This window comes from Lactuca virosa, chromosome 5 (assembly GCF_052849685.1).
Source record: "Lactuca virosa cultivar CGN04683 chromosome 5, Lactuca_virosa_CGN04683_v6, whole genome shotgun sequence".
Lineage (NCBI taxonomy): Eukaryota > Viridiplantae > Streptophyta > Magnoliopsida > Asterales > Asteraceae > Lactuca > Lactuca virosa.
Window position 1 is genome coordinate 299701637 of NC_136430.1, and position 72089 is coordinate 299773725.

Consider the following 72089-nt stretch of genomic DNA (forward strand, 5'->3'; position numbering starts at 1 on the left):
GCATAACCATATTTACTAAACTTTAGTAAATCATGACGAATATCTTTATCACTTTGTGGTGGACTTGATCAACGTACAACCTAGTGTACTCGATCTCCTAGTCCTTCACTTGACACTTTGTCAAAGAATTAGTCTAAATTTCCCAAATGTGAAAGTTTTTCATTCATCATACAATACATGTTGCATGATTCCAAGTTTCTTTCCAATTGAAACTTGGGCGATGAGAAACTCTCCCTATTTGGTAAACTCTCGACACTTCCACAAATAACCTAATTAAGAATCAAATCCATCATTGCTAATAATGGAAACATTCAAACATCAATTTTTCATACATGCCATCGCAAGGATAAATAAATAAGACAAAATCAAATTTATTTTATTGCGGAAAAAATTTGTCCTTACAATGAAATTCAACTGAAAAACTATGCTATTACATATTTCTTAGCAATCTACCCTAACTCTAAAGTAGCAACTCAAAAATCCGATCTTTGAATCCATGCGATCGAAATCCATTTCTTCGTGATCAGATTCAGCACGCTTCTTCCTTAAGTTTCCTTTCTTTTCTTCGAACCTGCAAAACATCAAAATGTAATCTTATCACATCATGTATTAAGAATCAAAAATAGGAACTTATAGAGTTAGTTAATGGATTTTACCTGAAGTAGAGCCATACGTCTTGACTCTCCCATCTCTTAAATCTCTCAGGTAGCTAGGGCAGCTTCGTCTCCAATGCCCCTTCTCTTGGCAGTAAAAGCAAATGGACTCCTTTGGTACATAGCAAGGGACAATCTCAGTTTTTTCTGGACTTCCAATGTAGCCAGTGTCCAATGAAGTATGGGAGTTTGATCGACCAATCAAGTTTGCTTGACCAGTGCGCCAAATCATCGCTGATTCATCAACAATAAGCAAATAGGTCAAATCAATGAGGGTCACGTTGTGAACCATCGTATAGTACTCTCTTACGAGCTCACTATACGAATCAGGAAGTGACTGAAGAACCCAGTCAACAGCCAACATCTCTGAGATATCGACACCCAACATCCTTAACCTATCAATGCGTGACTTCATCTCTAAGACGTGTGCACACACAGGTTTCCCATCTTCATGCTTACTTGCCAATAGGGATTGAGTGAGCTTGAACTTTTCAAGACTTTGAACTTGTGGGTCAGGGAGAACAATTGGAGGAGGTGGAGGAAGTGAAGCATGACTCTCATTTCCTTGATCGTATCTTGGAACGCCATCTTCATTTGGAAAGCTTGTTCCAATGGATTTGGGAAGACCATTGTTAGATTCAGACATCTACAAAACGGGAGAAATTCAAGTCAAGTTGATTAGAATCCTTGATGTAACACCCAAACGAAACATCAAGGCTAGGATCCAACACAATACTCTACAACCTAGAAGAGGGATGTCGTAATCTAGTTGCAGAATATTTGAAGCTAGGTAAATGACGATTTACCAATTTCCACCATGAAAAACGAAAAAGAAATTTAAGTTTTAAATGAATTGAAACTCCTGGATCTTTTGAGATTCATTGAACTTTTCAATGGCGTGTTTAATCTCGATTATGCCCTTCAGGTTTGCGACTGGGATGCCGAGGATCACAAACAAGGTGTGAATAACCGTACGAATCACGTAGTGCACCCAATGCTACTATCACCTAATCAATGTGCCGGTTAGCCACACACGCTCCATTGATCTACGATAAACACCGAGCCACCCTTCGCCACCAATGTCAATCCCAAATTAGTGTGCCGATTAACCACACACGCTCCACTAACGTTTGACAAGGGTACGAAGTGTAATTCTATGGATTAGCATACAGTTTCACATTTTGCCTAAAGTAACTAGAATTTGGGAATTTGTAAAAGCATGTAGTTACTTTGTACTTCATTATAATTATAATGGAAGGTTTCGTCCTATCCCACCCGTTCGGCTAACGACCCTCCACTAGTCAAGAGTGCGGTGGCTAAGAGCGGATACCCATTCAATCGCCATTTTATAGGCAATTTCCTTAAACACCCCTTATAGACCAGCTTCGTGAATGAGGCCTACTAATGGTAAGACTGACTGTTTACTTATACATATATAATATTAGACTTTTAATGTCATATATACATAGTATAGGGTGTATTTTACACTTTTAAAATACTAGGTGGTCTAATTTAATAAATTATACTTTTAATTTAATTAAATGTAAACCAAAACTTTATGGATTTATTAACTCTCTTTTAATTATACACTTTAATTAATTAACAAAACCATAAGGGTGTAATTTGAACTTTTCAAAATGCGAGGGTTTTAGAATTTAACATTTCAAAATCAAACTTTTAATCAACTTTTAAATTCCAAAACTTGAGGGCAAGTTTTGAAACTTTTCAAAACATTAAGGTTTAACTATTCAAATTTCAAAAACAAAACTTTTAAGTTCAAATTTAAACTATAAAACCTAAAGGGGAAAATTGAAACTTTTTCACAAGATAATTCAAATCTAAATTACAAATAATCAATCTTTATCTAATAAAACAAAAGATTATCTAAATTTTGACAATTATCTTCTATTTTGGCAAGGATAATCTCCAAATATTGATAAAAATCGAATTTTATTAATAAAAAACGTTTTAGGTAATTATCCACAGCCAAAACAGGTCAAAATCCCGAAATCAGCTCCATCTGACTCTCTGACTCGTCGAGTCAGGTTTGGACTCGTCGAGTTCACTATGGACTCGGCGAGTCAGCCAGTTGACTCGGCGAGTCAAGTCGAAAAACCTCAAAAAATTCGATTTCCAGCCAATTTTCGATCAAATAAGCATCAAATTCACTAACAAACAGCCCTAGGCTCTGATACCACTGATGGGTTTCGAGCAATACATTAATCCTATGGTGTACATGCAAACCCTAATAGCTTTGGATCTAGTTTGTCTAATGAACATGCAATTGATAATCCAAAGCCATAAACCCTAGATCTAATAAACTATAACTGAAATTAGGGTTTAGATCTTACCTTTGATTGTTATATAGCAATAACAATCAATCCTTGGCTTTAGAAAACTTAGTGCCTCAAGTGTTGCACCTCTAATGGAGTCACAAACACCACTAAGCAACTTGGATGAAGAGGGAGGAGAGAGGAGGCACCAAAAACGGCTGGAAACCCTAAAGGAAGTGTTCACCACGTTTTTGGGGCATAGGGGTCCTTTATATACATGTAGGCTATTAGGGTTTTCAACTAGGAAACCCTAATCTGACTGCTTAGGCCTTAAGCAGTCCAATGGACCATTCCAGAAGGCCCTTGGATGATTTCTTTATGGACCTCCATATAGAATTTGTCCATTGCCATCTAATGGATCCTAAGCCCAACTTTGTAACTATCTTATAATTACAATATCAGTCCCCTTAATTTAGTTAATCTCTTTTAGCCACAAAATTAAATCTTAATTAATTCTTGACTAATATTAATTAAACAATATGATTTCTCCTTTAATATATTATTCTCATAATATATTAATAAATCATAATTAAACCTTTCTCTCCTTAATTCATCCTACATATTGCTATGGTGAAGGCAACCCAAAAGGACCATGCTCATAATCGGGTCAAATACATACCAAAATAGTTATGGACTTAGACACTAATCCAACAGGAACATCCCAGTAGCCATCAGAGGGAGGTTCAACATAGGTGAGATATGGTTTGTAGTCGTCATCTAGCAATCTACGGTTGGGATTGATCCAGGAGTTTATCAAGGATTCATCCATAACAGTGTCGAAACCGCATTCTCTCCATATGAGCTCAGCAAGTTTAGCTGCTTTCCAGTCTTTTTTCTTCTGTGTGGTGACAGGGGAGTCATTTGAGCTTGGAAAAGACATGTGATCCACCAGATTCTTGAAGTGAGGGGGAGTCTCTGGTTTCTCAGGAGTGATCTCCTTTTGCGGTGGAGTGTGTTGCGGTGAAGGTTGCGGTGAAGGAATTCTTTCTGTAATGATGGGGGGACTTTGATGGTGTGAGATGCTGTTGGAATGATTTGAGTGATGGTCTTCTTCACTTCCCCCTCTTGAGGAATGCAACGCAGGAGCTTCCACAAGCCATTGTCTGAGACCATCAACCTTGGCATAAACTTCCTAGAACTGGGCTTTAAGAGCATCCGCCAATTGTTGATTGTTGGGGATGGTGGTGTTGAAGAGCAGCCTGTGAATTTCCTTAGTGAGTTGAAGAATTTCAGGACTATGGAAGTTGGATGATAAAGATCGTTGCAGTCTGTTGATTGTAGCTTGAAGGACTGAGATAGTGGACTCATATGCAGTGTGAGTCTCAGCTATCAGCTTTTGGGATTGAGAAGACTGGTCCGCAATGGCTGCTTGTAAGTCCTTTTTGATTGTGGTCACCTCAGAGATGAGGCGTTTCGCAGCAGCCAGGAATTGCTTGTGATCAGCTTGGCGACTGGTGTCTAGGGACTGGATTCCCATTTCAACCTTGAGGGAGATGCGCTCAGCAGCCAATCTCTCACGAGTTTCCAATCTTTCTATCCTTTCAATCAAGGACTGCGGTCCGGGTATGTCTTCTGGTTGCGGTTATGTTGGCTTGACCGCAGCGAGAATTTGATCGACCTTTGCTTGCAGGCTTAAAAATTCTTTTCTGGTCACCGCATTCTTCTTCTTCTTCTTCTTCTCTTTGGGCTTAGAGGTTGAATGGTGAGAGCCACTAGATTCTTCTTCTTCATCAAACATCATTAATTCGTCATCAGAGGTAGAGGGTTTATTTACCTCATTCATATCGAAGTCATCGAAGCCGAAGGTGGGAGCTGAGCTGACTTCGATTGCGGTTCCTTCGTCTTGTGATTCTTGAACAGTTGGAGTTGGAGGGACTTTGGAGGCACCTGCACCGTCATGAGTGGACTGAGCCTTGCGGATCGTCTCAGCCATCTCAGACATCCAATCTTGGACTTTCAAGATGGTGGCTACGGTATTGGCATTGTTAATTGCGTCTGCCCAATACTTAGCCACAGATTGGATTTCCTGTTCCTTTTGCTGCTGTTGTTTGATTTCCTGTTCCTTCCTTGCTTGAATTGCCCTACGGAAAGCGGCATATTTCTTGATGTCGGCCTCAGACACGGGAGTGTAGTGTAACCATGAGTCATTTGATTCTTCTCCGTCAAATCCTTGGTATCGCACCGAAGTGTCCTTCGGGTCCACGGATCCTTGCACATTTGTGCTCACCGTGCCTAAACCACCTGTTACAGATGTAAGCAGAGTAGGATTTCCTGAGCTTCCTCGGTCTCCTTGATCCGTAGTCAAGTCTGGCCTCGGCTCAGTTCCGGCAAGCGCGGAAGAAGTGCCCTGCGGTTGGGAAGGTGTTTAAAGTGTTTGGGTTACATTCAAGAGGATGGAGTTCAACTCCTCAGGAGAAAAGAAATGCAGTCGGGAAGCCCTGGAGACCTTAGGGCGAGAACCAGTGTTATCCTCTTGGGATTGAACTGGGGGGGAGTCTCCACGATGCGGTGAAACAGACTCACTTTCTGAGTCTGAGTGGTATTCGATTGTGGTGTTGAATGGGTCTGCGGCCACCCCAAGGACTATCGGAGCCTTTTGAGAGGCTGAGGTATCAGTCCGGTCACGTATTTGGCCAGTGGGATTGGTTTTTCTTTTCTTAAGGATGGCTATGGGTTGTGCATCCTCATTAGAATCACTATCATTTGTGGGTGCGATTTGGGTGATTTTGCGTTTCTTTGAGGGTGCGGTTGGTTTGGGAGCATCTTTCTTTGGGGTTCTTTGTTTCTTGGAGACGTTGCGGGGGCCTTGATGGACTGAGACTAATTTCTTTCTTCTTTGAGAAAGATTGGAGAGAGTAGTGGAAGAATGGACTGCGGTACTTCCAAGGGCAATGATTGTGGATGGGGTTTGAAGAGGCGGGGTAGGAAGGTATGGGGCAATACCTTCCGTAGCCTCAATATGATTTGAGACATCAGCAGTCTCAAGACCAAGAGTGGAGAGAATGTGGGTTGGTAGTATTCTAATAGGTCCAAAAACAGACTGATCAGATGAAGGATTGTACCTTTTGATATCCTTGGTGACAAAGAAGTTGATGTCGTTGCCCATGTTGATTCCTGCATCCGCATGGAGGATTGATATGCATAGAGACCAGAACCTTGCAAATATGAGTTCGGTAGGGTTCTCTCTTAGGCTTTCCTTTGGAATGTATTGCAAGAAATCGTCCCATAGTATCTGACCGTAGTTGACATCATGGCCAGTGAAGATACTCCATACTAACTCTAGGAGTTTGAGTCCCTTGTTATCCGTGCCTCCGGTTCTGCCGTATAGACTGCAGATTACAAAATGGAAAACGAATTGCCAAACCGCAGGCAGTTGGTTTTTCTTGAATTCCCCAATGCCTTTGATTTTCTATTGATATCCCATTTGGTAAAGCGCAGAAGTGATGTCCGCCATGGATGGAGTAAAAATCTTGATTGAGGGATGAACCAGAAGGTTAATGGTAGTGAGAAACTTTTCTTTGACAGAATGACCAAATAATCGTTAGCAAGGTTAAGATGCACTTCTTGTGGATTCTCGAGTGGTCGATACGCTAAGAAGGCACACTTGAATAGGGTTGAAAGAGGAACAACGTCTGTGAACGAATCGAACGGGCCAAACAGAGGGTGATTGGACAAGAACTTGATCATTAGCTTGATCGGAGCATTGTAGGATGAATGTTCTTCGAACACAACTCTCTGAAATTACTTGAGGCAATCGTAGGCATAGGATGTCTTGAGGCAGAGTCTGAACCAGTAGGGTTCGCTGATCAAGATGCTTTGGAGTGTTTCTTGGAGACACCTGATTTCACCATTGTAAGGATTTGACGAAGCTTTGCAAGAGAAGGAAAAACAAAATGCAAGATGAAGGTTGAAGTTTAGAGAGCGTAAACTTTTCTTTGGGAATAAGAAAGGGGTTTTATGGTGGCTTATGGGAGCGGGAAACGCTTTTACCCTGAGTGAATTTGGGAAAACGTTTGGGTTTTTATTTCGAATTATGAAAGTTAATCTCAACCACAGATTAAGAAAAAAAGTATTAAATCTGTATTTTGAGATTTACCAAAAAGTGGTTTGCATTTAATGAAATGTCAGATTTAAGTCCCACGTCTGGAGAACGTGTGGTGAGGGTGAGATTAATTCGTTGGATAAAGTGAAGTTGAAGCGGATTAGATGTTTTAGGGTAATAGGAAGAGACAGATTAAGAGGATTTATTTATGGAAAAGCGTTCTTTTTGTCATCATTCCTAAAATAGGACTGACACAAGGTTTATTCAAAAAGGAGATGGGACAGTTTCTCAAGGAATGTTTTTATTTAATGTTTTTCCTATTTAATGAAAGAATCATTAAATAGCACACCATGATTCAAAGATTAATGAAACAGTTGAGAAACTATCAATGTGGTTGCGGATTGAGACTTCATTGCGGATGGATCCTTTGTCATTGCGGATGGATCATTTGTCATTGCGGATGGACAGATGTATGACTACAGTAGAAGAATTGAAGAGAGCACTTGTACAAGGAGTTAGTAACAACAAACAATAAGGACCAGTGAAGGATAAATATGATATATGGTTGCGGTATATAGACTGCGGTACACAAGATATACCAAAACCATCTATCATAAGTAACTTTCAGTTAGGACCGCAACAGAGACCAAGGATGGTTTGCGGTACCTATTAATTCAAAAAGAATTGTGGGTCCGGATTCATCATTCCTAACATTTGTAAGAAACTGTTGAGTTTTGTAGAGTCAAGTGCCTTTGTGAACACATCAGCAATCTCTTCATGAGTATGGACAAAGATGAGTTCAATGTTACCTTTCAGGATGTGGTCTTTGATGAAGTGATACCGTAGTTCAATATGCTTGGTCTTGGAGTGCTGAATAGGATTGTGAGAAATCGCTATAGCACTTTCAGAGTCACAGTAAATTGGTATCCGCAGCATTCTGTATCCGTAGTCCATAAGTTGTATCTTCATCCATGGTACTTGTGAACAACAGCTGGCTGCGGCAAGATATTCGGCTTCTGCGGTAGACAGAGATACACAACTTTGTTTCCTTGATGACCAGCTGACGAGTCTTCCACCCAGAAATTGACATCCACCTGAGGTACTTTTGCGATCTAATCTGCATCCGACGTGATCTGCATCTGTGAATGCTTGAAGGCTGAAGTCATTGCCTGCGGGGTACCATAGTCAAAGAGACTTGCTTCCTTTTAGGTACCGTAGTATTTGTTTGGCTGCGGTCATATGTCACACTTTTGGGTCAGCCTGATACCTTGCGCATACACCTGTTGCAAAGACAATGTCTGGTCGGCTTGCGGTGAGGTACATTAATGAACCAATGATACCTCTATAAGTCTTGTGATCCACTGATTCGCCTAAGGGATCAGCAGAGATCTTATATCCGAAGGCCATGGGGACCTTAGCCGAAGAAGAGTTGTCCATAGAATATTTCTTTAACAGTTCAATGGTGTATTTCTCCTGATGAATGAATATCCCTTGCGGAAGTTGTTTCACTTGAAGTCCTAGAAAGAAGTTGATCTCTCTATTCATGCTCATTTGGAACTTGTTGGTCATGAGCTTAGCAAATTCATTCACCATTCCTTGATCAGTTGATCCGAAGATGATATCATCCACATATATTTGTACAAGCATAAGGTGATCACCATTTTCTTTTTTAAATAAAGTGGGATTAATCACTCCTCTTTTGTATCCGGATGAGACAAGAAATTCAGAGATAGTCTCGTACCACGCTCTTGGGGCTTGCTTCAGACCGTAGACTGCTTTTTCCAGTTTGTAGCAGTGGTCTGGAAATTCAATACTTTCAAAGCCTGGAGGTTGCTGAAGATAAACCTCTTCTTTTAATTCCCCATTGAGAAAGGCACTCTTTACGTCCATTTGGTGTACCTTGATGTTCTTGTGGGCTGCGTATGCTAAGAAGATTCGGATGGCTTCCATTCGTGTCACCGGAGCATACGTTTCATCATAGTCAATACCTTCAAGCTGACTATAGCCCTTTGCAACTAACCTTGCCTTGTTTCTGACTACCGCACCAGATTCATCCAACTTGTTTTTGAATACCCATCTAGTACCAACAATAGTGTGATTATGCGGCTTTGGGACGAGCTGCCACACTTTGTTTCTTTTGAATTCTTCTAGTTTTTCTTGCATTGCGGATATCCAATCAGGTTCTAGTAATGCTTCTTTGATCGTTTGGGGCTCGACCGAGGACATAAATGTTGCGTAGTGACAGTGATCAGATAAGTCCTTGGAAGATCGAGTCTGGATACCTGCGGATGGGTTGCCAATGATTTGACCTGGTGGGTGGTCCTTCGTCCATACATGTAGACGGGGTTGCAGATGATCAGCAGCTGCGGTAGAGGGAATGTCTTCGATATCAGAAGACTTTGCGGTTGGAGATGGCAGTTCCCCTGGATTTGAGAACATCCTGCGGAATCATCTTGGATTGTTGGAGCGAGAATGGAATTTTCTTGAGCAGTTGGAAGAGGTTCCCCCTGGATTGCTAATGGGAGTTCCTCTGGAAGCTGAGAAGGTTCCCCCTGGATTGCGGATGGGAGAGTGATAATCCTTGAGTCTGTTCTTGTGTCAATGTTCTCTATGATTTCATCATCCGAATCCGAAGATACGTTTGATGGTAATGATTCTCTGCGGATAGGAACTTGAGTTACATCAAGTACTGGAACCTCGATGGTTGTTGCTTGATCCGGAGTAGAGCTTTCCCCCTCAACCGGCGAGGTGGAAGTATTGAGAGATGCTACTTCGGATAGTAATGGACCAGATACATCAGCATGCTGCTGTTGAGCTTCCTGAGACACAAGAACTTCGGATAATTTGGTTGTTTCTATAGGGTCGAAGAGATCGTCATAGTTGACTTCAACTAAGTTTAATGGACCCGAAGAGGCAGGAATATCACTTTCCAGGATTGTTGTGGTTTCAGTGGATGGAGGGGTGTTGCGGATGTGATAGTCATCAAATTTCACATCGAAGCTTTCAATGATTAGCCTTGTGCGTCTAATGAGAACCCTGTAAGCAACTTTGTTAGTAGAATAGCCAAGGAAGATGCTTTCATCAGACTTCGGTGCAAATTTGTTAAGATGATCTCTGTTGTTGATCACAAAACATCTACACCCAAAGATATGAAAGAAGCGGACATTTGGCTTGCGGTTGTTAAGGCCCACATACGGTGTTTTGTTGAGACGTTTGTGCACAATGCTTTGGTTCTGTACAAAGCATGCGGTGGCCACTGCTTCAGCCCAGAAGTGGAGAGGAAGGTGTGCGAAGTTGAGCATGGATCTGGCTGCTTCTACTAGAGTGCGGTTCCTTCGCTCTACTACCCCATTTTGTTGCGGTGTGTAGGGAGCTGAGAAGTTGTGAGTGATGCCCTTGGAAACCAAGAAACTGTTGAGGAGATGATTAGTAAACTCGGTTCCATTATCACTGCGAATACGTCGTACTGGTAACTTGATCTGAAGTTCTATTTCCTTGATGAAATTGATGAGAATCTGTTGTGTTTCTGATTTGAGTCGAAGAAAGAAGACCCATGTCAAGCGTGTGTAATCATCTACTATAACCAGTATGTATTTCTTGTGATGGAGACTGGCTACGGTGGATGGACCGCAGAGATCAATGTGTAAGAGCTCCAGTGGTTCAATAATTTAAGAGTCAATCACCATGGGGTGACTTGCTTTGGATTGCTTTCCATATTCACATGCAGGACAGAGAGTATCATTGTTGAACTTGAGAATAGGGAGTCCTCTAACTAGTTCTCCGGTGACCAAATTGTTGATGTACCTGAAGTTGAGATGAGCTAGCTTGCGGTGCCATAGCCAGCTGACTTCGGATACGGCTTTGGATAGGAAACATAACTGTGGTTTGCCTATGATCAGAGAGACATCCAGAGGATACATAGTACCTTCGGATCGGGATTTGATCAGACACGTGTTCCTATCACTTGTCATTACATAGCAAAATTGATCATCAAATTCAACTCGATGGCCTGCCTTACATAGTTGGCCAACACTGATGAGATTGTGTTTAAGGCTTTCTACATAAGCAACCTTTTGAATAGAGAAGTTCCCCGTAGTGAGAACACCATTACCTCGGATGACCCCATTTGCATTGTTGCCGAATGTGACATTTCCACCGTTGCAAATTGGCCTGAAATCTCGAAGGTATTCTAACCTTCCGGTCATGTGCAAGGAGCAGGCACTGTCGATTAACCATTCTTCTTCTTGTTCCTCCTTGCACAAAGCCTGAGAATTACACGGTTAGTTTAGGCATCCAACAGATGAGTTTCTGAATGATGCATGGACCGAGGTTGCAGGGACTGGTTTCGTGTCAATTTTTAATCCTAGTCCTGGGTGTTTATGCAGTTTTGGAGTGTTGTGTTTTTTTGAAAAATTACGAGGTTTCTGACTCCAACTAGATTTGATATAGGATGAATATTTTTGGCAACTACACGGACATTTACAGGTTGAAATTTTGTCTTTTGTTCTGACACCACGTTTGGTCAGCGGTCTAAAGGATGAGTTGGGTTTGTAACTGGTCCGAGGTTGGTAATATCTGACATGAGTGTTGTTGGGTTTCTGAAAAGTTTGTTTTTGAAATGGTTTAGCACGTGTAGATATTTGAGTCCTTTTTGTTGGATTTGGTAGAATACCCTTCCACTTGTTAAAATTTTAATGTGACTTTAAAAGTGTTGGAGTGGGTAAGATACCCTACCATTTTGTATCATCTGAGGAATAGAGTTGAAAACCATTGTTTCGAAAAGACTTTACACTCTTTTGGGTTGTGTCAGATGAATTAGGAATGACTGTTGAAACTGTACATTCCTTTTTGTATGTTTTCTTGATGAGAGAGTTTTTCGAAAAGTAGTGTGAGAAAACAAATTTTTCTGGACTCTTGGACTTTGGAAATCTGACATGCTTCTTGTTTTTCGAAAACGTTTGTCTATTTGTGCCTCGGGAGCGAATTTCCTCTTTGAAAGCCTTTTTAGCTAAGGTTTTTGGGGAACCGCAGTCTTTGATGTTCAACTGCGGTTTCCTGGAAGTCTTTGAAATTTTTTGAAATCGAGGGCTTGAGTCATCCGAACTTGAAGATTCAGGGGTTTGAGAGCATTGACCCACTTCAAAGTTATTTATGGGTAATTCATGATGAATTGGCTGAAGAGTCACAGTTCCTTTTAATGAGGACTGCGGTAGAGATGATTTGACTACCGCAGAGTAAGTCTGAGTTGGGACTTCAGTGGGACTTTTGTGGGACTTCTGACTACAGTGTGAGACACTGCGGTCTGAGGGCAGAGATAGGAAGTCTTTCGAGACTTCGGGGCCCTCAATGACAATTTCTTCATCAACTACGGATGAGGTCTGAGAATTTGAATGGATTGTGCCACAGATAGGAGTCAGATCACTTGTGTGATCCGAAGCCTCAGGCACAATTTCCTCAATGACACAATTATTACTTAGATCATGAAGTCTACCGAAGTGTGTTCTGATATCTTCGGGAAAAGTCTTGTCATTGACTAGGAAATGAAATTCTCGGTCTGGAGGGACATACAGTCGATCTTTGTTAACCCGGGGTGAGGAATCCGTTGCGGTAGGATATCTATTTGACCAACCCCAATTGTATGTATTGTCCACGGTTCCATTATTTACCAAATTTTCAATAGCTTCACTTTCATTGAACAATTTTTCGATTAAAAGATTTAAGCGTACAATTTCACTCTGAGCTAAATCTCTCTGGTTCAAAGCTATCTCTAATTGTGTTTCACTCAACATTCTTGCATCTTTTTCTAACTCTAGATCCTTTTCTAACATAGCCATTTTGAGTCTTTTGTTATCCAGTCGTCCTCTCACATGGAACATTTCTTGGGACGCAATGTTCTTCTCATCTAAGGCTTTGTTATAGTCTGTAAGGACGGCAGCACACGTGTCATTAAGATCATCTATGAAGGGTTGACAGTCATGCATGCTATAGTTTAGAGTTTGGATCATGAGTTTTACCTGTTCGACGATGCTTAGAGTTCCATCCTTTGCCATGTAGCAGTAGTTCTTTTCCAGCTTTGTAGATCCATCATCATCCGCAGTTGCCAGCATGCAGATTTTCCTTTTTCCTTTGTTACTGCTGATGGCTTCATCTTCATCTCCGGATGACCAAACTTGATGGTCACTTTTGACATGGGCTACGTATGCCCTTGCCTTTTCCTTATCTTCCAACTCTTGAGCCATTCTAAGGTAGAATGCTCTGTCTTTTACTACATTGGTCTTACAATCTCTTGCAAAGTGATTCTCTTTGTTGCATTTGTGACAAATCACAACATCAGTCTTGTCTTCTGAGGGAGTACCGGAGTCAGTGGTTTGAGTAGACTGCGGTGCCTCCTTAGGTTGAGTATTTTGAGATTGCGGTGGTGGATGAGAACTTTTGGGATAACGAGAATGATTATTATGTCGGTTGAAGTTACGGTTGAATGGAGGTTTGTTGAACTGCTGATTCTTGCGAAAGGAAGAAGGTGGTAGTCGATTGAACTGTTGGCTAACTAGAGCAATAGCCTTCTGAAATTCTTCTTCATCATCATACTCTGAATCAGCTTTGTATGACTGCGATGGAGTGTCATACGATGGAGAGTAGGATTGATTGGGTGGAGCTTGTGCTATGAGAGCAAGTCGTCCTCCGAAGTCAGCACAGTCTTTGAGTACGGTGGATTCTTGTGCTTGCAATTCTCCGTAGAGCTTGTAGAGAGACAAAGAGTGAATCTTTCTATCGCCTTGGACTATCATCTTGGCCGTAGTCCAATGTCTTCCCAAACCATTAAGAAACTGAAGATTTGTTTCATGGTTACTGCGGATGGTGTCCGCATTGGATAACTTGGTGACTATCAGGTTGAACCTTTTGAAGGAGTCTTCTAAGCTTTCACCAGTGTGAGCTTTGAAGTTGTTGAACTCATTGAGTGCGGTTGTAAGCTTCTTGTCTTGTGCTTATTTTGAGCCTTCATACAAATTCTTGAGAACTTCCCAGATCTCTTTTGCTGATTTGCAATTTATGATAATATCGAAGTTGTCAGGAGCAACTCCACAAGAGATTTCATAAAAAGCAACAACATCATTTTCCATTTTATCGAGATCATCCTTGGTGGGACGGCTCATGACTGGTTGACCTCCTCCTAGTCTGGTTGTAGCGTCGTCAGTTTGGACTGGTGTAAGAACTGGGACATGTGGTCCTTCTTCTACGGATCGCCATACATCTCTACCAAGTCTCCTTAAGTATCTTTCCATTCTTTGAGACCAATGATGATATTCATTTGCTACCAGTATTGGGGCTCGATTAGAACCACCAACACTGTTGGAAACATTCAGAGAAAACGATTGTGCCATTTGTCTTTGTTTTTTTTTTGAAGTTTTTTTTTAAGAAGTGAGCTTCAGTGGTATAGAAGGCCCTTTGAAAATCAGAGTTCCGTTTTTCAAAAAGCCACCACTATGGCTCTGATACCAATTGTTGAGAGAAAAACTTTGAGACACACTTGAACAAACGTTAGAACAAGTATAGATGCGGAATAGTTAATCTCGAAGGATCTAAAATCTCAACAATAATATTAATAAGTTAGAGTTAGATAGTTAGAGAGTCAGTTGCGGAAAAGTAAAGAAATGGAAATGACAACAATTGTTATATCAAGTATACACATAAGTTGATTCATAACAAGGAATGCATTCAAACCAAGTTAATAAGTGGGATAGCATGAGATGTGGGTGTGGATGGTGTGAGGATGGGGTGGTTAGTGGTATGGGTAGGGTATAGGGATTTGGCTGCTAGTATGAGCATTAAACCCTATAACTATTTAAGCCCTAAACCATAAGCCTCAAGCCTCAAACTTTAAGACATAAGCTTAAATCCATAATCACTAAACCATAAGCTATAAGACAAAAGCCAAATAGATTAAGTCAAAACCCTATGATATATGACCTAAACCCTAAGCCATAAGCCATAAGCATTAAGCCATATGGCCTAAGCCATAAGCCTTAAGCCCCAAACCATTAACCACAAGCCTTAAGCCATATGTCATGAGCCATAAACCATAAGCCACAAAACCCTATCCATAATACATAATAAGCCTTAATCAATAAGCCCTAAGTCTTGAGCCTTACTTTTTAAGCGAAAAATGCTAAGCTATAAGCCAAAAGCCTTAAGTCATACATCATAAGCACTAAGCCATAAATCATAAGTCATAAGCCAAATGTCATGAGCCACAAGATAAAATCCACAATCTGTATGCCTAAACCCTAAGTCATAAGCCATAAGCCTTAAACCCTCAGTCATAAACCCTAAGACGTAAGCAATAAGAACTAAACCATAATTTACAAGCTATAAGCCTTAATCCTAATGCATAATACATAAGCCCTAAAGTCTTAAACCATAAATCATAAGCCATAAACCCTAAGTGATAAGTATGTATGTGTATGTAGCTTAAGGCTTAAGGATTGAAGCTTAATGCTTATGGCTTATGGCTTATAACTTATAGATTATGACTTATAGCTTAAGGCATTATGAGTTAAGGCTTTATGCTTTAGGGTATACGGGTTTAGGCCTTATGATTTAGGGCTAATGGTTTATGCCATAAGCTATATGGCATAAGGTATAAGCCACAACCCCTTAACATTAAACATTTTGCCTCTTAAGCTATACACCATAAGCCTTAAGCTATAAACCTTAATCCTTTAGTCATACACTATAATCTACAAGCTATAATCCATAACCCATAATCCATAATACATAAGACATAAGCCATAAGCCATAAACCATGAACCCTAATCCATATACAATTAGCTATAGGCCGTAAGCCCTAAGCCAAAACCTTAAGCCCTAAGTGATATGCCTTAAGCCCTATTGATAATTTTTTCCAATATACTACCTACTGGAAATTTAATTAAAAAATAATACTACTAAAATTTATCTTATAAAAAAATTCATTAAAATATATGTAACATTGTAAAAAATATGATATATCAAGATTTAAATTAACAAAGAATATGAAATTATAATTTTTTTAGATACTCCACAAATTAAAAAAAAACAAATAGATGAAAAAAGGGCGCCAAATTTTCCGCCATGTTAACCCGTTTTCCAATTTTGTTCCCTTATCGAAACCCCTTTTTCTTTTTAAATCCTCATTTTTTAGTATTCTCCACCTTTTATCCCATTTTAGAACCCTAATGGTAAGCGAGACTAGCGGATATCAGAGCACAACCCGCTCCCTCCTATGCTTCAACGATACTCTTTCCTTCTTCTTTGGCAATCTTGTTTCATCTTCGATAATCTTTTCAGCCTCGACGCCACCTTCCTACTCTAGAGTCAGCCCCAAGGCCACCGCTGCCCCCATCAGGTAAGCTGCTTACCATGGTTCTCAAAGATGATCGATGAGGCATTGTACCAATCCGGCGTCGACTCTGCTAATGTCAAATGCAAGTTTCAAGTTGATCACACTTTGAGGTGGAATATTTACCACTCTGGGGGTCTTATTCAGTTTTCCACTTTGATGTTTATGATAAGAATAGAGGCTCTCAGGTATTTCTTGACCCCCTCTCACTTCATTACAACATTAATTTATTAGGAAGCGAATTTGATGCAAATCTTTGCAAACCCAATGCTTTAGTTATCTTCTCCATTTGATTTCACCCCTTTTATTTTGCACTAATTTGGTATGAACTAATTAGACCACACATGATCACTTTATTTTGGTTAGTCGACTAGTATCTGCACATGTAACTAAGGTATTGACTATATTTTAGCTCTATTTTTTTTAGATAACGGATGAACTTTGCCTAGTTTCTAGACCATGTCCAATGTTTTGATTCCTGGGTTCAGAGCAAAAATATTGAAGAAATGTAATGGTCATTTCTTCAATCTTCATGCATATTATCATGATGGTAGTTGTACAAAAAGAACTAACCTTTGGATTAAGCTTTTTACTATTGTCTTCATCTATCTGTATATCAAATGTTATCTTTGAGCATGCTTTTTATTATTATTATGATAACAATTTTAAGAAAAGAATTAAAGAACTATAGAAACACAAGAACTCTTTTGATTTATTGAAATGCAGAACCTTTCCATCATGGTGTCCTACTTGATTAACCTTTTAATGCTTCCTGAAAATTACATCAAGATAAGTTGTTGCAAGTAAATCGCTTTCAAATACAAGAGTAGAAGCACAACAACCTGCACAATTTTTTTCTCTTTAATACTTTCTTATACACCTTTAATGAGTCTTTAGTTGAATTAACATGTCTAAGAAATATTTCACTGCTATCCAAGTAAGTGCTAACTTTTACTCTTTTAAGTGTAGGTTATCATTTAATATGGGATTGTGATTTATGGAGCCACAAGTCAAGGAGTGACCACTATCTAGCTAAAAACAGAAAAAAGAAGTAACAGTTAAGACGGATATGGAAGTTAAAGTTTTCATTAGAATCACAAAAGAGAAGACTTGATCATCAATAACATTTGTACTATTATAAGTGTCATAGATCGTATTAGTTCCTTATGAAGATTGTGTGATACATGTATGATGTGGAAAAACAACTTTCTTGAAGTTTTTATGTTAATGGATATTGATATAGTTTTTAATAAAATTTGACATGTCTTTTTATTTCCTTTACAAAACACTTTGTACAAACTTCCATACAGGGAAAACAAATACATGGTTCACTAATAGCATCCTACTTTCAATTTGTAACATCCAGACTCCCAGACATATTATTTATATATTTATTTTTGGGGTTTATTGAGTAACTCGACTAGTTGGAGCCTCAACTCGTCGAGTAGAGTCGTGATTGACCACGTGGGTTTAATGACCGACTCGACGAGTCAGAGAGCCGACTCGCTGAGTAGGTGCTGTGAGATGAAAACCCTAATCTCCGGGGTTGGGGCCTATTTAAGTGAAATTATGTTCTCAGTTTCGCCTCACCAGCTGCCCAACTCCCCTGTGTGAAACCCTAATCGGCCTTTAAGCTAATAAAGAGTGTGTGAGCTAATCCTTGAGTGTTTTGGTGCATCTTTTGAAGAGAAAGGAAGGATTTCAAGAAAGGAACGAGAAGGGGCTGTTAGATCCGTTGCTATTTCGTCCAGAGCTTCTGTGAAAGGTAAAAAGTCCACACCTTTCTAATTATGTTGGTTAGATCTCATGTTTATGGAGTTAAGGGCTTTTTCCTTCTAATATTGGGACTTTGAGTGTATTGAGTTCATCTAGAGATTTGGACTTCAGATCTGGACATTGTGAGGTCCCTAGAGTCCAAAGGTCCCTCCTTTATTCAGCCATAATAGAGCTTTTGAGTGAGAAACCCTTAATGGATTATGTTTTTCGGCAGTGGTCGAAAGCCGCTGTGTTTAAGTCGGAGAGGGGTATCGCGAATCGGACGGATCGAGGTGTAATACATCCGTGTAATCGTGGAACATGGGTCATGAGTTGAGTGGTTCCAACTTTGTGTCAGATCAGACTCTGGTGGGTGAGTTTGTATCTATCTGTGTGGAGGACAAGCAGGTTGGGATTTCGGGTGGATCTCATTCTGAAAGGGATGTGTTTCCGTCTGATGTTTTAGATTTGAGTAGTCTAGTTTGTTGGTTTAGGAAGGACCGCGAGACGCCTGGAGCTAGTGAGTGGTAGACGACAGAGGTCGGGAGTGAGGCGGCCTCAGTTGGGTTGTAGTATTCGCTTGGGGTAAAGCGAACTCCGTGACTTGTGTGTCACGAAGGGCCGAGATACTCATTGTGAGAAGGAAGTCGGTAAGTCGTTTTATTGGGTGTGCGGTGGGAAACCTTTTGGAGGTCCAACCATTGGGTCGAGAGTTAACCTAGTGCTCAGTATTGATAGGGATATGTGAGAAGGAGCTGGGGCTTTTGCTCATAGAGGTCCGAGGATACCTCGGAGAAGGCACGATCATTTTCTTGTATTAAGAACAGAGTATTGGGGTTCGTTTTGTTCAGATGGGTTCTGATAGTACTGCAGTCAATGGGATATGTGACCCTTTTCGTTCCTTTGGAGTACGATGTGGATCGACTGATATGTCAGGTATGAGTGTTCGGCAGTTTTTATGGTCAATGATCTGATTTCATCAGTCGTATCAAGATGATTAGAGCTGGGGGTATGATTTTGAGATCGGTCATTCGATGAGCAAATGACATGATGATATCGTGCATGTGCGGTCGTGCAGGGAGTCAAACTGCTAGAGTCCCAGGTTCTGAAGAGTCAGACTGGAACCGCAACGGCGGGGGAATCCGTCCTGTGGCCGGATAGAGAGTTTCTGTATGGGTTAGGTCTCTCCGGAAAGAGATTTTTGTATGACAAGTGACGACGGTGGTGCCATTGGAGGATATTCATCCTGATGATAGCCTGGATTATTTTGAGAGGCCGATTGCGATCTTGCAACGGAAAGTGAAGGTTATGAGGAACAAAGAGGTGCCTTAGTTCAGGTCCAGTGGCAACATCGGAAGGCATCCGAGTGGACGTAGGAGCCGGAGTACGAGATGCGTGAGCAGTACCCAGAGTTATTTCCAGAGCATGACTTCGAGGGCGAAGTCTGATTCTAGTGGGGGAGAATTGTAACATCTAGACTCCCAGACATATTATTTATATATTTATTTTTGGGGTTTATTGAGTAACTCGACGAGTTGGAGCCTTAATTCGTCGAGTAGAGTCGTGATTGGCCACATGGGTTTAATGACCGAATCGACGAGTCAGAGAGCCGACTCGCCGAGTAGGCGCTGTGAGATGAAAACCCTAATCTCCGGGGTTGGGGCCTATTTAAGTGAAATTATGTTCTCAGTTTCGCCTCACCAGCTGCCCAACTCCCCTTTGTGAAACCCTAATCGGCCTTTAAGATAATAGAGAGTGTGTGAGCTAATCCTTGAGTGTTTTGGTGCATCTTTTGAAGAGAAGGGAAGGATTTCGAGCAAGGAACGAGAAGGGGTTGTTAGATCCGTTGCTATTTCATCCAGAGCTTCTGTGAAAGGTAAAAAGTCCACACCATTCTCATTATGTTGGTTAAATCTCATGTTTATGGAGTTTAGGGCTTTTTCCTTCTAATATTGGGACTTCGAGTGTATTGAGTTCATCTAGAGATTTGGACTTCAGGTCTGGACCTTGTGAGGTCCCTAGAGTCCAAAGGTCCCTCCTTTATTCAGCCATAATAGAGCTTTTGACTGAGAAACCCTTAATGGATTATGTTTTTCACACTTCAAGCCCTAAGTGCCATGAATGGATGTAAAGCTTGTGGCTTTACTTGATAATCGAGCCTAGGGAGGTCAGATCTAGAGTTTGGGGTTGCTTTCTGCCTTAAAAACGTCTGAATGAGAAACTACCTTAAGGGACTTGACGAGTCAAAAAGCTGACTCGGCGAGTCGTCTAGGGTTTTCCCCGATGAGTCTGGATATGGGTAACTCGGCGAGTCGACGAGACGACTCGACAAGTTAAGTTGGGTTTTCGCGATGTTATGAGGAACAATGGGGACTCGGCGAGTCACATAGGTGCACTCGGCGAGTCGGGTCAAACATGGACTGTTGACTCAGGCGTTGACTTATGTTGACTTTAGGGTTTTGGTCAAGACAGGGTTAAGAGAGCCATAGAGGGGTAAAATGGTCTTTTACCCATTCCAAGAGTTTGAGAGAAAGAGAATAGCCTTGATTTATTTAGAGTTGTGAATAGAGTATTAATTAGAGATAACTATCCTATGTGTTAGGCGGAGGCTAGTTCGAGATTCGTGCACGAGGTTATTACTTGCTTACGAGGTGAGTCTTCTCACTATACTTTACCTACAGTGGTAACCTTTGTGTGACCAGAGGGTCTTATATGCTTATATTGAGTATTTGATATCCTGCATTATGTCTTTGTGATTTATGCTGTGTATTATTCTGAGCTTACTGAGTTAGTACCGAAGGGTCCACCCGAGTTTTGGGACTGGAGGGTCCCACTCAGACACATTGACCGAAAGGTCTTATCTGAGTATAGCCATGAGAGGCTAATGAGATATGTGTGGTATTTTGGGGAACTCACTAAGCTTCGTGCTTACCATGTTATGTGATATGTGTTTCAGGTTCTTCTCAGGACCGCGGAAAGGCGTCGACTTGATTGTACACACCAGAGAAAGAGTTATGTTTTGAGGATTCTGGATTATTAATCAAACAATTATGGAGTTGCGTTTTGTAAATTAATAAATGGTATTTTGTGAAATTGGTTATGAGAATTATGTGATTTTAGAATGAAAAAATCTGTTGAAATTTTACGGTGTTACAAGTTGGTATCAGAGCCTTGGTTTGAGGGATTCGGATGCACCTTCGGGTATGTCTGGACACAAACTGAGGATTTGAGAAAAATTTTCAAAATAAATGATTTTTCTAAAATGAGCAAGAGTTTCTAAGAGAAAAACGAGACGGAGCAGTATGTACAATCAGCCAGAGCCCGAACAGTGATTTCCCAAAATACCCTTACTAATTTATGTTATGAGTTATTATTGAGATATTAGTGATGCATGCTAGAGGATAGGCTAGATATTTCATATTTTAGGGCTAGAGTTGCCTGATTTGTGATCCCTTAGCCTAGGAGTTGTTGTTATCTGTTATGTGCCTTAAGTATGTGCTGAGTAAGAGTATCTAGCAGGAATATTTAGAGAAAGCTTTGAGTAGTGGAGTAATCTAGGAGAGATACCTAGATGTGCTTTAGAGGAATCTACTAAGAGAGTAGTGAGATACCCGCGAGAGGTAGGGTTGCTTGAGTTCAATGATACCTTTTGAGTGTGAGTAGAGCAAGTGGAGTTATGGCCTAGAGTGGTTTTACGTGTTGGTGGAGATTATTCGATGCCTGAATGCTGCTTGCTTTGTGATTTGTGGAACTCTTGATGATGGGAGTCAGCTACCGAGTGAATATGACGATATTCAGGAGGTAGATGGTTGGCATCATGAGGAGCTCTTCAGCAGCTGATGGCAAAGAAGTGTGAGAACCTAGGAAGAGCCTGGGGAGTGACTTTAGCCAGTTGAGTACACTGACAAAGGAGAGTATTCGCTGGAGAGCAACCATGTGTAACGGGATTAGTGATCGAGAAGGTTGAGCAGCTACTTAGGAAATCGGGGACGATCCATGTGGAAAGTATGGATAGATGTGGCAGGTAGTATGTGTCCGTACTACCGAAAGCAGAGGACCTATACTCGAAGCAGGGAGAATCCCAGAGGTTCTAAATATCAAATTGAAAGGGGATAACATGGTTTGAGTATTATGATTCGTAGCAGATTGAGAAGAGATAGCATGGTTCGAGTACCATGATTCGTGGCAGAATGAGAGGTGATAACATGGTTCGAGTACCATGATTCGTGGTGGTTAGTGCTCCAGAGTTTACCAGTTATCCTGTTGTGATTGATTAGACTGAGAATAGATATGATAGAGTGTGGGGCCAGAGGGCCATGTCGAAACAAGTTTCAATGGAGCATACCTTGAGAAGGAAACCGAGTTAGTTTCCGAGAGATTTTATTGGTGAGATGCCAGTTGGAGTCGCAAGACTCAGGGATGAGCAGAGATGATGCTTATTGGGGGATCGCGGTCTGAGTGAGAAATCGACCAATAGATGAGACGTCACATTTGTGACAAGAGTTGCGCTGTCCCCGTTTCCTGGGAAAAGCAAAAGAGATAACGAGCTTCCGGTTTTAGAGTTTGGAGGTAAACCTCGTGGGGTAGCATAGGGTTGCAACCTTTTCACCAGAGTATTTGGGCAGTATGTTTGTTGCGAGGTATTTCTTATACCGTGGTAGAGTCATTAGTGGGACTAAGATGGAAGAGAACAAGGGGGTGCCTTATTGAGGGAGGGATACTTATTAGCAGCAGATTCAGGCAATCAAGAGGAGTATACCGGGGCGGCGACCCTCGTTGTCTACGTTGTATATCGACTGTGAGAGTGAGGCCTCTTGCTTCTATGATGATCCATGCGATGGAATGTTCGTTGAGGGACCAGAGACACGGTGTGTGACAGTGCAATACTTCCAGATTGAGAGTCATGGCTAATTCGGAACAGTTGGGATATCCGACGGTGTGTCGGTATGAGATTTCGGGATGACTAGAGGCGGTCACGTGGGGCGGATTTCATCAGATATTCGGATATTTAGAGTTGCTTGGTCTCTAACGGAAAGATCATCGAGTGTTATGTTGTACAATTCCAAGAGTCAAGAGTGATGTATCTGGTGAAACAGCCTATGGAGTAGACTATTGGTACGCCAATTGGTGATAGGTTCGAACCCTGAGTGGGGGAGAGCTAGGTATACCATTGAGAGAATCAGCGATCTGTTCAAGGGTGGTTTGTATGGAGATCTGCGGTGCAGACTGTAACGCCCGCATATCCGGGCTAGTCAATTTACAGACGATGAGCATCAAAAATGAGTTTTTGATGGAAGATTATTTAGAAGGATTAATCTTAACCAAGTTTTAGTATATGTTACAAGGGTTCTGTACATAAAAAGAACGCCCAAATCTGACTTCGTATGAGGAAGTTATGAATTTTCTAAGATTTGGCATAACAGTGCACGACCTGAAACTCGAATTTTAGTTCGAGCGGTTTTTGGCTTACGTGACCTAAATGAGAGTTGAAGATCTCATTAATAGGAACTCAACGGTAAAAAGACAGACGTAAACGGAGTCCGTATGAAGGAGTTACGAATTGTTCGCGGTCATTTAACGGTCTAATCTCCTCCTACTGTTAAGTTCAAGATTGGTCGAGAATTAGCCGACGGAGTCTAAATGAAAGTTGTATATCTTGTTTTTACCTACGCGTGGAAAAAAAGAACGTCGAAAACGGAGCTCGTATACGAAAGTTACGGGTTTTAGAAGTCGGCAGGGTGCTGTGCGAAATCGGGTGACGTGGCTGATTATGGGCCAAGGCTTTCTCCCCAAGGCAAGCCACCAGAAGGTGACATGTGGCATGGACTCGACGAGTAGGAGGACCTACTCGACAAGTAGAGCTGTTTTCCAGCTTATAAATAGAGGTGTCGGGTTCCCTCATTCTTCACACCTTTCCAAACCATTCTTTCTCTCTCTAGACTCTCTCTCTAGCCCCTAAACCCCCCTAAAGTCTAGGTAAACCCCCTAGCACCCGAAGGAAGCCCCGAGGCTCCCGGAGTCCCGAGAAAAGAGCCTTTCGGCTCAAAAACGCTGCTCCAGCGAAGCCCGGTTTTGAGAAAAACCCGATGTAAGTGCGCTACGCCTAACCTATCTTTAGTATAACTTATGTTTTAATATAGTAATGTTATTAGGACCTTATAATAATTATTTGGGCTATTATTATGAGTTATATAGTGTTGTTTAACGCTTATATAATAATAATAATATCTAGACTATTAATTAGTCTCGGTGAATATTGAGCTAAACCCTAGTGGTAATGATACTAGGTTTTGTCGAGGGAAATTGTTTTAAGAAGTAACGAAGCGCTGTCCGAATTCAGAATCACCACCTTATCATGTGAGTGCATAGTTACTTTCATCTTACACATAGATACGAAGTATTTTATATAAACTACGTGCTATGTGTGCATATTACCTATATACTTGCTATCTATGCTGGATGAACGATTTTATACAAGTTTTATATGATTTAAACTGTATATGTATTTATATCTACAAAATATGTTGGGTAAAACATGGGTAGGTGAAATATGAGTTGGATGATGAGGGAGAGGTGAAATAGACCATGAGGTGAGGGTGAGAGGTGGACGATGTGAGAAGCCTTTTACCCAAATGCTGGCCCCGTCATCTAGCATAGTATGGATGACAACCAAGGACTATTCTAGACAGTCCAGTGGAACACTAGCAGGCTCGCAACCTGTAGGTGTTGTAAACGATGTGTTCACCGGTGTACTCTAAAAACCCATTGACCTGTATTGCGAGTGGACTCTCGAAAACGATACTGTCAATAAACGAGATAACCCTGGCAGATGCGCCTAAAGGACTCTACCGGCAGAAGCGCCTAATAGAGTACATCATAACCCCGGCAGAAGCGCCTAAAGGACTATACCGGAAGATGCGCCCCATAAAGAATGTCACAATTCTGGCAGATGCGCCTAAGTGATAATATTAGCAGCTGTGCTTGACAACTGTGGCAACGTTGGACTTCGTGCCGTTTCCTTAGGATGATCCTTAGGAATGAATGAACGAGGAATAGCTGATTCTTAGGGTAAATCCTTAAGAAGATAATGAGGATGGGTAATTGGGTTGATTGTTTGATGTTTAAACATAATAATTATATTATTGTGGGTTGAAAACCCTATGTACTCACCAGGTTTCCCAACCTGACCCACTCCAGCTTATTTGTATCACAGGTGTCGATATGAAGTTACATTACACTGAGAGATTAAGGAGATATAAATCACTAGTGATAATGAATGTAAGTTCTGTTTATGCTTATGTTTCTGTATTGACAATGACATCCCAACGTTTTAAAAGGAATAAAATACATTTCTTCAGAAATGCTTTGATAACGTATTTATCGTGTTTTTTCTGGGAACAAATTCCGAAACATTTTTCTTAAAAGAGGTACTCTGATTTTTATAAAGCATAAACAAAATCGGTCTTTTCTGGCCGTGAAAATGGGGATGTCACAGTTGGTATCAGAGCATTAGTTTAAGCAAATTTGCTGTTGGTCATAGAATTTGCTGTTGGTCAGAGAATTTGCTATGGCCAGGGATTTTCGGGTTTGCAAATGTTGAGTTCGAGACAGTTGGGTCGCTGAGGTAAGGGTGCAATAGCTGATATTTGCGGGTTTAAGTATAAATTGTGATCTATACTCCAGGAGGGGCATCAGATGATTTGGCAACCAATTTCAGATTCGGTATGAGTAGTTTCGTATGAGTTGTGATCAGTATGGGATGGAGCTTCGGATTTTTGTCAACGCGTTTTCAGTCAGTGACGATTCCACCGTGTTTCAATTTGTGAGATTGGAGTATTTCGAGGTTACGCGTTGCGTGAGTGGAAGATCAGTGGTTGAGGCAAGACATCATGAGATGATGTCATGGTGGACCGAGGTACCCGAGTATGATGTCCTAATTTTTGGGTCATGTTGAGACTTAAGTTGTGAGATGGCAAGTGGAGTACCAAGTGATTATCGTTCCAGTGGGAACGCATCAGTTAATTGTCGCCGGAGTGGGACTATCTAAGGGTATATTTGTGTTGAGAAAAGTGCCTTGCCTACGAGAATTTATATCAGGAATGGTGGTGCATAAGCTGGTTGGGTGTGTGCACCTATCTATGTTGCGCTGTGGAGCATGAGTTAGTGAACCCAATGTAGTGATGACTTGGTGATGAGATTATGGGGTAATAAGAGAGCGAACGGATCAGAGTAGGAGAAATCACTTGGGATTATCAGGGGAAAACCATGGAGTGAGCCCATGGTGAGTCAGTGAGTGAGAGAGTGTTGTAAGACTACGGAGAGCCGTAGCATACGTGAGTCGGAGAAAGGGTATCGTGTGACTGCGGAGAGCCGTAGCATACGTGAGTCAGAGAAAGGGCATCGTGTGACTGCGGAGAGCCGTAGCATACATGAGTCAGAGAGAAGGTATCGTAAGACTGCGGGAAGCCGTAGCATACGTGAGTCAGAGAAAGTATCGCAAGACTGCGGGGAGCCGTAGCACTTGTTAGTCAGTGAGAGAGAGTCTTGTATAACTGCGGGGAGCCGCAACCTTACTAGTCAGGGTGTGACGCAGAGCGGCTCGTAGGCTTGGGTAGCCTTACCAGAGGAGTCTGTGAGAACCTGATGGCCGAACCAAGGACGAGACTGGGGTCTCGGCAGTGGTCGAAAGCCGCTGTGTTTGAGTTAGAGAGGGGTGTCGCGAATCAGACGGATCGAGGTGTAATACACATGTGTAATCTTGGAACATGGGTCATGAGTTGACTGCCAGATTTGGGATGAGTGGTTCCAATTCTGTGTCGGATCAGACTCTGGTGGGTGAGTTTGTATCTATCTGTGTGGAGGACGAGCAGGTTGGGATTTCAGGTGGATCTCATTCTGAGAGGGATGCGTTTCCGTCTGATGTTTTAGATTTGAGTAGACTAGTTCGTTGGTTTAGGAAGGACCGCGGGACGCCTGGAGCTAGTGAGTGGTAGACGACAGAGGTCGGGAGTGAGGCGGCCTCAGTTGGGTTGTAGTATTCTCTTGGGGTAAAGTGAACTTCGTGACTTGTGTGTCAAGAAGGGCCGAGATACTCATTGTGAGAAGGAAGCCGGTAAGTTGTTTTATTGGGTGTGCGGTGGGAAACCTTTGGAGGTCCAACCATTGGGTCGAGAGTTGACCTAGTGCTCAGTGTTGATAGGGATATGTGAGAAAGAGATGGGGCTTATGCTCATAGAGGTTCGAGGATACCTCGGAGCGGGCACGATCATTTTCTTGTATTAAAACAGAGTATTGGGGTTCGTTTTGTTCAGATGGGTTCTGATAGTACTGTAGTCGATGGGTCTCTGGTGAGATGTGACCCTTTTCGTTCCTTTGGCGTACTTAATGGGGAAGGCCTCTTTTTCTGACTTTCTTTATTAAGTGTTAACTTTTTACTAATTTGTAATCATATTTTCCTAAAAGCTTGTCCTTAAATCTACACTTCCTTTTTGCAACTTAGGATATATGACCCAATTCTTTTATCTATATTTGAAATGAACAATTGGATATTTTAATCAATTTTGGACTTTATAGTGCTTTGTGATTAATGAAGCTGACAAAATATTAGAAGCAAACTTTGAAGAGGAAATGAAGCAGATAATAAAAATCTTATCGAAGGTATGGTAGTTTGCACCATATTGTATTTTAGAAGAAATGCAAGAAATAGGCATGTACTTATTATTTATTCTATAAATTCTGATGGTTGTGCTTCTGGGATTTACATATTCTTATTATGTTGTCAACAATATGGAACCACAATAGAGGAGTACTTGATGAAGTTGGATGAAGCATTTTAGTCCATTAAGTGCAAGAAATTGCACAGGCCCTTTTATGTCCTCAAGTGCAGGAAATAGCAATTTTAATTTGCTATTTCTTATATTTGAACTTCCTTTACCACAAATAAGTATAAGTAAGTTGTTATTTCATGCATCTAGGCTTTTTTTTGTTAAACTGCAAGAAATAGCAACATACTTTAATTGATTTGACTTGAAGATTCACCTTATCTTCATGTCTTGGATGTTATCTCCAACAAATTTGGTAGTGTTTTGTTACTCTAAATGAGGTCGAGTATGCGGATCCCATCCCGATCTTATAATAAGAACAAGAGATCTTTTTCAATCAATTCCCTTGCCCCTCATTTTTCGAGAATCAGAAAGATCATTTTCAAGTCTGAATGTGTTCATTTGGAATCTGAGTTATTCTACTTCATTTTTATTTACTTATTTTATTGATTTTTATTTAATATCAATATTTTTGTCACTCTTTTTTTTATATTATTCCTTAAGTTCCATAGGTTTGATCTTTTAGAATTGGACTCATTTTCTCATTGAGCGAAGGGTACGAAATAAATCTCTCAGTTTTATGTCTTCCTACTTCATCAACTTTTCCTATAGTTCTCATTTCTTTCGTTTATCATTTTTGTAAGCACGTATTCATCAAATGGAAAATAAGAATCTAAATAGATTATCCAATCATTTTTCTATTTCATTTTATTTTCTGTACACATTTATAATAAGCACAACAATATCATTTAGTTATCAAGAAAAAATGGTTTGTAATCCTTGAAAAAATATTTATCCATATATATAATCACAAGGGTACCTTGATTTTTGTAAAGAGACGATAATTGCAAAGGTTTAACAAAAATAAGCACACCCATTTCATGAATTCTAAAGTAACAATCATTCGGATAAAGAACGTAGACACATTTATGTTGATGGGGGACAGTTGACTCTGACACTAATTATTGTTGGACACTTGCGTTACAGAAGTAACTGATGCTCTAAAGTCTTTACTTGTTTCCTTGTTTCAGCCGCCATCTAGTCCTTCCTTTCATAATATTACTATTGTCACCATCGATGTCAAATCGAAGCAAATGTTGGCAATCAACAATGTCATAATTAGATGATTCAGCACTGTTGTTTGTCAATATAGAAGTGAAGGATTGCAATATATTGTCCTTTGTAAACTCTCGATAGTAATCTAGTGTCATGCTATGAATCTCGTAGTTCTCTATAATTGTCTTGGGAACACTCTACGATAATAAATAAGTGTCATTATAACTCATGTATCATTCATCCTTAAAATATAAAGGAGATAAATCTAACCTAATTCCTTAGTGATTTTTCAAAAATGAAACAAATTATGAAATTACCAAAATATATAGCCATGAAAATCGTAGTTGGATTGGATTGAGCAACCATTTTTTCTCTTGGAGGAATAGGAAAAGGAGAGGGTGATTTTTTAACTTGTGCCTTCTAAGAGGCAAGGCATGCGCCTTACCGCTAAAGAAGTAGACGTATTTTGTAATTAGCTTCCCTCGACTATTATTTACACTATGTATATTAACAGAAATATATATGTAAATTGCACCCAACAGGAGAAAATCACAGCCCAATCCGAGCCAAGTACGATTTCCATGGCTATTTTGGTAATTTTTTTAATTTTTTTTGTTATTTCTTAAAAAAAACCTTAAGGAATTAAGCTAGAATTGTCTTTTTCTCTAAAATATAAGATAAACCAATTACCTCAAGGATCAACCCAACATATTTCACATTGTTCACATGTTGGTTAATATCTAAATCGCTCCATCTTGGCTAATATTTGTGTGTCAAGTGAAACAACAAAAATCATATATTTAGCAAATAAACCAATATATAATATTTCAAAGTAGATAAAACTCGACCCACCTTTAAACCTTTGCAAATGTGTTCATTAATCTTTTCCTGATCACTTCTTGACCATATTCTAGTGTCCTGTTCGATTAAAGGGGGTTTATCTACATAGATTTGCTCGAGTTTAGCTCGAACCTCATTTGGAAATTTGGATATCTTTCTTGTGTTTGTATTCATCATCACCCAATAGCTACAAGATAGAAGTACTATATCAATACAAAGAAGTTTTAAGTCATTATGTCACGATAAGATCTATACCTTGAAGCTCTTACTAATATCTCGCCTGTTTTGCAATCATGCAATGTCAGATTACAACACACACCATTTTTTCCATGAGCAGCTTTCCAAGTCTCCATCTGAACAATATCGCCCCTGTAGAAGATTTAAGCATGCCAGAGTACATCATGGTCCAACTAATAATCTCAACATGATAAATTCCTTGTGGTTCAAAGGAAATGTCAATTTCACAAAGCTAGTAAGTTTCAGGATTTAGTTACTGATCAATATACATAATTGTAAAGATATGTGTTTTAATGATCTACAAAAAGTTAAATGTATATCAGCTTCAAAGACAAAGATGATTGAATGATAGAATTATAGTGAACCAAGGTCCATGTATAGATGAAAATGAGTCATGCATGTTGTACCAAATTGGATAACGATCCACAACCATTTGGATCTTTGCCATCACCCACGTTAGGTTGTGCTTGGACATCTCCTCTGATCCAAACCCAAACCCGTCATGCATTAATCCACTTTTCTTCATATGATTAGCTGTTGTTTCCTGTGAGTCCACCTTGAGATTATGAATAAATAGCATGTACATAACTAGAAACAGACAAACCAAAAGGCACATGTCCGTAACAGTCAGCTTATTTGTATCTTGCTTTTATTATTTTTTTTTACGTATATACAATCTGAACATATATACCTGCAAATGGTTCATTAGTGTTTCTATCGAAGCTGTTTGATCTGGCCCTACTTCATATAACCTAATACAAAATATTTCTTGGAATATAGAATCATCTTGAATCATTCTTTCTACGTGAAGATCCGAAACCATGTTTGGACTCTCTTTCTTTGGGTCGACCATGCTCCAATCTATGGCATCTACTTTTGTAGCATTTACCTTCGTTGGAGCTTTAAATTGCGCACTCCAGGAAGAAGCCTGCTTTAACTTAATCCTCTCATGCTCATGCATGGCCCCTGGAATGCATCCGAACTTGCTGGATGTCATGTAAGGGTATGGGGAAGAGTTCATAGTTATGGATGATGCAGTGGTGATCATAAAAGCCATTGCTAATTAATAAATTCTTATGCCAGAATTGTAATAGACAATGTTTTCGTTATTTAACTATTTATAGAACCATAGATCAACATTCTAGATTCGCTTACGATTATTTAATTGCATTACAATTTAAGACAATTTTAATGGTCTATGTGATGCTAAACATTGCCTTTTTTTGACAATGTGGAAATAAGCATGACTAGATAGATTGGGCTACAAAAAAATATTAAAGAGATCAAAATGATTTTAAATAACTGAAAAAAAAAGTGTTCTGGTACAAGAAAAATGGTAAATTACATCTTATATTTTTGGATTTCCAACTTGTTATATCATTTTAATTCAAACAAAAATTAACAACGGTGAGAGAAGTTGTCTAAAATAGCAAAAGTATTGCACATATTTTTGGTTTCTTTTCTTCAACCTCACAAGATGTGTACTAAAGTTTTCTAACTTTATCACATATCTTCTAGCTTAAAAAAACATTTCCTATTCTAGTCATTTTTTTATCAATGAAATAGTTATATTTGCATTGAGTTACTTTATATCGTGTATCTAAAATCAAATTACTTATAGTTCTAATATTCATTACTTGGTTCACAAAACCAAACTTTACTTAATAATATTTATAAAGTATTTATTTTATTTATACTTCATTTTTTATTGACGGACCTCATTGGAATTCCATATATTTTCGGTGTCTATCTTTGCTTAAACAATATCTATTCATCTACCACCAATATGAATATTTATTTGTTTTTGACTATTCTTCATCCTCTTGAATAACAATGAATGATGTAATCTAATAAATCCACATAAGCATTATAATATAATTTATAATGCTTCTGGAAATCTTTCTCATAAGATTATGACTATAATTATTCAAGTATTGGTATGAGTATACTCTTGAATCAAATTTAATAATCACTAGACTAGGAATCACACGTCAAATGCCCGCACCACTATTTCTTGGCCAGCAACAGAAGTTGATTATCTCACATGCTAAAAATCAGTTTTATTTTTTTCTACAAAAACGGCGCTATTTTCGAATTCCTATTTTGGATTGTTTCAAATTGCTTTTGTACAAATAGGGGCGGGTGGCCGATATATTTTGTTTGATCGTTTAAAAATAACATAATGGTCACTTTCAACCAGGTTAGTTTCAACCCTTTATCTTATATAATATAATAGAAATGGTCAGTTTTAATTTTTAATTTTATATAATATATTTAAACGGGTTTAAAATATATTCTTGGTCTTTTAATTTTTTTTCTATATCTTTATTAAATTTTAACATATAATCTTATTTGTTATAAAGATACCATAAAACTTTATATAATAATTTATACCATCAAAAAATATCTAACTACTATCTTCAAATCAATACAAATATTGAATATTATTATAATTTAAATTTAAGTATTACTAGAATTATATAAATAATAAATAAATATATAGCTTATAATTTGAGTTGTCAAATCAATTATTGAATCTGTAAAAACAAATAAAAGTATCAAAACAAAAATGTCACTATTCATCTTGAAAATCATTTGCATAAATTGTCACGGAGCATATATAGGGCCAAGGGGGTGTCCACCCCCCTAATTTTTTTTATATATAGTCCATAAGTATTGAAAAAGTTACATATTGTGCCCAAAACTATAAAATTTGACTTTGGCCCCCCCTGTTCTTCAATTTTTATACGTATTCTATTTTCGACCCCCAAATCATAACTTCAAGCTCCGTTACTGGTCATATCATTACTTTTATTTGAATACTTTCAAACTTTGATACTATAAATTCGATCATTTGAGCTAAGTTTTTTTTTGTCATCCTTATTTGAGTATTGTGCTCTTTACTCACTTTTGCATTCTCAATTCTTCCATATTTCCTTTAAATTTGCATCGTTAGGTTTATCATGACTGCAACATAAAGTATGTATTTATTTTCTAACTATCATGTAAATATTTGATGTGAAACATTATATGTAGGATACTAATTGTGTTTTTTATCCTACTATTTATTTTGCAGTTATATTCACATATTTGTTATTATGGCATCAACAAATACTAGTTTTGTAGATCTCCTTTGTAAATTTGAGGTAAGATTTCCTTCGCCAAATAATGATAGATTTGAGATAGATAATGACGTTGGATTTGATAATCCAAACTTCGACTGTAGTAGTTAGTCATTAAGTAATTTCGAGGAAGATTATGATGGTGTATGTGAGACTTCATCTATGACCTTTATGAATGATGTTGGAAATGTAGGAGACTGTGACATAGTAGATTTAGAGGACAACGTTCATATAGATCTTTGGAATGAATTTGAAAACAAAATTAGGCTCAGTATGGAACTTGAGAGTAAGTTATAGGTAAAAAGGCAGCAACACTATGGTTTATCGCCCAAAATAGAGAGTATAAAGTGTATGACAGTAAAAATAACAAATTGGTAGCAAAATGTAAAACTATAGGAGATGAAGGCGAAAGCTTTAACTCTACGCACCATACACCACCTTGTCAATGCTATATTCGTGTAATTAAGAAATAAAACCGTCATATGTGGCAGATTACACGTTGTGTTGATGCACATAATTGTTTTGGATCTTGTATCGGCAATAATAACAAGAATTTGAACTCATACAACTATTTCATCACACATCATCCACTCAATTTAAAAATATGTTGCTTATCAGGTGAAGCATATACAAGCATATATTAAAATAGTCTGAATGTTAATGTTTCTTACTGGAAGGCATGGCATGACATGGCAGGACACAAGCAATAGAGACTATTTATGGAACTTTGGAAAGTAACTTTGTTGAGTTGCCAAGTACATTTCAGCTTTGCAAGCTTCAAACCCCGATACAGTTGTACAGTGGTCTCATAACCCAAATGTCTCGTCACATCTGGCAATGTTCAAGTATGTTTTTTGGGCTTTTGGACCAGCTATTAATGCATTTCGTCTATGTCGACCTGTTATTTCTAACGAATGTGTTTTTCAGAATTGTCACATGGTTACAAATAAATGACATGGGAGGAGATACACATATTGTCCAATATTTTCAACATACGTGGAGATGTGGTAAGTGACAAATGGAAAGGTTTCCATGTTCACATGCAATTGCATTTTGCCGATATAGAGGGGATAGCCCTCTTTCCATCTGTGAATGATGTGTACACTAGTATGATGTACAAACAACAATATAACATTGGTTTTGTACCACTTCCTCGTTATGAGTATTAGTTGGATTTAGATTGGGTGATTTAAGCAAATTACTCAACATTGTATGTACATCGAGGCCGGAGGCCTAAAAATTGAATTTGTAACGAGATGGACAATCGTCATCTTAATGAATCTCGAAAATGTGGACTTTGCTGTCAACCGGTTCATAATAGAAAAAATTGTTCAAGTTTTCAACCACAATTCCATGTACATAAACTATGTACTTTTTTTATACATAATGATCTTGTAATTTAATGTTTAATTTGTATTGTAATTTTCGAATTAAATTCTAAACGGTTGTAGTTTTTAAATGATATCAATGTGACGTAAATTATGTTTTTATTTATTGCATTACATAATTATAATAATATTTAAAATTAGTATTGCTTTGAAGGTAGTAATGAGATCTTTTAATGGTATAACGTGTTAAAAGTAATATATAGAATTTAATACTATAAGATTATACGTGAAATTTTAATAAAGTTATAAAATAGAAATTAAAAATATCAATGATATATTTAAAACATATTACATAAAATAACGGGTTAAAAGTGTAATATTAAATGAACAATTTCTAAAAATATATTGATCTACAAGAGTTATTTACAAAAAACTAGTTCAAATGAGAAATTTATAAGTTGTTATATAAGATAAGGGTGAAAACTGTAACATTATAAGGACCATTTATGTAACTTTTAAATAATTAAATGAGATGTGTGGGCCAACGGCCCGATTTGTACCATGCAATTTCAATGAGCCCTATTTGTACAAAGGATTTCCAAAAAAGCAGAAAAAAAATTAAAAAATAAAAAATGAACTCTTCTAAAACCCATCAATGTGATTGTCACCGAGAATAATTATGAGCTTAACGGAGCTCAACGACTTCACCACCGGATAAAACAATACTTGCACTCACATGTCAAGCTCGCTGGAAATAATAGTGTTATCATTGAGTCCCGAGAATAACCAAACACTTATAAACTCGTAACCTTGCTGCCGGAAATGGAACCTCATACCAAGGCATGTCCACTGATTTTAAGCCCTTGTGTGAAAAAAAAGAGCCCTTAATATATTTTTTTTATGTAAACAAAGTTCATTAATACTATAGAAATCGATAATTATCATGAAAATAATCAAAACTGTAACATACACGTTTTGAAATCGTGTTAAAAGTAAATAATATTATGAAATATTATGTGATATTGAGTATTGAGTTCTAACAGATAGTTTTTACTATAAATGAAGTAAACTATGTTTAGAATCACTCGGAAAATATTGGAAGTCTTATGGGATTCCAATTAAAAGTTAAAATATCGAAATTTAACGAAAATATAAAATTTGAAATAAGTAGAATTTTATTATTCAAAGTTGTAGATAATTTCATTAGAAGCATTTAGGCGAAAACCTCATCGAAATCCGAATTATAACGAAGAAGTTATGACCAATCGAAGATCCGCGACAAAACCGGCACGGCGCCGAATGACGTAAAAAGTGAGTTTTTGATAAAGTACTTTTTAGCCTTGGTAATCTAAATGAAAGTCGTAGTATTTGTTAAACCGAGAATTTTCATAAAAAGAACGTCCAAATCTGACTTCGTATGAGGAAGTTATGATTTTTCTAAGTTTCAGCTTAGCAGTAGACAGCTAAAAACTCGAATTTTAGATCGAGTGATTTTTAGCCAACACAACCTAAACGAGAATCGAAGTTCTCGTCATTAGTAGTAGACGAAAACGGACGTCGGATGAAGAAGTTATGAATTTTTAACGGATTTTCCTATCCCGGTCTGTTAAAAATAATATTATTAAAAATAAAGTCAAAATTAGCCGACGAAGTCTATTCCTGCGTACGCGTGCATATAAAGAACGTCAAAAACGGAGCCCGTATGCGAAAGTTATGGATTTTAGAAGTTTAGGGCTCAATTTCTAAGGAATCTCGCATGGATAAGGTCGGATCTCGCACACGTTACCCGCCACGTGTCCGATCTCGGTGAGTCAGTAAACGCGTGTCCGATCCGGAGAGCCGTCCGAAGCGAGGTCCAATTGGCGTCCGACGCGTGCCCTCCTCGCGTGTCCGAGCCTCGCACCCGCCACCTGCCTCCCTCGCATGCGCGCCATCTGGAGCCCCTCGCTGCTGCCGCGTGTACCCCTTCGGCCGAAGACATCCGAATCCTCCCCTATAAATAGTGCTTGCAAGACTTGTCGGGTAATTTTGGAAAATTGCCATTATTCACCCCTAATTTCATATTTTAGCTATTTCCACTTTCCCCGAAGCCCCGAGATTATTTCCAACGCCCGAAACACGCCCCGAAGTTCCTGAAGAGCCCGAGAAATTATCTTTTCGGTTTGAAGCCCAACCCTCGCAGGGCCCGGTTTTCAAGAAAACTCCCGGTTTTCATTGAAGAAAGTAAATTATAGTAACAATGTGCTGCCCAAATTACTATTTTAACCCCCGGTTATTTCACGGTGAGTTCAATATATAGGAACAATTGTATGTTATGTGTTATATGTGCTATGTGCTTTTCCGTTGTTATTATTTCAGCTATTTATGATAGCAAAGTTATACCTTTGACCATGTGATTAGTGAATGGACTTAGATTCACGGTGGTACTGGTATGTAGCCTCTGACCATGTAGAGCATGTCTCGTAAGAGAATGACTTCTATTCTATGGTGTTGGCGGAAGGTTAGACAGGGCTTTCAACCTGAAATCTACCAAAATGTTTAAATCAGAAAGTGTATGTCTTCTGTGCCATTTGGGCCAAAGCTTTATTGATGTATATCAAGTATAGAAATTGTCATGTCTTATTGATCGTATATCTTTGAATCAAATCATTGATTGATATGGAAAGTTTGTCACATGATTCACATATGCCTTTGTTGTTTATTGTTCCTCTTTGCTTCTGCCATATTGAATTATATATATGGCATAACGTTATATTGTATCTATTGTTGAACTCACTAAGCATCGTCGCTTACCCCTCTCAATGTTTAACAAATTGCAGGAGATAAGTAACCAGTATAGTAGTATACTGTTGGAAGATTTAGAATAGTTTATACTATTACTTTTATACTTGGGTTTACGTATGTATAAAAGCTTAAATATCCTGGGTAGTTATGTAATATACTAAAACTTAGTCGGTTTGTATCCAGTCGTTTGTAATCACTTTATCAATGTAAAATATTGGTTTTTTATGAATATGCATGTAGCATGTTTTTGGAGTAACAATTGTCAAGTATGAAAGTTTGGGTCTTTCAGAAATATGAAAGTGTGGGTCTTTCAATCATGTTATCAGAGCAGTAGTTTAAGTGAACTAAATTCCACGGATTGGTATTTAGACTTAAACTATTGGAAGTTCAATATATGAACTGAATCATTGTAAGTATATAGATACAAACCTTAGGAAAGACTTAAGTAGAGTATTAGGTAAGGATAAACCCTAATATATTCTAAAAATACAATGTTACTCCATATTGCAGAACAATGGCTGAACAAGTGGGTAGCCATACCCCTGAGGTGGGTGGAGGTCCTCAACCTGATGAAGTAAATACTCCAGTATCTCCTCATGAGGAGCGACTATTGGGTAAAGGAAAAGAATGGTGATAAAGGAAGAGAGAAAGCCAATGGAGAATATTCAAAAGGGGAGGTGAAGCGTCCCTTGTTCAAAGATTTCAAGAGTAGTGGTGCTACAGAGTTTTCCGGTGTTCTTAATCCCATTGTTGTTCTTACCTGGATCCAGAACACAGAGAAAGTGTTTCGTATTTCTCATGTGGATAATGAAGACAAGGCTAATTATGCTTCTGCAATGCTCATCGGAGAAGCCTTGGTCTGGTGGGAAGCAACATATGAAGCTCTCAACGGGTTTGACCAGGAGAATTTATCCTGGGAAATGTTCAAAACTCGTTTTCTAGAGAAGTATTGTCCTTTAGACATGAGGAGGAGATTGGAGAAGGAATTCCTCGAGCTTAAACAGGGAGGAATGACTGTGAATGAGTATGAAACTCAGTTTAATCAAAAAGCAAGGTTTGCTACAAAGTATATTCCAACTGAAGACGAGAAAATTCAGTTATTCATGGAGGGACTACGGCATGAAATCCACGATTTCGTTGCCAATCGGGAAGTTCTGTCATTCGATAAAGTCGTTGAGTATGCTTGAAGACGCGAGCATGACTTAGAAATACGTGGTGCCACTTTTACTGTTCCGAAGCATCCACGTACTGAAAGAACTATTCCTGTTCCCTCTATTCTACCAGCTCAATTCGTTCAGACTGAACCTGGTAATCAAGTGCAAACTCAAAATGCCCCTCGTGGACGCGGTAGATCACAATCTTTTTCTATTCAATCGCCTTCATGTCGCATTTGTGGAAGGAATCATCCGGGCCAATGCAAAATAGACAAGGAATCCATTGTCTGTTATGGATGTGGAGAAACGGGTCACATAAAGCCAGCTTGCCCAAGGAAGGATGTTACTTGTTATGCATGTGGTATTACTGGCCACAAGAAGCGTTTTTGCCCTACTCTTACTAGTCAGATGACGGGAAGTCAAGCTTCTGTTCAACAACCGGCGAGAAGTCAAGCTCCTATTCAACAATCAAAGGGTACTCCAACTAAAAAGGAGGAGGTTCCAAAAGCTAAGGGTCGTGCATTCCAGATCACCACAGAAGAGGCACGCGAGGACCCGAATGTTGTGGCGGGTACATTTCTTGTTAACTCTAGACCTGCTCACATCTTATTTGATTCTGGTGCCTCAGATTCTTTTGTGTCTCATGAATTTGCGCATTCTTTTCAAATTGCTTGCTATGCACTCGCGCAACCATTTCAGGTAGATACTGCTGGAAGTATATCATTACTTGCTGATAAAGTCTATAGGAATTGTGTTATAGAAATTGAAGGCTACAATTTTCTTGCTAATCTGATTCCTATCTCATTTCCCAACTTTGACATTATTCTCGGCATGGATTGGTTGTCAAAGAACCACGCAGAACTCTTGTGCTATGAAAAGATAGTACGTATTCCCATTGAAGGGGAGAATCCTATCTATGTCTACGGTGAACAGAGAATCTTAAAAATAATCTCTTTCCTCAAAGCTCGTAAATTCATATCGAAAGGGTGTTCTATCTATCTGACCTACACAGTCGATATCTCAAAAGAGGAAAAGAAAACGGTAAATGATGTTCCCATTGCTAAAGAATATCCAGATGTTTTTCCCGAAGAATTGTCTGGACTTCCTCCGGACAGGCAAGTAGAATTCCGAATTGACCTTGTGCCTGGTGCTGCTCCGATTGCAAAGACTCCTTATCGTCTTGCGTCAGCTGAGATGAAAGAAATGATGATCCAACTGCAGGAACTACTTGACAAAGGTTTCATTCGACCGAGTACCTCTCCTTGGGGTGCTCCAGTATTGTTTGTCAAGAAGAAGGACGGATCAATGCGAATGTGTATTGATTACCGTGAGCTAAATAAGGTGACTATCAAGAACAAGTACCCACTACCTCGCATTGACGATTTATTTGATCAACTTCAGGGTGTTAGATATTTCTCGAAGATTGATTTAAAATTTGGCTATCATCAGTTGAAAGTACACGAACAGGATGTACCGAAGACTGCTTTTCGTACTCGATATGGACATTATGAATTCCTTGACATGTCGTTTGGTTTGACAAATGCTCCTGCTGTATTCATGGATATGATGAATCGGGTATGCCGCCCATTGCTCGATAAATCTGTCATCGTATTCATTGACGATATTCTAATCTATTCCAAGTTTGAAGCTGATCATGCCATACACATTCGTGCGATATTAGAACTTCTTCGAAAGGAGAAACTATATGCTAAATTCTCGAAATGTGAATTTTGGCTTCGCCAAGTTCAATTTCTCGGCCATGTTATTTCTGGCAACGGTATATCCGTAGATCCTACCAAAATCGAAGCTATTCAAAATTGGGAAGTGCCCCGTAATGCTTCCAAAATTCGTAGTTTCTTGGGTCTCGCGGGATATTACCGAAGATTCATTAAAGACTTTTCTCGTATAGCCGTACCTCTCACGAGTCTTACACGAAAGGAAGTAAAGTTCGAATGGGGTGAAGCCCAAGAAAAAGCTTTCTCAACTCTAAAAGATCTTTTGACTCATGCTCCAATCTTATCACTCCCAAAAGGTGATGATGATTTCTCTGTATATAGCGATGCTTCAAGATTGGGACTCAGTTGTGTGTTGATGCAACATGGTAAAGTGATAGCCTATGCCTCAAGACAACTGAAAGATTATGAAAATAATTATCCCACTCATGATCTCGAACTCGCTGCAGTGGTATTTTCCCTAAAACTTTGGAGACATTACCTTTTTGGTACAAAATGTCAATTGTTACCGACCACAAGAGTCTCAAGTATATATTCAGTCAGCAAACTCTGAATATGAGACAACAACGACCCATGGAGCTGATCAAAGACTATGACTGTGAAATCCTGTATCATCCTGGAAAGGCTAATGTAGTTGCCGATGCACTTAGCAGAAAGGTTTATCGTAATAGTATGTGTTATGCTATTACTCACACTACAGTAAAGTTCACTATTCTAGATGAAATAGAGAAATGGCGAGTAGAGGCCCTAAAACCAGAAAATGTGAAGAAAGAAGGGATGGTACATTATACTGATGTTTTACTTGATGATCCACGCGGATTGAAGGTATTCAGGAATCGGCTATGGATTCCAAAGATTGGTGGATTAAGAAAGAAGATTTTAGATGAAGCCCATAAGTCTAAACTGTCAATACATCCTGGTACAAGTAAAATGTACTATGATGTAAGAGCTAATTATTGGTGGCCTGGATTAAAGAGAGACATTGGAAGATATGTACAAGAATGCTTAGTATGCTTACAAGTCAAAACAGAGCACCAAAAGCCTTACGGAACTCCGGAAAGTCTTAGTGTTCCTGTATGGAAATAGGAAGAACTGTCCATGGATTTTATTACCAAATTGCCAAAGACTGTTAGACAGCATGATAGCATTTGGGTAATCGTCGACCGCCTGACTAAAAGCGCTCATTTTCTTGCCATGCGTGAAACGACTCCAATGGAGAAATACGCACAAGTATACTTGGATGAAATTGTTGCAAGACATGGTGTGCCACTAAAGATCATTTTTGATCGTGATACTCGCTTCACATCTCACTTTTGGGCGAGTATGCAACGTGAATTGGGATCTCGAGTTGCTCTCAGCACAGCTTATCATCCCAGACAGACGGTCAGACGGAGAGAACAATCCAAACAGTAGAAGATATTCTTCGTGCATGTGTCTTGGAGTTCGGTGGTAACTGGGATAAATACTTACCTCTTGTCGAATTTTCGTATAATAACAGTTACCACGCTTCAATCAAAATGCCACCATATGAGGCATTATATGGTCGCAAATGTCGTACGCCATTATGTTGGCGTGAAATAGGCCAGAAAATCCTTGGAGGCCATGAAATGATTCAATAAACTACCGATAAGATTTAAATTATAGGAGAAAGAATGAAAGCGGCCCAGGATCGACAGAAGTCCTATGCAGAAAAGAGGAGACGACCCATAGAATTCCAGGTGGGTGATTCTGTAAAGCTGAAAGTATCCCCGTGGAAAGGCATTATGCGATTCGGGAAGAAAGGAAAACTAAACCCTATATTTGTTGGTCCTTTCAAAATCATCCAGAGAATTGGTAAACAAGCATACCGCTTGGAATTGCCGGAAGATTTGGCAGATATTCATGATCTGTTTCATGTGAGCTATCCGCGTAAATGTTTAACCATGTATGATGAAGGAGTTCCATTATCCGAGGTGAAATTGGATAATAAGTTAACTTATGTAGAAGAGCCTGAAGAGATCGTAAACGAAAGAACAACTAAGCTACGTAATAAAGAAGTAGAGTTGGTGCTTGTCAAGTGGAAACACCATCGAGGCCCAAATTATACTTGGGAAAATAAGAATGAGATAAGAGGAAAATATCACCATTTATTTAAATCGATGTAATTTCGGGGACGAAATCCTCAAAAGGATGAGGTATTTGTAACATACACGTTTTGAAATCGTGTTAAAAGTAAATAATATTATGAAATATTATGTGATATTGAGTATTGAGTTCTAACATAGAGTTTTTACTAGAAATGAAGTAAACCTATGTTTAGAATCACTCGGAAAATATTGGAACTCTTATGGGATTCCAATTAAAAGTTAAAATATCGAAATTTAACGAAAATATAAAATTTGAAATAAGTAGAATTTTATTATTCAAAGTTGTAGATAATTTCATTAGAAGCATTTAGGCGAAACCTCATCGAAATCCGAGTTATAACGAAGAAGTTATGACCAATCGAAGATCCGCGACAAAACCGGCACGACGCCGAATGACGTAAAAAGTGAGTTTTTGATAAACTAATTTTTAACCTTGGTAATCTAAATTAAAGTCGTAGTATTTGTTAAACCGAGAATTTTCATAAAAAGAACGTCCAAATCTGACTTCGTATGAGGAAGTTTAGATTTTTCTAAGTTTCAGCTTAGCAGTAGACAGCTAAAAACTCGAATTTTAGATCGAGTGATTTTTAGCCAAACAAACCTAAACAAGAATCGAAGGTCTCGCCATTAGTAGTACAACGGTAAAACGACTGACGAAAACGGACGTCAGATGAAGAAGTTATGAATTTTTAACGGATTTTCCTGTCCCGGTCTGTTAAAAATAATATTATTAAAAATAAAGTCAAAATTAGCCGACGAAGTCTAAACGAAAGTTGTAGAGTATATTCCCGCCTACGCGTGCATATAAAGAACGTAAAAAACGGAGCCCGTATGCGAAAGTTATGGATTTTAGAAGTTTAGGGCTCAATTTCCGAGGAATCTCGCATGGATAAGGTCGGATCTCGCACACGTCACCCGCCCCGTGTCCGATCTCGGTGAGTCAGCAGACGCGTGTCCGATCCGGAGAGTCGTCCGAAGCGCGGTCCAATTGGCGTCCGACGCGTGCCCTCCTCGCGTGTCCGAGCCTCGCACCCGCCACCTGCCTCCCTCGCATGCGCGCCATCTGGAGCCCCTCGCTGCTGCCGCGTGTACCCCTTCGGCCGAAGACATCCGAATACTTCCCTATAAATAGTGCTTGCGAGACTTGCCGGGTAGTTTTGGAAAATTGCCATTTTTCACCCCTAATTTCATATTTTATCTATTTCCACTTCCCCCGAAGCCCCGAGATTATTTCCAACGCCCGAAACACGCCCCGAAGTTCCCGAAGAGCCCGAGAAATTATCTTTTCGTTTTGAAGCCCAACCCTCGCAGGGCCCGATTTTCATTGAAGAAAGTAAATTATAGTAACGAAGTGCTGCCCAAATGACTATTTTAACCCCCGGTTATTTCACGGTGAGTTCAATATATAGGAATAATTGTATGTTATGTGTTATATGTGCTATGTGCTTTTCCGTTGTTATTATTTCCCCTATTTATGATAGCAAAGTTATACCTTTGACCATGTGATCAGTGAAAGGACTTAGATTCACGGTGGTACTGGTATGTAGCCTCTGACCATGTAGAGGATGTCTCGTAAGAGAATGACTTCTATTCTATGGTATTGGCGGAAGGTTAGACAACGCTTTCAGCCTGAAATCTACAAAAATGTTTAAATCAGAAAGTGTATGTCTTCTGTGCCATTTGGGCCAAAGCTTTATTGATGTATATCAAGTATAGAAATTGTCATGTCTCATTGATCGTATATCTTTGAATCAAATCATTGATTGATATGGAAAGTTTGTCACATGATTCACATATGCCTTTGTTGTTTCTTGTTCCTCTTTGCTTCTACCATATTGAAGTATATATATGGCATAACGTTATATTGTATCTATTGTTGAACTCACTAAGCGTCACCGCTTACCCCTCTCAATGTTTAACAAATTGCAGGAGATAAGTAACCAGTATAGTAGTATACTGTTGGAAGATTTAGAATAGTTTATACTATTACTTTGTACTTGGGTTTACGTATGTATAAAAGCTTAAATATCTTGGGTAGTTATGTAATATACTAAAACTTAGTCGGTTTGTATCCAGTCGTTTGTAATCACTTTATCAATGTAAAATATTGTTTTTTTTATGAATATGCATGTAGCATGTTTTTGGAGTAACAATGTCAAGTACGAAAGTTTGGGTCTTTTAGAAATATGAAAGTGTGGGTCTTTCAAAAACAAAAGAACGATAGTACAATAGATAACCTTAGATAGTCACATGAATCGCGAGACTCTCTTAGCATCCTAACATTCGATAAGTTAGGTGAGGGTGAATTAAAATAAAGTTGGTTAATTTAAAAATTATTATGGATAAATGAGGGATAAAGTCGATTAATAATATTTAAAAAAGGTTAATTAGGTAAAAGGATTATGCAAAGTGAGGAATAAAGTTGATTTATAAAGATAAAATACTAAAAAGTTGGGAAACCTTGATCATTTAGAATGAGAGATTAAAGGTAGGAGTTATGGCACAAGTCATTTTAAAAAATGGAAAATGAAATAAATGTCCTACGAACTTTCTAGAGTTAACCCTTTAAATCCATAAGTTATTTTCGTGGCTTTATAAGGGTGCAAAGTGATGAGCAACCTGTGTTTTAGTCCCTATTATCTGAAGTAGCAGGTTTAGTGTGCCACATGTATATAGTCAGCCAAATAGTCAAACTTAAAGGGTTTAATGTGCCACATGTATAATCTTTGATGCTCCTTTGTCTATTTTGGAATCTATTTTCATTTTGAGATCTTCCTCTAAACATGTATGGATTCCTCGGGACTTTTACCCACATTTTGCCGTTATTAGTATCTTTATCATCATTGACAACGACCTTGCTTAATTTCCTTGGCCTGAGACTTGATCGTCCGGATTCTGGTTGAGGGGTGATCGGTGGTTTGTTCCTAGGTCCTCCTCCAATTGAAGAACTTATGTGGTTTTTTTCTTCTCTAATTGGAGCTTCTACAAGGAATTTGTGACCCTTGTAAATGGTTTCTTCAATTGGGGTTTCTACAAGACCTCCATCTTCATCTTCTTCTTCTTGATTAGACCCATTATTTGGATATGAAGAGTAACGATTTTGAAACTTTAGGACCAAAATTTAGGCTTGATTTCTTGTTATGTTTGGTGGAACTGGTGGCTAATGTTACCAGATTCTGAACTGTAGAAGGCTTAAATCGAAGTCCACAACCCGGATTCAAACTCTTAGGGTTGTGGATTTCTGAATCAATTTGGAGATTACCATAGTTTCCATGGCTTCGAAGAAGAACCAGGAAGAGAAGAAGCACTCGCCGGAGAAGGTAGAAGCACTAAATCGATTTCATTGAAGAGACAATGATGTCAAAACTAAAATAATTGTTTAACAACGCATAATAGGTGAGGAAGTGCTTTAATGACGAAGGTTTCTTGGTCAATGCAATGCTCTTGGCCAACTAACATACAAGTCGTATTTGAAGTCAGGTACGAAAACTTATATATACTAACTATTAACACTATAATCTGACTAGAACTTGGGCCTTATTTTTTTTGGGGGCCTGTCATACGAACTTATGGATGTCTTATGGAGGAGATTCGCCTGGAAAAGAGTTTCTCAAACTCTATACAAGTCTCTATTAACGTATCCTTTAGAAAAGGACATTGCCCCTTTGTTTTCTTAGCTGGGTTCTTTCTCTCTTCTTAGTTGCAGGTAAAAGTCACTGGAAAAAGTGATCGACCGGTACCTTCCGTTTTCGACCTATGTCACTTTCTCTTCTCAGCCTACGTTTTCTTTCATCCGGTGGCTCGTATGTAGGAAATATACGAGCTTCAAATTAGAATCACTCCACTTTCGCTTGTATTTCAAATTGCCGTTCTATTTCAGAGAAAAGTAAAAGAAAGACAAAACTGCGAATTTGGTCGTTGTGGTTTGCAAAAACCTTTGGATGGGATCCAAAAAGTTTCCAGCTTGCACCAAAGGTCCAAAATCAAGGTTTTCATGGGTTTTTAGTCCATTCCGTCATAGTCCGTTTGTTTGGAGCCGTTAGGGCCATCACGTGTCCTCCATGTGAGGGCATTTTGGTCATTTTAGGTTCTTATTTTAAATAATATTAGATTTCTCCTTTATATACATACTCATACGCAATCCCCTTCATCTTGTTCATTTTGATTTTACAGAGAAGTGTTTCTTCTTCTTCGTCTCCCATCTACTTCTATTACTGTTACGACCTTCAAAAATGGTGCTTTGCTTCTGTGGGAATGTTGCTTTTGTGCGAACCTCGTGGACGTCACGAAACCCTGGTCGTCGTTTCTACACATGCCCTAAAATGGTAAGAAAAATCATATTAGGTTATGATATTTCAGTAGTTATGAAATAACTCTTCTACTTTAATGTATTCTTGTAGGGATCCAGATGTGGATTTTTGGGGTGGGTTGATCCCCCTATGTGTCAAAGATCAAGTGTTATCATACAAGGACTGTTGAGAACAATGAATAGGTATGAGGTTGAAATGGGTCAGCTGAAGATGTACTTGGTTGCCTCGTGGGTGTTGTTTCTATTGTTTGTGCCTTTTGGAATTAGCAATTAAAGGTTAGGTCTTTTTTGTTGGTAATAACCATCTGAAAATGTTGTCTTTTGGTGCTAGAAGGTTTGATGGTGGTTTATATATGATGTAAGTGTTTTCTTTTGGATCATTGGATATGTAATGCTATTATGACAAATGGAAATGTAATGGTTTTATCTTTATATGAATATGAAATTGTAAATGCTTTATCTTGACATGATATGCAATTGTAATGGTTTTTGTCTTCACTTGAATATTCAATTGTAATGGTTTTACATGCATATATTAAGTGCATTGCCATAACATCTTCATGCTTTGACAATAGAAAATAAACCAATAACAAAGTACATTACCAAAAGGGCACCAAAAAAGGTTACATACATATGTTGAGTTACATACCATAACAGATTAATGCCAAAACACAATCATTACCAACAAAGGGCATTAAAGTACATTACCCAAAACATGTTGCTTAGATTGTTCCATAAAAGGGCATAAAAGTACATTACCAAAAAAGGGCATCAAAGTACCAACTAAAGTGCATTAGCAAGTCTTCACAAACATAAACAACTTAAGTACTTAAACATCAATTCCCATCTTAGGCCTTGTAGGTCCTGACATTGTGCCCCTTTTGCTTACACTTACTACATGTCACAGTCAAAAACTTCCTACTCAACTTTTGAGTTTCATTATCATTCTGACTTTGACTGTTTGCTTGCCTCTTACGTTGCTGAATTTCAATCCTTTCCTCTGCTGTCATCCTCCATTTTGTTTTTGGCCTGCCTATAGCTTTGTTGTGTTGTGGAGGGACAAGAGTTGTTGGGCAGTCACTTTTAGGCCACATGGCTCTACCTTTGATAGGCTCCACCTTGAAGGAGTACATCTTTTTCCATGTATCAAGCCAATACACCTTATGCACATAGGTGTATAGTTCTCCCATCTTTTCAGCATTGTATGCCATTTTCATTTACGGTTGCAATTGCATGCTTGCAAGGAATTCCAGTAAGCTCCCACTTTTTACAACTACACTACCTTTTCTCCATGTCCACCACATTTTGATCATTCCATGGACCTTTAACCTAATACTTTTGTCCCCCATTCCATCGTGCATGATACTTACTAGCAAGTGTTGTGTTTGCTTCCAAAATCCTAGTACCTGTTGAAGTTAGTGGACCTTGACACTTTTTTAACACCTTCATCACATTGTATACTCTCTTTATAAGGTACTCTCTGATAAACTCCAAACAACTGATGAAGTTCCCATTAATATACCTGATATTTGGAAACTTTGTGAAACTCCCTCCGTGATGAAGTTCAATAGAGAATATGTTGGGGTAACCATCTTCAAAACAGAAAGAGACGATTGTTAGAGTTTTTCAAAGTTTGAAACTTGATCATCAAATACAGAGTTTTTCAAAGTTTTGTCAAAGTTTGAATCTTACCATAAACTTCTTGAATGTTAACATTCTCTCCAACATTTCTAAGTCCCCACATTTTCAAAAGCATGAACGAAAATCGATTCTCACACAATCGTTAGGGTTTTTGCGTCTTGAATGATAAATAAGGTATGAGAGAAGACGAAAGAGTGAAGTATAGTCTGCAATCTTATTAATTGAAGTGGCGACAATGGAAGCTGGGAAGCAAAATGACCAAAATGCCCTCACATGGAGGGCACGTGATGGCCCTAACTACTCCAAACAAACGGACTATGACGGAATGGACTAAAAACCCATGAAAACCTTGATTTTGGACCTTTGGTGCAAGCTGGAAACTTTTTGGACCCCATCCAAAGGTTTTTGCAAACCACAAGGACCAAATTCGCAATTTTGTCTAAAAGAAATTTGTTTAAAATGTACTAAATGAGAGTACCATCCTTCTGTGTGTTTGTAATTGCAAAATTACAACAATAGTCCTTCATGTTTTGACCTTAATGTCAACAATTGTCCCTTTGAACATTAGCTCAACATTTTAAGTTTCTCATTTGATCTATTTAAGTCATTTACTTAAATTAAAGTTCTTTATATACAAGATAACTATTTTTACATTTTATGTATTATTAATAATTACTATTATTTTCTATAATTATGATTAACCACTAATTAATCACCTTAAATTTATATATTGCCTTTTATTAATTTAATTAGGTATCAGATGATAATAAATCTTATAAATTTCTTATAAATTTTTAAAATGCTAATAAATCCATATTTTTATTTAGTTATTCTTATACTTATATTCCACTTTTAAACAATAAAAAAATAGGTCGTTACAGCAGACCACAGACGTTTGGTCCACTTCATCTACTGTAAAGGTCTGTAGATTTGGTCCTCATATTGCAAACCTTTCACCTATAAAAAAATAAACCACACCTAAAGACATAAAGATAGTATAAGTTAACATCAATATTGATTGAGGAAAAATATCAAACCACTAAAGGATTTGAACATGATTTAGACCCAGATAATTGTAACATCGTGTTTCGAAAAGTTTCTTATTTCATGATTGTAGACAATAAATGAATCAAGTAAAGGTCTTGGGCTTCAATGTAATGGGGTTTAGACCTTATTGGATGATGATAATGTAGGATAAGTGATTAAAGCATTGGTTTGTGTCTTGGGGTCAAAGGTTAAAATGTGAGAAGTGATGTTTTAGGATTCTTTTATAAATTAAGGATTTTAGTTCGATGTGTTATAAGTCAAAATTATTTATATAAGGTTGTGGGTCTCGTCAATACCTTTCTGTGCATATAAAGAGCGCCGAAAATGAAGTTTAAATGAAGAAGTTATGATTGTTTGAAGTTAAAGTGAAATTGGGTGAAAATCCGTTCTCACGAGGCGAGAAGTGATTCTCACGACGTGAGAGTCCTCATGAGGTGAGAATATATTCTCACGAAATGAGAACTATGTATCCCAAAGCCTACAAATTTTTTAGGGTTTTCATAGTATTTAAAGGTAAGGATTCATGTTTTAGGGTATTTTCTTAGCCTCCATCATATCTAGAACCTCTTAGCAGAACCCTAGCCTCTATTTTTAAGAATTGAGCATCCCCTATCCTCTCTCAACCATTATTGGAGTTTTTTTTATGGTTTTGGAACAATGTTTTCATGTAAGATTGATCGTTGAAGCTTGGAAATTAAAGATCTCAACATTTATCTACCTTCTAGACCTTTGTAAGTTATAAAGTTCCAAGCTTTATTACATTTCATCTTTAGATCTAAGTGTATTTGGTGTTTTGTTCTTACTCAATGAATTTTAAGTGAGAGTTGGGAATAAAATTGGCAACTTTATTACTCTCCAAGGTCCTAAGAACATTGTATGTTTCAGATCTGGACTCCAACACCTTTTGATCAGTTTAGAATGTTTTCTTGGACCTCATGGACTAGGAAAGTTTTAATATTTTGCCTTCCCTTTCAGCCATGCAAGTTATTTTGGTCATTTAGGCCATTTTGGTCTATTAAAGTTTAGATCTTGAAATCTTGAGACATTATTATGGATAAAGTTGGAAACTTTATCCATCTAAACATCATGTTGATTTAGTTCTGAAGGTTGGAGACTTGGACTTAATGAATTAAGTTGAGAAAGATTCATTTGTGGGTCCCTTTGAGACTTAAAGTCTGGATCTTGGTGGTTTGGACCTTCCTAATGGATAAAATTAAAAACTTTATCTATTAAGACCCTGGAAAGGATCAGATCTAAGCTTTAGAGCTCTTGAAGTTAGAAGAAAATGGATTAAGCTCGTTTGAGCTGTTCAGGCTAGTCCCCACGGTGTGGACTTAGGCTCCCACGACATGGCGACTGGGGGATTAGTGATTGTTTTGGCATTTTGTGTCTACAACTTTCCCAAGGAAGGCCACGACGTGGAGGGCTGCTGATTGGCAATTTTAACTTTAACTTTGACTGTTGACTTTTTGACAAATTTGACTTTTGGTCAAACTTGAGTAGAATTGAGCATTTGGCTAAGGATTTGTTTCAGTTTGGCTTTAGGAAGCTTGGGTTGGATGTTTTGTTGCTGAGATAGATTTTGGGCTTCTTTTGAATAATTCTAGTGAGTCACTTCACTATACTCGTGGTTCGAAGGCACCAATGTCGACCCATTGGATGATGTTTATAGGATGATAGTTGTCTTTGTGACATTTGTTGCTATGCCTATATGTACTTGTCGTCTTTTTGTAACACTCAAGTTTTTGGTAAGTTTCCTTTTAACCCTTTTATGCAAATCTTTTTAATTTGGTCCCTTGGTTAGTATGCGGACCGTACTCAATGAGTATGCTTAGCGTACTGGCCATCCTGATGATTGTGGGTCCCACTGACGCACGCAGGGGGTACGTGGAGTACGCATGGCATATGTAGTGCAGGGGAAAACCCTACTTTTTAGGGTTTGCACCCTATTTAAGCCTCATTATAACATCTTTTTGACACTTATGATCAGCCTCCATCTCCCTTTACTAAGAAAATGAAACCCTTAGAGCATTTAGTGAGTTTGTGAGCTTGAGAGTGATTTGTTGGTGTTTTGTGGTGAAGAAGAAGAAGAGGATCACTTGGAGGAGTGGCTTGAGCTTGAAGATCTAGGACCACCTTCTCATTTTCAAGGTTTTTTGAGGTAAAAAGCTCACACCTTGATGAGTATTTATGTTAGATCTACTTTATGGTGTTTCTTGGGCATTTTGTGTGTTTTGAAGTAAATATGAGCTCTTGATCTACTCCAAAAGTAATGGATGCTTGATCTAAGCTCCATTTAGGCCCTATGTTCATAAAAATGAAAACTTTATGGATGTTTTTGCTTCATGCAAGTATTAATACCTTTATTAAGCTCTTTCTGAGCTTTTGAGTCCCATTAAGCCATGCATGAGGGTAAAGTTGCCAACATTACGTGATAAGTCCCTCTTTAGGATAAGATCTGAGAGTTTTGCTTGAGGTATCAACCAATTAAGTGATTAACGGAGTAGGTTGGCAAACTAGGGAGTATGCTGGGCATACCCAGCTGGTACGCTGCACGTACTAGCCCCAGACGGAGTACGCTAAGTGTACGAGCTGAGTATGCCCCGCGTACTCAAAAATGAGCTTTTGGGCTTGGCGTTTTTGGTATTGGGCCATAATTTGGGCTTGTATGTTTGGGCCTTGTTGGGCCATTAGACTCCTATTCTGGACTTGGGGCTAGCATGTTGGGCTTCTTTGGATTTAGGCCCATGATGGGTTTTGGGCCCAATTTGGAAGATTGGGCCATATATTTGTTGGGTTTTGAGCAATATAACACTCCTATGGTGCACATGCAACCCTAAATGCTTTAGATCTATGTTTTCTCTATTATACATGCATATTTTCAATTTTTCCAAAGCATTGTCCTAACTAGCATACAAATTGCCAAATGAATAAAACATCTAGATAGATGACATACCTTTTAGAAGGACTTGTAGTTCTTGACCTTTGAAAGCTTGAGCACCTCAAGTGTGATGCCTCTATTGGTTCACAAACACCAAGATGCAAGAGGATGTCTTAAGAGAATAAGCTACTTATCTCAAGGAGAAGGTTTAACCGATTTTGGCTCATGGAGGGTTCGATTTATAGTGTTGCACATGCTAGGGTTACACTTGGTAAACCCTAATAACCCATGACTTTCCATATTCTCATGCTCCATGGATTTAACCTCCATGGACTATCCATGGATTATTTTAGCCCATCTACATAATCATGGATCATTGGCCCACACTACAAGAATCATTGATTTACATAATCAATCCCCATATATTTAATTAGTCTCTTTGACCACAAAATTAATTCCAAATTAATTATTGATCAATACTAATTAAATAATTTCATATTAATATATTATACTTGTAATATATTAATAAACCATAAATAACCTTATTCTCAAAATCCATCCTATCAAATTGCACTGGTGAAGGCAACCCAAAAAGGACTATGCTACAATCGGGTCAAGTACATACCCATTATAGTTATGGGCTTAGACACCAAATCCAACAATATTGGGCTTTGGGTTGCCATTTAGGATTTGGGCCTTTTGGAGTAGTTGAGTTGGTCCCTGGCTTTGGGCCAAGTTAGATAAAGGGTAAAATGGTCCTTTTACCCTGGTTATGGGCCAAGTAGCTTAGACTCTTGGTTATGGGATAATTTGATATTATTTGATATTGATAGCGCGGGGATTTTCCGGACTAGCAGTCAGAGATTCATTTAAGTGATTCAGTAGCTAGAGATGAGTTTCCTTACTATGTTTAGCGGGTAGAAGACACCAATCCCAACCCATGAATTGTTATGTTAGGATGCTAGATGTCTGCGTGACTCTTACATGTGTTATGTGCTTGTATGCTTACCGGGCGGAGCCCGATGACCATTTTGTATGCTATTTATCTTTATGATTATTGTATGTGTCATGTGTTTATCTGTTTATATGTTATATGTATAACGGGCGGGGCCCGATGTCTGACAGGTCTGTATACCGAGCGGGACTCGATGACGGGCCGGGCCTATTATGTGTTTATTATGTATAGTATGTGGTATTTTGGGGAACTCACTAAGCTTGGTGCTTACAGTTTTCAGTTTATGTGTTAGGTACTTCTGGTTCAAAAAGGAAGAGCCCGAGATGTTTGTAGTGCACACACCACCTCATTTCGCATTTTACGATTACTCTGATGTTTCATGATGTATTTGATACACTTTGTTCCATCTTGGTTGATGATGATGTTTTGGATTACAGTTTTACAAATTTAAAAACGAAAATTTTTTGTCTTAATTTTTCGGACATTACACTTTATGACTCTTCCTGATATGATTGTATGCTTAGCTGTAGGGGTGAAATAGACCCAGTACCGGTTGAAAGAGGCCGAAGGGGTGAAATAGACCCAATACCGGTTGAAAGAGACCGAACGGGGTGAAATAGACCCAGTACCGGTTGAAAGAGACCGAGTGTCACACCCCTTCTCGGCCTTTAGCGGAAACACCGAGCAGTGTGACGGTATAAAGAGCGTCAATCCTATTAATTTGAGAATACATGCATTTTGAAACTCAACATAATGTCGGTAAGTGCACGAGTTCTTATATATTTGAAATTTTGAATTCCTTTTAAGGATACTTATATTTAGTGAAAACCTTTCTTAATTATTTATCTAGTCTTTTATCTTTTAAGATATCTTTTATTGATGTTAAATAACTATCTTTTCATGATATGTAACAATCCTAATGTATTTTAATTAGGATTGTCTTTTGTTAATCCTAATTTACTATCACTCAAGGATTTCTAACGATCCTATCATATTTAAATTATGATTGTCTTTTGTTAATCCTAATTTACTATACTTCAAGGGTTTCTAACGATCCTAACATATTTTAATTACCACACCAGGCGTCCCTAATGGTAATTTAAGCTCTGAGGCAATTTTTAATATATTAACGTGAGCCCTTATAATCGACGCTACGACCATAAATGCACCCCTAATCACGACGCTTCATCGGACGTCGAATAGTAACTTATATGGAAGGTATCATGTCGGGATTGTAGCTAGCAATTGCATGGGGTTGTCATGGCCTCGTACAGATCTATACATAACTTCCTAGCTCTCGCAAGATTAATGATTATAGGTATAATGAATATGCCGAATTTAATCAATGTTTTTGGATGAATAACCAACTCACTAACCATAGGCTTTTATCTTTTATCGTTTTATCTTTTATTTTTATCATAATTACCCATATATATATATATATATATATATATATATATATATATATATATATATATATATATATCATGGTTGTAAAAATCAGTCTAGGCGGCCGATTAATCGGTGCCTAGGCGCTTGGCGGCCTCCAACCGCCTACGAATAAGGGTTAAAGGGTAAAAAAATCGGTCTTGGTCAATATCGGTCAAAACCGTTCCAATTCGGTCCAAATCGGACTAAATCCGATCCAAAATCGGACCCAAAATTGGGCTTAAAAGAGATCGTTGCCCCAAAGCATAGTTGGATCTGAATTTCAGGGATGCCTTCTACCTTTATTATAGGAATGTTTGCCCTTGGTGTTTTATCCCACCAACGATGTGGGATACTCAATTGAAAAAACAAAGTTTAATGGAGTTGAGAGTTGCTCAAACTCAAAATCAACAATTCATTCTTTCTTCTTCTTCTATTTTCTTATTCGTATGTTTAGAGGATGTTTGGGATTCTTGGTTTGATCGGAAAAGCCTACTCCAACGATTTCATATGCTTTTATTAAGTTATTGGATTGTTTTTTTCTTTAATCCGGGATCAAACACAGGGCTGAAGAACAAGCATCAGAATTGAGACATGCTCAAACTGAAAATAGTCGGAACTGAGAGCTGCTCGAAATCGACAGAGCCTCACCCATCGCTTCATGTATCATCGCTTCATCGGAATTCGTTGATTGTTCGTCGATTTCACCTGCTCGACTCTTTCTCCCTCTCGTTAGTGACTGAATCAGACGAAGTGATTGTTAATTTGTTGTTCGACGAAACACTGAGGAGCAATCAGCTGTCATCGCAATTTTGGTTGTTCTCGTTCTCAATCATCATGACCAGTTGCCCCTGCCCCATCAAAGCACGAAACACATAAACTGAATGTGTTCTTTTACTCCTTGATCTTATTGTCTGAGTAACAATAACAGACAGTAGTTCAATAGCTTAGGCTCCTTCTTCTCCTTCTTCTTGTTATATATTGGTTGTGAATTCGTGAATTTGTGCTGTTAACTGCAAGTTTGGGTTTCATTCTATTTGGTTGTATACTGGAAATATGAAATTGTTTGTATATTGGAAATAAGAAATTGATTCTTGTGTGTTATATTTTGTGTTTATCAACATGCATACAATGTGCTCGATGAAATGCCTAATGTGGTTAAAATGCTGTTCTTTATTCCAGATGAACCTGATGAAATGTCTAATGTGGTTAGAGATGGAACCTTAAAGGTTAAATACCCAAATGGTGCTCCAATCATTGAAGATCATCCTGCATTAACATGCTTGATGGGTAGGCATATGGTGTTCTTGTTGGGTTTTGAGCATTCTAACACTCCTATGGTGTACATGCAACCCTATAAACCTTGGATCTATGTTTTCTCTATTATACATGCAAATATTAAATATTCCAAGGTTTCATCCTAACTAGCATATTATGAAGCATCTATAATACAAAGTTCTAGTTAGATGACATACCTTTTGATGTAGCTTGATGTCTTCAAGCTTTAAGAGCTTAGCCCCAATAGTGTGGAAGCCTCAAGTGGAATCACAAATCACCAAAACACCTTGGAAAACCTTTAGAGAATATGGATACTTGGCTCACACTATGAAATCGGTTATTGCCCTCTTTAGTGTATCCACACTAGCCACTAGCATAATTTCATGAACCATAAGACCCTTTATATAGTGTGGAGGATTAGGGTTAAACCCTAATACCCATGACCTTTCATTTCCTAGGATCCATGGGTTAAAGCTCCATGGACTATCCATGAAGGCTTAGCCCAACCTAAATGAACTTGGCCCACTACACATATATATATCTAAGAGTCCATATTTAATTAGTTCCTTTTGATCACTTAATTAATTATAAATTAATTCTTGATCAATACTAATTAAATAATATGATTATATATTAATATATATTAGAACTTATAATATATTAATATAAATCATAAATATACTATTCTCAAAAGACTATCCATATAAATTGTGTCGGTGAAGTGCAACCCAAATGGACCATGCCGGGTCGGGTCAAGTACATACCAAATATAGTTATGGACTTAGACATTAATCCAACAGTCTCCCACTTGGATAAGTCTAAAACTATTATTGAGTATGACTTCAAAAACCAATTGGCAATCGTAGCTCTTAAAGCCGCTGTCGAACTCTGATCTTGTCAATGAACTCTGACCTTTGTCAATGACTTGTCCATTAGATAAGGGATCATATATTCCTCCATTCTAGATATCATATGGATTGAGACATGGATTATAATCATTCTCTCTGTCCATTTGTTGTTTCCTGATTTTCGATTTATGATGATTGACTGATTGAACAAATCAAATCAGTCCTGGCTTGGCCAAGCACTCACATGTGTCATCGCTAAATCATCGAGGGGCCCGCAGATATCGCTTTTATCCCGAAGGTAAAAGGAATGGATAAACTTCGACTCATATGGCTTGTTCTACTACTTGTTGAATCATACACAATGGCACGTTTTATAACATCGAGTTACCAATGCGTTTTCGTGCAATCAATGTATAACCAACTCATAGTAACAACTCATATCTCTAGGTTTGAAGAATATAAGATATTATCGTCTCATGATCACTCGTGATAAAATCCATGAAGTGATTCAAATGAGCGCGGGTTGAATCCAATACTCAGAACTTATGAGCACTCATGAGTGTTGTAGCACCACTTTGTCCACCAACTTGGACCTCTACAAACCAACCCATGACAGTCTTGATTCATATCTACTTCCAACATATGACCGACTGTGGATGGTTTGAATAACTTAATCATTCAGGAAGAGTGACTTAGTTATTCTGGAAGTCAAAACATGCAAAGTGAAACATAAGAATAAATGAATCAAATATGGTATCAAACCCTATGAATATAAATAAACACTTTTATTTATCACCATACTGATTACTCATTATTCATTGTTTCGGTTTTATCAACTTTATACTTGAATTAAAAACACTAGTTGTCCCATGCTCCAAGCATATACACTATGTTTTTCTTAAACAATAGCTTTGCCATACACCAAGTATGCACTCTATGTTTGTCTATGATCCTTACTTTGTGAAATAAACCAATTGAACATAATTTCAATGATTCTAATTTCACACTCCCAAATCCTTATCGAAAAATGTGAGAATTTCAAATTCCTATCATTTATCGAAATCTGTTTAGATTTTAAACTTATATGCACTGACCCTCCTGTAATGAATATGTACAAAGTCACAAATACTTGTCAACAGTCATTATAAGGTATTCCAATGGAGATCAACTCCATGGAAACTAAGTCTCATATTCAAAGTACATTGCTTTGGACATGCTTCTTGCATTAAGTTTTCTAATCTTACACAGATAACTTCCACCTATGGAGACAACTCCATATTCTCATTTTGACTATCACTTCTGAATAAGAGATGCCTCTTTTCAGAATATGTCAATATGGTCCTTCCAAAATTAGCACTATACTTCCAACTGTCCCTGAGCAACCAATCTTTAGTAAACCTCAGATTGTCCTTGACAATTGCTTAATCATTTTAGTCATATCCAATTCTAGACCTTTTCCCTTCTTAATGCCTCTGGGCATTTGGAAAAATTTAGAAATGACAAATATTATAGCACATGCAATCGATCCTGTACCCAAAGCAAATGGTACACGATTCATGATGTCTCACATAAAGACATGATTCTAGACCAGTCTTTTGCTACAATATTTTTATTTGCCATGTTTTCAAAATTTGACTATGAAGAGGGATGCCGTAATCATAATCGAATTTTGAGATCGCAATATATAGAATTTCCTTAAGTTGAACCAATCCAACATGAAATTCATATATATATTCTTGACTAAAGATGATTAAGGTCTCAATCTAAGCCTTTAGAACTGAAATGAAGTATATCCTCTCCCTTAATTATAGCAAAACAACTTTTTCAATCCCTGCAGCCGTACGAATTGAAACTTTTGTTTTCTATAATTAACATTGCTAACTTGCAACACTAACAATAATTATCATGCTCCCACTAACATGATGATTATTAGCATAACACTTATGCTCCCACTAGCTTTGACATGTACTCAGAAATCAGCTGGACTTCTAGAAATCAATACTTTATTGACTTTCTTACCAAAGTTCAGATTTCTGATACGAGATGCTTTGATAAAACTTTATCAAAATCATACACCTTTCCTTAGATAGCATGCATGTGTGTCTAAACAATTTTAGAATTATGAAAAGGGATGCCATAATCATAGTCTCAATTGTTTAGACCTTTTGCCATCTGCTTCAAATCTACTTGGTGGAAGTGTTTCCTCACCATCATTTTCATGAATCAGAGAGAAACCTTATGACCCTTAGATTTTATGGTGTATGTGTTCTTATCCATGTGAATCGTCAAAACCATAGTCACAAGACAAGGATAATGACAAATTCAAACTCATATGGACTGAACTTATGCAATCTTAACTTCTTGCCACCTGGCAGTACAGGGCCTGCCATTGCTTCCAAGTTGTTATGCAACCAATTGAGAACTTTCAGAACTCATATGCAAAGCCAACTTTAACTGGAATGGGCACAGAATATGTCACCACGATAAGTTATAAACCTCAAGTCGTGTGCTAGTGAAGAACCTCATGTTTTATTCTTGATTAGTTCTTGAAATTCTTTTTAGGATCTTTAAGACTCCCACTATCCTCTTGACATATAAGACTATCTTGCCAAATATTCAAGAGATAGTGCGGATTCTTTATCAAGACAAACACTTCACACAATTGGCCTTAGTTGGTCTTTGTTTTATCCAAAACATCACAACTTACCAATTTCAAATGTACAAGAGTAGGACACTTTTACTCTTACATTTGACAAGTGTTTTAAACCTTTCTTTAAGATATGTCACTCAATTTACAATCTTGGAGTATGACTCTAAGAATTGTTTTGGAACGAAGTATGACTCATCTTCCTGATCTAACCATTTCAACAATTCATGACTCCTCTTCTTAGTCATAAGAATGCACTAAGATGACCTTTAGAGGACTAATTGTGATATGATTTCTAAATCATTAAGATGATCACAAACATGATACTAAAGTACTCTCCCATCTTTTCAGATTTGAGAAACTTTTATGTTTCTGCCTAATTTGATTCTTCCCATTTGTTCTGCCATACATTGAGACTTTTCCAATGTTTCAGAATTATACTTAAACTTGTAAGTATAACCATATTTACTAAACTTTAGTAAATCAAATAGTCTTAACGAGCTTTGTGGTGGACATGACCGGTGCACAAGAATGTGTACTCGATCCCTTTAGTCCTTCACTTGACTCACACATCCATGTGAACAAGTAATTAGTCTTGATTTTCCAATGCTTGAAATTTCTCATTCATCATACTATTCAACTTGCATGATTCCAAGTTTCGGTCCAATTGAAACTTGGGTGATAAGGAACTTTCCTGATTTGGTAAATTTAGACACTACCACAAATGAAAGAATCAAATCCATTTTCCAATATTGCTGTCAGTGGAATCATATAAGCAACAATTTTCCACAAATGCCATTGTAAGGATACTTCAAATAAATAAAATTAAACAATTTTCTTTTATTTTAAAACTTTGCGGAAAAACTTATCCTTACAATCCACATGGAAAATTGTTGTTATCTATTCCTTAGCAATATATCATAACTTCTTAAGCAACTGCTCAAAATTCTGATGCGATCGAAATCCACCTTCGCGATCAGAATCAGCATATACTTCCTTTAAGATTTCTCTCTATTCTTTGATTCTTAAAACATCAACATGTGACCCAGTCACATCCTGTAATGAGGATCTCAGAATAGAACTTAACAGAGTTAGATAATGGGCTCTACCTGATGTAGAGTCAAACTTATTGACTTTAATATCCTTAGGTAAATTTGGCAGCTTTGCAATCATCGCCTCTTCCTTCGACAAAATAAACATATGGACCCTTTGGTAATGGGACTATCTCAGACTTAGCCTTTCTCTTTACCATTTGGTCAAGCGGGTTGACTATGGCCAATCCCTTTCCATTGGGAAGAGAATGCTTTTTCTGGATTTCCAGTGTCACCATTGTCACTGTCCATAAAGTTTTTGGGAAGTTGATCTTCTAATCAAATTTGCTTTACTATTGTTCCAAATCATTGCTGATTCAGCAGCACCAATCAAATAGATATGATCATTAAGGTTCATGTCATAGTCTGTTTCATAGTAGTCCCAAAGGAACTCACTATGTGACTTAGAAAGTGATTGAACATCCAACTTTCTCAAGACTTTGACACCCAACTCTCCCGACTTGTCAATATGTGACTTCATCTCTAAGATGTGATCACACATAGACCTTGCTTGCCATTAGGGCTTGAGTGACCTTGAACTTGTGGGTTAGGGAGAATAATTGGAGGAGGTGGAGGAAGAGAAGTATGACTTCCATGAGCCAAACTCGGGAAGTCATATTTATTAGGAAAGCTTGGTTTGGGAAGATCATTGTTGTCTAAACCAGACATCAACAATGGGAGAAATTCACGTAAAGTTGATTTAAGTCCTTAATATAACACCCAATATGATATATTAAGGCTAGGACCCAACAAACTATTTTATAACTTGGAAGTGGGATGCCGTAATCCAAGCTATAAAATATTTGAAGGTAGGTGAATGACGATTCGCCAATTTCCACCAAGATAAACGAAATGTATTATTAGGTTTTAATTGGTTTTGAAACTCCTAGATTCTTTTGAGAATCATTGAACTTTTCAATGGCATGTTTCAATCTCGAGTGTGCCCTTCAGGTTTTGTGACTGGGATGCCTAGGATCACAAAACAAGGTGTGAAGTAACCATGCAAATATACTTGGTACCCTTAATATTTACCCCTCAATTGATGTGCCGGTTAACCACACACGCTCCAACGATACTATGATAAACATTATGTTACCCTTTGCCTACCTTGTTAAGTCCAGGTTAGTGTGCCGGTTAACCACACACGCTCCACTAACAGCTTAAACAAAGTGCAAAGTGTAATTTCATGGATTAGCACCTTATTCACATTTTCCTAAGTAACTAAGATTGGGAATTTATAAGTGTTTAGTTACTTAGTATTTATCATTATACTTATAATGAAGGGAGAATTATAGTTCTTGTCCTACCTGTTCGGCTAACGACCCTCCACCGGTCAAGGAAGCGGTGAGTGAGAGTAGACACCCATTAAACTGCCATTTTATAGGCAGTAACCTTATACCCCCCTTATAGACCGGCTTCGTGAATGAGGCGTACTAATGGTAAGACGACTTGCTCTTATACATATAATATATTAAACTTTTAATATTATAATAGTATAAGGGTGTATTTTAGACATTTAAAATACTTGGTGGTTTAATCTATTAATTAAACTATACTCTTAATTTAATTAAATTTAAACCATGTCATTATGGAATTATTAATTCTCTTTTAATTAAACACTTTAATTATCTATTAATAAAGTCCATAAGAGTTAATTGAATTATTCAATAAAAACATCATAATTCCAATTATTAAATTCAAAATTAAAACCATTTAATTAATTGTTTAAGTTATGAACCCAAGAGTTTTAGAATTCAATTCTTTTTTTTTATCATAAAAAAACTTTTTCCAAATTCCAAAACTTGAGGGCAAATTTTGTAACTCTTGAAAACTTTTGGATTCCATAAGTTATGGAGTTAAATACTTGTTTTATGATGAAACTTTTCATGTTCCATAACTTAAGAACAAGTTATGGAATTCTTTAAAACATTAAGACTAAGTTTTGTAACTCCATAAAAAACTTTGAATCAATTTTTTTAAAACCTTTTCATATCCATAACTTATGGAGGTTTCAAAAAACTCTTTAGATCAAACTTTTAAAACTAATAAAATAATCATATCATTTTATTTTTTACTAAATTTGACCTAATTCAACTCATATAACAAATGATTCATATTTTACAAATAATTCGTTTTTCACAAAACAAGTAATTATCTTAAAATTTGACAAACGTCATGTTTTTTTTTTTCCTTTTTTTTCAACTTGAAAATAAAACATTTGCATCAATATAACAGAAAACAACCCATGGCTCTGATACCACTGTTGGGTTTTGAGCATTCTAACACTCCTATGGTGTACATGCAACCCTATAAACCTTGGATCTATGTTTTCTCTATTATACATGCAAATATTAAATATTCCAAGGTTTCATCCTAGCTAGCATATTATGAAGCACCTATACTACAAAGTTTAGTTAGATGACATACCTTTTGATGTAGCTTGATGTCTTCAAGCTTTAAGAGCTTAGCCCCAATAGTGTGGAAGCCTCAAGTGGAATCACAAATCACCAAAACACCTTGGAAAACCTTTAGAGAATATGGATACTTGGCTCACACTATGAAATCGGTTATTGCCCTCTTTAGTGTATCCACACTAGCCACTAGCATAATTTCATGAACCATAAGACCCTTTATATAGTGTGGAGGATTAGGGTTAAACCCTAATACCCATGACCTTTCATTTCCTAGGATCCATGGGTTAAAGCTCCATGGACTATCCATGAAGGCTTAGCCCAACCTAAATGAACTTGGCCCACTACACATATATATATCTAAGAGTCCATATTTAATTAGTTCCTTTTGATCACTTAATTAATTATAAATTAATTCTTGATCAATACTAATTAAATAATATGATTATATATTAATATATTAGAACTTATAATATATTAATATAAATCATAAATATACTATTCTCAAAAGACTATCCATATAAATTGTGTCGGTGAAGTGCAACCCAAATGGACCATGCCGGGTCGGGTCAAATACATACCAAATATAGTTATGGACTTAGACATTAATCCAACAGTTCTAACATAAGATAGTGATATAGATGTAACATGTATTTGAATTGGCTTTGTTTCACAAGAATACTAGAAAAAGAGTCACACCATGTTTTTGTATTGTTCTTATTTACATATATTCTTATTATTAATGTTATATTTATTAAATTTTTAATACTTTTTTTAATAATTAATGGTCCTCGATTAATCCCCGCCTAGCCGATTAATCCTTTGACCCCAGTCCACCGATTAGCCTACGTCGAGCGATTTCTACAACCTTGATATATATATATATATATATATATATATATATATATATATATATATATATATATATATATATATATATATATATATAGCAACACCCCAATTTTCAAAGTCAAAAATTTCATTTTAATTAAGTAACTCATAAATTAGTTTACCAAAAACTTTGCCAATATCATATCAATTTATAAAACTGTTACATCGTGTCTCAAAACTGACCTGACAAAATCTGGCACGACACGACAACCCGACACGAACCCGAAACGAAGTTAGCGGGTTAGAGTCAGAGATTTTGACCCGTTTATGTACACGGGTTGACACGACACGACACGATAATTAAACGGGTTGGGTTAGGGTCAAGACTTTCAACTCGAAGATGACCCGTTTAATATATATATATATATATATATATATATATATATATATATGGTTAGGTTCATGTGAGACGGCCTAATTTTGTGAGACCGTGAGACGCAATCCTAGCCACTCATTTATTAGATAAAACAAAAACATTTTTAAAATACAAAATAATTGAAAATTTTCGAAATTTTTTTTCCAATATGATTTTACGAATATATGTTTTCCAAAAAAAAAATACCAAAAAAATAAAAGATAAATACAAAAAAAATACATTTTTTACATATTTTAGTAGAATATTTAGAATATTCTACATATCTGGCAAATCTAGTAGAATATTCTAAACATTCTAAAAATCATATTAGAATATGTACATTGTAATATTCTATTAGAATATTTCACGTATTTTCCAAAAAAAAAACGGTAATTTTTTTTATTTTTTTATTATTTATTATTTTTTTAAGGTAAATAAAATTCCGAAAATAATAATTAAAAAAAGAATTTTTGGATTTTTCCTTTTATTTTGCATTTTAAAATTATTTTTAGATTTGGTCTCACGGTCTCACAAAATTAGCATGATCTCAAATTAACCTGAACATATATATATATATATATATATATATATATATATATATATATATATATATTCATAAATTTTTAAATATTTTCAATATTATAAATTTGTAATGGCCCAAATTCAAGAATTAAAAGTAAAATTCAAACTTTCAAAGTGACTTAATTTTACTCCTCCTCACTACCTATCTCATTTGCATCCTAACTCTTAACTCTTTCCATTTTTCTTTCTAAACTTACCACTACCTCCGTCCCATGTTTATTGTCCAATTTTGACTGTTGAAGTCTTTATTCTTCAAATTTGATCTTAAATATTTTTGTTTTTGATATATAACACTTAATGCAAAATATATGAATGGATTGTGTTTTAAATGTCTTTTCATTGTTATAAGTTTTATCAAGTAATTTATAACACAAATAAAACTATTTAAGGTCAAAGTAGAAAAATAAAAACTTCAAAAATAAAAAATGGACAATAAATATGGGACGGAGGGAGTATAATTTTTTTTCCGTTCCACCTCCCAACTCCAGCATTTCACTTTCTCAGTTTTTTTCCTCCATGAGTCTTACTTTTCAACCTTTAAAATGTTTCAACCCGACATGACACAACATATTTATAAGGTTTAAACCTTAACCCGAAACCCGACACGAAATCGACACGAAAATAAACGGGTTGACACGACATGACACGATAATTAAACGGGTCGGGTTAGGGTCAAACACTCTCAACCCGTTGAATGTCTTGACACGACACGAACCCGACACGACACGACACGTTTGCCAGGTCTACTCAAAACCATATCATCAATAGTAATAAAAATCAGAGTACAATCCCAGAAAACTCAATGCGGAACTCATGTGTGTGTGTGTGTGTGTGTGATGCGCTGCTACACCGTCGGCTCCTTCCCCTTGGGTGAAGAGGTACCTGAAACCAAAACTGAAACTGTAAGCACAAAGCTTAGTGAGTTCCCCCATCATACCACATACCATACGTCACAGGACATACATACCGCCAGGCATATCTGGGTGCCCGACCTACCCCTTCGGTCCTCTCGACCGGTGACCTTGCCTAGCATATCTGGGTGCTGGCCTATCCCTTCGGTCCTCTCGACCTGTGACGTTGCCTAACATATCTGGGTGCTGGCCTACCCCTTCGGTTCTCTCGACTGGTCTATCACATACTATCACATAATCATAATCTGTCTAGCATAGCTGGGTACTAAACTACCCCTTCGGACCTATCGGCCGGTAACTTGGGGACTATCTCCCCCTACTACTACCACTATCACATAACATCATATCATGCTAGCACATAAACATAACAGGTAGCAGCAAACCTAGATGAATATCACAAAGACAATCATCTAACATACATCACCTACTAGTGGGCCGACATTGTGGCTGTAGACCCACCGCTACTGGAAGGTAACTCACCTCACTGTGGCGTAGTATCTGCACTGATCTCGGTATGGAAATCGAATCTCCCCGACTCCTCAATCCCTACACGACAACTCTTCTAAGTTATCAACTCGTACTCGTAACCCTTACAAGGGTCACTCAATCCCAGTCAATGTCAAAGTCAAATCCATGGTCAAAGTCAACTTTTGGTCCAAGTCACCATCTGGTTGACTCGACTCGCCGAGTTGGCCCGTCAACTCGTCGAGTCCCCATAACCACAACATTCCATAATCCCGTCCCTACTCGTCGAGTCTAGCAAGAGCTCGATGAGTTCGCCTTCAACACCACATCGGACAATCTTCAACCGACTCGCCGAGTTCGTTCTTGAACTTGCCGAGTTCATCTTCATCCATAAGAAGATGTTCAGTCTATGACTCGCCGAGTCCGTCTTCATAAGTTGAGAGATTGCCTTGGACTCGCCGATTCTGTTCATACACCGCCGAGTCCTATGACTTCCAGGTCCATAATCACGCCCATCTTTGTTGATTCCTGTATAGACTCAACCCCGTTCCTCAAAGACAGCAAAGGTCGGGGAACCATTACCCGACTCGCCGAGTCCCAAGAATAACTCGCCGATTCCACTAAGTCCATGTTCCATAAACTCGATTTCTATTGAGCTCATTTCATCCAAAGGGTAGATCTGACCTCTTAGGGTCGATATAACACGTAAAGTTACGAACTTTACGTCCATGCATGGGCCTTTAAGCTCAAAAGGACCAAAAATGAGTTCTACAAGATGCATGGGGCTCTCATGGCCATAAAGTTAGCACATTTACGCCATGAGAACCCTCCAAAGTCCATGATCTGAAGCCATAACCCCACATTACACCCCACAACCCGAAAATGGCTTACAAGTGCCCTAAAGATACCAAAATCCAAGCCCTAAGTTGATTAAACACATGGAAATCAAGATTGAAGCTTTTTACCTTAAATAAGCTGGAAATGGAACACAATCTCTGGATCTTCTAGCTTTAACTTGCACTCCCAAGCTCCTTTCTTCTTCTCAAGCTTCACCACCACCAAAAATGCACAAAAATGGCTTAAGAGCACTCAAACAAGGGTTTAGGGTTTCAATCTAGGGTTTCTGGAATTGAGAGGGACGATGGAGGCTGGTTTGGGACGAGTTAAGTTGTTTAAATAGGGTGCAAACCCTAAATATTAGGGTTTTGTCCAAACAACTCCTACTCGTCGATTCGGTCTTCCGACTCGTCGAGTAGGTCACTTAAACCCCCGATCAAAAGTCGAGTCTACTCGACGAGTTGGGCCTCCAACTCGCCGAGTCCCAGAGTAAATTGCAACATTTCTTGAATTTAAATACGTACCAGGAATCGGGGGCTACATATATATATATATATATATATATATATATATATATATATATATATATATATATATTAATATATGTATATATACATCACTTTATCTTAGTATATACCTCTTCCGGGTATATATCATCAAACGATCTCTGTATATATAGTTATTATATATATATATATATATATATATATATATATATATATATATATATATGTATTTGATAATTATATTTTTGATCTCATAATTATTCGATATATATAAATTGTCATATATATATATATATATATATATATATATATATATATATATATATACCCTAATTGTTGTTATTTTAACAGGATATTTGGGCAGCGTAACAACTAAGTATAGTGCATATGCTAAATCTTGTCAAGCATAACTCCTAGGCAGTGTTGTAAAACTCGCCGAGTTGGCCGATTACTCCTCCGAGTACTCGCTACTCGGCCCCTTACCGAGGCGAGTTACAGAATCCCGACTACTCCCTGATCAGCCCCTTACTAAACTGAGTAGTTTTGTAAAACACGGTCAACTCGGTGGTTAATATGTATAATATACTTAATGATTTATTATTTAACACACACATGTGATTATTACTACATATATATCTTAAATATTCAGTAATTATTCACGAAGTGAGACCATTATGTGTTTTTTTAGCTTTTGTGTATTCACATGTATCTACTTTTGTTATATATTTCAATCAACTTATGATTTTCACATATATAATTTCCCTAAAATTATTTCTACATGAATTACCAAATCCGAGTACTCCCTGAGTACTCCCGAGTACTCCCGGGTACTCGCTACTCGGTAGTCGGCCGAACAGGTACCGAATAACGAGTTCTACAACCTTGCTCCTAGGTGCTTCAAGTTTCCTAGGGATTTGGCCATTATAACATCTAGGTAATACTTACTCCTAGATTATCGGGCATCATGTCCTTTAGACATAGATCATAGCTTAAATCTAGGCATATTATCTGAAGTTATACTATCCTAAGGCATCTTGCTTATAATAAAATGACTTAATATTTATGAAGTAAATATTTTGTAAAAATCATATATATATATATATATATATATATATATATATATATATATATATATATATATATATATATATATATATGTATATGTATTTGATAATTATATTTATGATCGCATGTGGGTTGGTCTACATCACCCTTGTCGGCCGCCTCTAGAACTATGTCACGTGTCAAGATTTTGTGGTGCCACATGTAGCAACCTCTTGGTGCCATGTCATCATGTCGGGTAGAGGGCACATCTTCCGCCACGTAGCGTACTCCGGTGCCGTCACGTCATCACATCAGGTATTTTCCTAAAATTCTTGGATGGCTATAACTTTTACATACGAGCTTTGTTTTCGACATTCCTTATATCCTTGGAATCCTCTCGACTAGCTTACAACTTTCAATAAGGTCTCAACAACTAATTCTCTCTCTAACTAAATTAATATTTAGATCGGTTTAGACTGTTAAAGTTCATGCGTAATTCATAACTCCTTCATACAAGTTCCATTCCCGACTATCTTTATATCTACAGGTTCATATTTACGAGATCTTCATCTATCTTTTAAATTGTTTTGGCTAACAACGAACCGATTTGAATTTCGATTTCAGTGTCCGCACTGCTGCGCTGGAACTTCGAAAAATCATAACTTCCTCATACAAAGTTAGATTTGGACGTTCTTTATATGCACGCTCTCGGTTTTAAGATTAATATGAATTTAATTTAAATTAATTAGGTTAATAAGTAACCAATATAAAATTCACTTTTACGATACGCAGAGCCGTGTCTGTTTAATGACGAAACTCCAAAGAAGCATAACTTCTTCATATGAAGTCGGATTCGGGGGTTCTATATATTTATGGAAATTGTATTGATGTTTCCTGAATTTTTATGAAGATTACTTGGTCTAAAAATTTCAATAACGTCTCAACAACTAATTCCCTCTCTAACTAAATTAATATTTAGACCAGATTAGACTGTTAAAGTTCATGCGAAATTCATAACTCCTTCATACGAGCTTCGTTCGCGACTGTCTTTATATCTATAGGTTCATATTTACGAGATCTTCATCCTTCATTTAAATTGTTTTGGCTAACAATCAACCGATTTGAATTTTGATTTCTAGGCCTGCACTGCTGCGTTGGAACTTTGAAAAATCATAACTTCCTCATACCAAGTCAGATTTGGACGTTCTTTATATGCACGCTCTCGGTTTTATGATTACTATGACTTTAATTTAAATTACTTAGGTTAATAAATAACCAATATAATTTCAGTTTTTACGATACATAGAGTTTTGTCGGTTTAATCGCGAAAACTCCAAAGAAGCATAACTTCTTCATACGAAGTCGGATTCGGGCGTTCTATATATTTATGGAAATAGTATTGATGTTTCCTAAATTTTTATGATGATTAATTGGTCCAAAGAGTGTAATATATCTACTTGGAATTTTATAAACGACGGTTTATATTGAATTCTACTGGAATGCAAAAATGGGGTGTTACAAGTCTCCCCCACTTATAAAGATTTTATCGCCGAAATCCTACTCCTAACGCACCTTACGATAATTCCCACACACTAACCTATTGAGGTTTCACAAGATCAACCTAAGATCTAGCCAGTGTTGCTGCATCGAATTCGCCCATCTGTATTTATTTAGCCGTAGAACTTCATTTTTTACCTTAGACGTACTTCCAAACTCCTCACGAAATTTTCTAAAACCAGGAATTCGTCGTTCTGGACTTCCAGAATCTTACTTTCTACGACAGACAATCGCCTTCAGATGCGAAATGTCGACACAGTCGACTCGTAAAGAAGCGATTTAACTACATGAATTCATCTATGACATCCTAACGGAATCTACTCTTTTGGGACGTGACTTTAAAAGGATTATGGCATATCCTTAAAACATACACGAAGCTAGATTACAAATGGCATTCCAACCTAGTTCAGGTGCTCCAACGTCCTGAATTTTAACGAAAATTACTATAATGGGTTTACTGCCTTGAAAACGATGGAACTAATACTCTAATATTGGTGACAGACTCATTATAAAGATTGCTTATCTTCCAACCTACTAGATTATAATGAACTATAGGTCACCAATAACCTTCTTGCAAGGCTCTAACTATTCTTCTTATATAAAGGTATAACAATTGTTCGAAGAATTTGTTCTTATGCCTGATCACGATATGTCGTGACCCTATCTACTATTGGGATTTTGATGCCAGATTACTCTTGATATCATCCTCATCGGGCCTGAATATTCACAATCGACCCTTGGATGGTCTTAAAGACTCATAACCATTATCGACTATCCTTAAAGGAACTAAATCTTCATCCTTCCTTAATACCCACCGATCTTTGTTTTCTAAACTTTCGAGACTACAATCGATTGGAGGTCATTAATCTATACCGTCGAAAAACTAAAGTCTATCCGTCGTCCTAAATTATTCTATTAATGTTGAAAGTTGATCCTACTTTTATATTAATTCTTACCCTTATTATCTCAAGGGATAATTAACTCAAAATACGTAGCTCACCCCGAAGACTAATGGTGCATATGCAGTTGCACTGGATGATTTATCTAACATGACTCTTAACTTAAACGAACATGCTCTAGGAATTTATATTACTCTCTTAAGATCTTTTTGTGTTCTTTATCGCCAACCGAAACCTTGCATCCTAAAAACTTGAACAACTCATCGACAATTTCCTACCATTTTACTGCAGTTCTAAACTTCGTGGGAAATCCTTAAATCTTTTCCTTGTAGGTTCATCTTTTATTGACATCTGAAGAGTCATCTTTACAGCTGAATCTCCAACAACTACTAATGCTTACACAGTTTTAACACTGAGTTACTCCTAAAATTAAACTCTTGACAATTTACGCTAGGGACTCTTTGTTAATCTTAATTACTATTGCTGACATCAAGACTCCTTGGTTGAATTGGATCAACAATCTGATCTATCAATCCTATTATGTATACTGTTGATACATCTGCAATCCTTGGAAATCACTACCGCCTCTCTTAATCAACATGATCCATCCCGAATGATCCTATTTTAGGCGTCTCCATACGCTTTTTAGACGATGACTTGAAATGTCGTACTACGGGAACATTTTCTTCTTGACTTTGATCCTATGGTTTATGTCTTTTGGCACAGGGCAACTAAGTTCTTACCACGTGCTTAACTAAGCTTTCTAAGCCTGATATATTCCTTAAGTAATTGACGCTCTCTGTATGGAAAAGTATACCATCTATCAAGTTCTTGATCATCTGTTGCGAGGATTTATTCTTTTTCCGTGAAGGTACGAACCTAAATGGTTCTCTTGGCTACCTGAGCGGCAACTAGGAATTTCGCAATTTCCTAAATCCTATCTGTAGCTGGGGAGGAAAGAACAACCTTTCCTTGAGAAGCAAGAAACTCATAGCATATGTGTAATCTAATAGAAAACTCCTTTTTTCGGTTACCCGTTCAATGAAACTAACAAACTCCGTCTACTCGTGCTGCTACTCTCCTGGACCTTGACGTCAAAATCAAAATTCGAACTACTTTTTGCACTTTCTCCTTAAGGTTTGG

General features: G+C 37.7%; 1 protein-coding gene across 1 annotated transcript; it reads right to left on the reverse strand.

Annotated features, from left to right (window-relative positions):
* Nucleotides 1-28837: 28837 nt before the first annotated feature.
* LOC145114203 (palmitoyl-acyl carrier protein thioesterase, chloroplastic-like) lies at nucleotides 28838-31193 on the reverse strand. The gene is made up of 6 exons (XM_079050193.1): nucleotides 30808-31193; nucleotides 30524-30660; nucleotides 30135-30248; nucleotides 29892-30066; nucleotides 29730-29798; nucleotides 28838-29236 (listed from the first exon to the last, which is right to left on the reverse strand). Exons 1-6 carry the CDS (start codon nucleotides 31171-31173, stop codon nucleotides 28994-28996), a joined length of 1104 nt encoding a protein of 367 aa, XP_078906319.1. The 5' UTR covers nucleotides 31174-31193; the 3' UTR covers nucleotides 28838-28993.
* Between the last annotated feature and the right edge of the window lie 40896 nt (nucleotides 31194-72089).

Excerpts from the sequence above, each read along its gene's own strand:
- LOC145114203 (XM_079050193.1), bottom strand. The coding sequence starts at position 31,173 with ATGGCTTTTATGATCACCACTGCATCATCCATAACTATGAACTCTTCC. Across the intron at positions 30,249-30,523 it reads GTGGATCGTTATCCAATTTG|GGGCGATATTGTTCAGATGG; the intron begins GTACAACATGCA and ends AATCTTCTACAG. Across the intron at positions 29,237-29,729 it reads ATGTTGGGTTGATCCTTGAG|AGTGTTCCCAAGACAATTAT; the intron begins GTAATTGGTTTA and ends TTATTATCGTAG.